Source organism: Megalopta genalis, unplaced genomic scaffold (assembly GCF_051020955.1).
Source record: "Megalopta genalis isolate 19385.01 unplaced genomic scaffold, iyMegGena1_principal scaffold0185, whole genome shotgun sequence".
NCBI classification, from domain to species: Eukaryota; Metazoa; Arthropoda; class Insecta; order Hymenoptera; family Halictidae; genus Megalopta; species Megalopta genalis.
In genome coordinates, this window is record NW_027476254.1 from 156,145 (window position 1) to 228,233 (window position 72,089).

Genomic DNA, 72,089 nt, shown 5'->3' on the forward strand with positions numbered 1-72,089 from the left:
CCCGGTCGCGTTTGGGCCCTTTATATAGTCAGTTTTTCTGTGGAAAAATGGTAGTGGGGATGATCCTATGTGGTCCGACTCCAGAAATGTTCGTCGTCGTACTCTCTCGGAGGTACTCGACTCGCGATATACAAATGAATCCCCGGCTGGCTGGCGCCAGCCTGGCGTATGCCTTCAGGAGGGAATATAAAAAATTCGTGGGAAGATTCTCCGTACGTTACACTCTAAAAGGCTCTTGAAAGCAAGCTACAAAATTCTTTTATTTCCGAATACCATAATCTGCGAAGCTTCAGAAAATCGGGTCTGCTTTATTCTACGTCCACCGAGATGGATATCCGGCGATCGTAATCCGCCGTTCGCAGAAGTCAGGAGACCAGAAACATAAAAACAACCGTGTCGCTGAAATTTCGCAACTCCATGTATCGGATTAACCGTCGGAAGACGGTTTCGATGGTCGCGGGCAACGTCTTACGACCGTTAGTCTATACGTACTCCGAATATCGCTTTCCGGCAAATTTTTTTTTTGGGGGGGGGGGGATAGTACTGCTATGCTCCATAAGGTACGGAAGAAAGCGGTGGAGGGGGACGGAACTAAAGGAAACCAGAAATCCTGCTGGATGATTGGCTTCTATCTTCAGTACGATCGGGTCGCGCCGTTTATTTACAACACAGAGGCAACCTTTAGCGAACACCAACGACGACCCCCCACCCCACCCCGATCCAGCACCTAAAGGTGTCGGTGATGCAGCCACGTAGTGTTTGCACTCGTGGTTGGAGTGGCGAAAGCGACGATTCGTTACCGGGAAACACGCGAGTGTCGATCGAGTTTTCCTTCTTCGGTTTCGGCGGCGCTGTTGGTGCGGCGAGTTTATTGGAAATTTGTGGCGACGGCGGGGAATATCAATTTTGGTGGGACGTGACTGGGAACAGGTTTTTGGCAGCGTTAAAAGGAACGCATTGAAATTGCGTATCGCTTCTAACGGTTAAGATTCGAATTAAAAAATGCGATCAATTACGAAGAATATTATTTTTGGTTTATGGACCGTCGAGGTCATTTCAACCCGTGGCGTTTGGATCATTGCTTAACACGTTCGCCCGCAGCATAAAGAACGTCATATTAATGTTCTGAATATAATTATTTAAAATTATAGCACATAGCATGATATTTAGAGAATTGATGCCTTCACTTTGGCGGCATTTTCATCATGTCGCGTAAGATGATACAATGTATTTAATGCAATAAATACAATAAATATAACTATGCTGATAGCGAACGTAACATAATTTAATTACTCAGCTTTTGGCAATTATGTAAAATACTAGAAATAGTATTTAATGTATTACATTATATTATATATAATGTACAGTTTTTAGTATGATATACAGTATAAATGTATTTAATTATACTATATAATACACGATATAATAATTTAGTATAATATACAGTATAATATATATATATATATATTTATATACCATATATATATTATACTGTATATTATACTAAATTATTATATTGTATATTATATAGTATAATTATATATATATATAATATATACATAATTATAATTATATATTATAAAATATAAAAAATGTTAATTTAATAATATTTTATTAATTATATATATATATTTATATATAAAATATATATAATTAATAATATTATCAAATTTACATTTTTTATATTTTTTTATTGCTGCAGCATTTAATACATTATTACCGTATTAAATTATGCATTAACCTAATAAGAATGGTTTAGTACGATTACATTGTGTATAATGTTATTGATCCTGGAATTCCTAATAAATTAAACATTATTTAAAATCATGGAAATTTGAGTTCCTCGTTGTATTATTCAAATATTTTAATGATGCAACAATCTAGTTATCGTTATTTATGCGATAGTAATTATTGATATCTAAATTCCTCATAAATGTGATATCAATAAATAATCATTGTACGTCATATAACAAACATTGTTAAAAAGAACAATATGAGACAATTTTAAACAATATCATATGAAAATATAACATTGAGCATCATATATCCCATAAATTTAATATAAAATTCGTATCGATGTTATTATAATTCCGTTCAATATTATTGGAGCTTTAATACCTGAACAAAAAATATTATTTAATATCATGAGAGTTGAAGTTCTCTACAAAAAATATTATTAAATTATTATTATATATGTTATTATATATATTAAAATATTATATTCTCGAACTTAAAATTCATATTATCCTAACATTAATTAGTGTCGTTAAAATTCAAATTGCTGTTAAATTGACATAAACTAATATGATGAGAGGTATTATTGTTTCCTGTTGTCGAAATATAAATTTCTTATAAGCTAATATTGATTTCGTGTGAGACTGGATGTGGTTTGTGGTGAGTGGACGGTGACAAGGTGACTATGTACATATAATATTATACGATATTGGCTGTAATGTAATTAGAACTCGCCATTTGTGATTGTGATTGGAGTATGATGAATATTGTAATGCGACTGTAATTACATGCTATTAGGAGAAGATGATTGATTAAAACCATCAACCCAATTATATGTATGTTAAATATAGAAAATAGTATAATACACACACAATAATTTTTTTTTTTGTTAAGTTACACAATTTTGCTTCGTGTAATGTTTAAAAGTGTAAAATGATGATAACGATAATTTTATCATTTATAATATTGTTTGTTATATTCCCCGCCTATTTTATATCTTCTACACTTTCTAAAATTTTTGGTATTTCTATATTTGATCATTGGTAATTAGTTATTAATTTTATTTGTCATTTATATTAGTACTACCACGATTTACAGCGGGTATTTTTTATAGTTTTCCCCCAGTTTACATATCTTACAATTTTTAAATTTCTAGTACTTGTATATTTGACTATTGCATTTTCTGTAGACCCTATATTTTTCGTAATCACAACTTACACCGGTCTTTTTTTATAGTTTTCCCCTATTTTGCATCTTTCATAATTTTTAAATTTTTAGTTCTTGTGTATTTGACTATTCCATTTACGTAGTTTCTATATTTTAGTATTTCTATATTCGCCAGTTGCATTTTAGTGGTTTCTATGGCTTTAGTATTTCTATATTTGATTATTACATTCGTGCAGTTTTTATATTTTTAATATTTCTTTATTTATTACGTATACTCTATTTATATTGTTTATACATATAGCCAAATATAAAAATACTAAAATGTAGAAGCTACATGAATTCAAAAATTCAGTAAATTTTATATTTGTTGTATATTAATAATCTATATTATAATATAATAATATAATAAATATAATATATATAGTAATATATAATAAATAGTATCCATATTTGAATATATCTACATTTGATTACTGAATTTATATAGTTTCTACATTTTACTATCTTTATATTTGATTATTGTATTTCGTCAAGTTTCTAATATTTCTATCATTTTCTTCTTAATTGTATTTTGCATGTATCGGAATTCTGCCATGTATTACAACGATTCTTACAATCATTGAGCTTCTGCTGTGATTTTTTAATGTATAGTATTTCTACAGTCGACGACATTTATCATTTGATGGATCGTGCGAAATCATTCGGCTCGAATTCACATTTAACTAAACTCGAATAGCGGAATTATGTTTGATGCGAGATTTTCGCGGAAAATTTTGCGAAACTCTCAACGGTATTGATCGACGAGAAAGAGAATGATCGACTTTCGAGTTCACGTCGTATTTGTTGCATAGGGGATTATGGATTTGATGGATTGATAATGAGCCAGCTATCAGCGCAAGGATTATTTCGTACTGGTTTCGTGAATGTTTGATAAGCTTCGATTAGGCCACTGATTTTACATGTCTATATAAAATATACATTTGTTGTTGTAATAATCTTTGTGCAATTCGTCAGGAGAAATTCATTATCGAACGTATTCTCCTTTTAATAATTGGGAACCATTTTAATGAAATTTGTTCATAGTAATAATAATTATTATTATTATTTCCTCTGCAGTTCGATGAAAATTAACGAGAGAAAATCACCTTCTATAAACAAATACAACCGCGTATTATTCTTACGATTATTTCAACATTCATTTAAATTGAATTTATGTGTAATGATAATTAAATATTACATTGGTTGAAGTTACGTGAAAATCAAGAACAGAAAACATTTTCCATAAATAAATATATTTATTTTAATTATAATATTTATTTTAGTTACGAACTTATATGAAATAATTATTAAAACCTATTTTCAAAGAAGTTTCATGATGATCGTGGAGAATAAAATCATTAGTAATAAATGGATATGTACACGTACATTTTTGTTAAAGATTGTCTCAATGTTTATTTAATTTTCAAATCATTCATAATTGATAATTATTTCATTGGTAATTAAGTAGAAATCTTCAGAATTAAAGTTTTCTTGTACATATATACATAAATATAAAGTTAAAAAAATTGTGTCTAAAAATATAGCAGTAATTTTCTTTCGAAAAGAAAACTTTCGAAATCATAATTAATATTGCTTGGTCATCTCTCGGCTCGCTAATGTGCTTCAATAATCAAACACAGCTATAATTCCGAAGAGTTCCATGCCATAATTATCACGTTCGAAAATTCAATTATTGTATAATATGAGAATCAATTCTATTTAGTATTTCACGAAACCGAAATATGGATGTATATAAATTCCATAATTGATATACAAGGAAATTCATTTATTTAATAACGAGAAAGCTACGTATTTAGTGTATCACGAATGAAAACAATAATTGAAACAATTTTTAATTAGTTATATAATATTTTCGGGATTATTTTTATTAAAATTGTATAATTGATATAACTGCGGAATCGAATGATGCGAGAGAAGTGAAAATCAATGTATTCAATGATCGGCTGATGATTGAGAAGTGAGAGGCGATTGAGATTGTTATTTACATATGTCGAGAATATAGTGCGTGAAATTAGCGTAAATATTCGCGTGTATATTTTAATTTTTTGTACAATCAATTGACAATATAAATTGATGAAATTTGATTATCAACAGTATACAACAACTCTGAAAATTCTTCGACATTTTGCTTTTATTGAAATTCCTTAATAACATATCATTTAATATCATCGAAATTCAAATTGCTGTAAATTTTCGCATTAGCATTGCTGAAATTAAAATTCGTATTAATCTAACATTAACTGGTGTCGTTCAAATTGTAATTGCTATAAAATTAACATAAGCTATGTGGTCTGGCTAGAACTTACTATTGTTATAATTTATATTATTTACCATTATAAATTGATAAAATATGATTATCAACAATGTTGAACAATATAAAATTCTTATGATATTTCAATTTTTATTTTAAATTTCGTTCGAAGAATCGCTGTTCCTGTCAACAACCAAACTTCGTCTGAGGAATAATTACCCTTCCACAAAATTCAACTATTCCGATCCCTTCATTATAAAGTTTTTAATATTCGTATAGCCTCGGGCTATTTATAAATTCCTCGGAGAAAAAATTTTACAGATTCTCCGACGTAATTAACCCCTTGAAATACGATTTCTTTCATTGTCATGTTGATTAGCATACTCTGTCGTTAATAAATTCTACACGAGACAGAAAATTTATATTTGTTACATTATATGACTGCATTGTTTTAAATGACAACATATTCAATTTTTATTGTAACATATTTTTGAACATTTAGTACATATCGAATATATATCATTCGAGCAAGGAGGGGATAGTTTTACCCTTAAAAATATAAACGAAGGAAAGAAATTCAATTTTTTAATATCTTTAAATTTTTATCTTAAATTTTTTTAATATCTGGTGCAATTTTAAAAATATGGAAGTTCTATCTCAAAGAAAATAAAAAGGGGTGCAAAATCTAATTTTCGCTGGAAGTAATTTCTTAATATCCAATAAAATTGTAGAAATAATTATGCAGAGAGGGAAACATCTACAAGATACCACATTCATTCAGGGGGTAGTTTCGTACTACGAAAAATAAAAAGGGATGAAACATTTAATTTTCACTGCAAATATTTTATTAATATACGGTAAAATTTTAGAAATAAACATGGAGATAGGTAATATCTAGACATCGTTATTAAGGCGGTAGTTTCACCCTGAAGAAAGTAAGGAAGGCATGAAAAATTTAATTTATGTTATAAACAGCTTTTTAATGTCATGAGAATTTTGATAACATATACAAAAATAGGGTAACATCTACATATCGCAATTAAAAAGGGGCTGTTCCGCTCTAAAAAAAAATAGGTAAAGGGGATAAAAAGTTCAAATTTTATTATACGCATTATTTTAATACCTGATAAATTTGCAAAATATACAAGAAAATGGGATAACATCAGGATGTCGTTGTTAAAGGGGCAGTTTCACCGTGCAGAAAATAAAAAGGGGATGAAAATTTTTTGTTTAGGAGCAATTAAAATTATGAAATAAAATTGTCCGACATTCATAATTTCGACATAAAAATCATCGAAAAATCGTAAATTATCCGTCGCGACGCGTGCTCACGAGCCAGAATCAGCGTAATCGTTTAACTCCTGCGAAATTTGCCCTAATCGCGATCATCTGAAGCTGTAGTGACTCCGTGTCATTGTTACAAGTGCGCCAACGATATTTCACCAAATTCTGATTCGCTGGATCAACCGAAACTTGCTGGACCAATTGAATTTCGGCGGCCGGGGGTGGCCAGCCGCCTTCGTAAAGGTCGCGCGAACATGATAATCACATTTCCGACTCAGCGCGAATATTTTTGGCTCTACGCACGGCCGGCACTACACCATAAATCGCACGAAACGAAAAATGGTTCGATGGAACTCGAGCGATAAGCGAAAATGAAACTTTGTTGGTCATTTTTCAAATTCGCGTGCTTCTGATAAGTTCGAAACGTTTCTCCGGCGTATGAAATCACCGTGATTCTGTCGAACGAAGTATTCCCTTTCCAACGAATCCAAGAACGTTGATCTGCGATACTTTGTTGCAAATTTATAGCAGTTTTGAAAAAAAGTATACAAGATTAATGTGATTTCTGAGGTCGTGGAATTCTAGGCGAACATTTTTCGAAATTCAGAATACCATAACTTCGTTAAAAAATATCGTAGGGTGGTGTTTTTCTACTCATTTTAGAAGTCCAATTTCCCAGTTTCGTAGCATCTTAATTCTCCTGTTTTATAAATTTTATTTCGTTAATACCCTGCACTGTAAATAAAAATGGTTCCGTCCTGTCGATTTCTCATATTCGCATAGATCTGAGTGGTTCAAAAAATTGTTTGGCAAACGCAATCACAATTATTTTAACGAACGAAGTCTCCCCTTTCGAATGAGCCCGAAAGTATTGATCTATGATTTTTGTTTGCCATCGTATAGCACCTTGGATTCTCTTCCGAATGAAATTCTGAAATTCAAAATACCGTAACTTTGTTAACAAAAAAAACTGTAGAATGGTGTTCTTAGATACATTTCAAAGGGTGAAATCTTCGCTTTCGCGCCGTTTGGATTATTTAGTATTAGTGCCCGATCGCGAGTGCCTGATCTCCGTTCCTTCATGAAGTGGCTGAAACGACGAGAAACCTGGCAGAAAAGTATAAATTTCATTGTTTTGTTTCTACACTTTTCATTGATAAGTGTTACATCGACGAGATTGCATAGCGAATATATTTTAGCCAATTGGTGTTATTTCAATCATTTCGATGATAATTTTAATGACAATAATTTCAAGGATAATAATTTCAAAGATAATAATTTCGAGAATTATATTTCCAAAGACAACAATTTCGGAGACAACACTTTCTAGAATAACAATTACAAAGATAGTAATTTCTAGGATAACAATTTCAAAAATAATAATTTCTAGAATAATTTCTGGGATAATTTCGAAGGTAATAATTTCGAAGATAGTAATTTCGAAGATAATGATTTCGAAGATATCAATGTCGAAGATAACAATTTTGAAGATAACAATTTCGAAAATGATAATTTCAGAATTAATAATTTCAAAAATGATAATTTCGAAGATAATAATTGACAATTTCGGTCGAAATTATAGAAATCCTGTTAAATACAAGCAAATACTAAATAAAATATAATTTTCTTGACATTGCGATATCTTCTGAACCGTCGATTAGTTCTTTATTTTCTTGGCTACAACAGTGAAGTCACGATGCTCCTTCCCTATTATCTTGCGGAACGATACGTCACTATAACGAAAGCCCCTGTAATTAATCCTTTCCAAGACCTTTAAGCGGCACCTCCTCGCGATGATCTGCGCGTGATTGGAAGTCATGATTGCAGTCACTAACTTCGGTATGCTCAGAAAATTATGGATCACGCTATTAATTCCAGTGTCAGATATCGGTACTTTCACTTGCTGTCCATTATTCAGCGCATTGGCAACCTCCACGGACACGGACACTAAGCCCTCGCCAATTTTTCGCTGCTGCATCTCCGGCAGCGTAGCCAGGAACATCAACTCCATAATACAATCAATATTATAATATTTGAATAAATTTATCTTGCTGTGTATAGCAATCAGAAAATCTACGTAGCCCCTGGCCCGGTGATGTACGCAATTATCCTTGAATCTTACAAGCCAACTCTTTTGGCAAGGTCGCCAGAGGACCGGGCGATGTCGACGAAACGGTGGGCGCCCACACGGACGTCGCGGGTTAGTTACAGGATCTCTCGGCATCGGATGATCTCTCAATATCTTAATTTTATTGAGAACAACACCAACAACTTCCCCAGTCTTGACGTCGACTGCAACAATGCTGACACCGTCTTTAGCAATTTCCACACAGAGCTCCTCGAGCGCTCTGACGCTACAAGGCGCCGATATCAGATTTACGGCTTTGCAGATGCTCTCGTTGGGGAAAAAGCTTTTCCTTATTACTTGTAATGCTCCCTCCAAAGTATCCTCCGTCAGAGACTCGAACTCGATTTCTCCACCTTCTATGGAGCCCCACTCAATGCAGGATTCAGTATTAGTTCTGGAACTGAACGAAAAGAAACAATTAATTAGTATGCACGTAATATTAAACGGTATATTAAACGACGGAAGCTTTAATCGAATCAAGTTTCCAGAAACGTTTGGAGATACAGTAATGTCTCCCTAACTGACGCTCGGATTACGCACAGAAATGGACAATCTGGGAAGAGGAGACACGATTACTCGAGCCTCGCGGCTCGTTTTTATAGTTATCGGTGAATCGACAACTTTGTAGACGACTCGTTTTTATAAGCGAATAGATTGGAAATATCTATACGCCAGGATTAAACACATTTTTCCGTTCCGAAAAACTTGCAATTTCTCGATCCATCCGTTTCGAATGGCACGATGTTTCAATGCGCATACTTCTAAATTCATAATTTCGAAATTATCTGGTTTCTGTAGTTTCTGATTTTTAAGATTCCAATTCCAATTCAAATCAAATTGACGGTTTTTAAATTCTCTGATTTATAAATTTACAATTTCGAAGTCAGCTGATTTCTATATGATCAAATTTTTAAGATTTCAATTTCTAAATTCTTTGATTTATAAATTCACGACTTTTCAGTTTTCTGAAATTTTAATTGTTATCAACTGGTTTCTAAATGTTCTAGTTCTTACCGTTTCAATTTCTGAATTTTTTGATTTCTGCATTTACGCTTTTTAAGATTTCCGACTCTTAAATTTACAAATTTTTAAATCATCTGCTTCCCAAATTTTCTAAATCTTATCATTTTAATTTCTAAATTCTTTGATTTACAAATTCACGATTTTTAAGTTCTCCGATTTCTATATATATAAATGTACATTTTTTAATTGTATCTATCAGGTAAGCACATGTACCTGCGATGACCGGTCGTGTCATACGGATTTTACAAGGATCGGTTCGTTCGGTTAAATTAAAAGAAAAAGAACAGCGGCGGATTAGGCCGAGCTAGTGGAAATGAGTCAATTGAAGGAACCATCGTAAACGGGCTCGCACCGAGCCTTGATGAAAATTATGATTTGCAAGGGAAAGCAGAACCTACGGGGACTAATTAGGGCCTGGTTATTTACAGTACCTTTGTTATTGGATATATTTACAGGGTGAAGTTATCGAAAACATGTTCCTACAAAAGTTGTTTAGCATGAAAGGGGGAATTCGATGGTATGAAGAATTTTCCTGCAGGTATAGTGATGCGGGAGATATCCAAGTGGAATTAATGTTTTCAAATGTCATCTTTGTATAGCGATGCCGAGAGATCTGTTACATACGAAAAATATAAGGATATGAAACAGTTATTACATTATGTAACGCCTGTGCATCATGACTATTTCAAAACACCGCCACATAAAGAGAGTAAATAAATAATAACAATATCTTATTTTAAGTTTAACAATATATAAATATATTTAACGTTCAAAATAAGAAACGAGACTCCTATTTTATTTATTGTAATTATTAATAAACAAAATTATATGGATTAATAGAAAATATATTTCGAATGATATTTAAAATTTCATAATTGAAATTAAATGATTATTACAATTGATTAATTATGAAAATGATGTAAGTCCATTTAAAGCCAGCAAACATGTATTACTTTGGTTAAATTACATATTGATAAATTAGTAGTATTTTATTTTTTTATACATAATATAACAGCTGTCTGTTGAAACGAACAACGTGATATTATTTCATGTAGTAAAATGATATAAATGCAATGCATATGCGACAAATGAACGCAAGTCGCTAGCTGAAATCTACACATGCATTCGACTGTGCACTAGCAAAAGTCCAGAAAAGCTGTTATTGAAATTAATTTCTCAATGCCATAAATAAAGTTTTTATTTTCAAATAAAACTTTTTTTAATAATCGCTCTATTTGTCATAGCGTGTCATAGCGTATTAGGGATTTCAATTTTGTATCGCGCCTCGGGCACCAGTACGCATTAATCCGCCAATGCTTGGGAGGGCTCTTTATTTCGCCCTTGCTGAAGAACAGAGAACTCGTATTCGTCAAGGACGAACAATGCCGGCGAAAAAGATGCCGGGCGTGAAAATGCCTCGCGAATACAACCCTTGGTCGCCGAGGCCGGCCATCAGCTATATGTATACAGTGACTCCCACTGATATTCGAACACTTTTCAAGGTGCTATTTTAACTTTTTTAAAATTAGAGTAGACGATTTGAATTTTTTTTTAGATCATAGAGGGACCTGTATAATAGATAATGTTACAATTTTGCTATTACATACTTGGAATGACAAAACAAAGTAAAAGTCTCTCGTTGTTTAACTTTCTTATCTGAGGAAGCTATTTTTGATCACTTTTAGGCTAATTTTGCCGATTTTGCCGATTTTTCGAACTTCGAGATATTTAACTAATGAATGTTTAATAAAATATTTATAAATAATTTCAATATATATCATTAGTTAATTATATTTATTAATAATGATAAAATCTATAAATTTCGAATACTTCTTTTGAAATATGAAGGTTAATTATTTAAAAATAAAAAAGGATGTTTATATTATGAAATCTAACGAAAATGTAAAAAATGCGTCTTGTTGATCTCGGTAAGTTATACGCATGCTGAAAATTTCATTGAAATCGTTTAACGCAATGGTAAGTTACAAACGTTAAAAGATTGTAAAAATTGCAAATTTCTCACACTTCTTGATAAAAAGTGCGATTTTTGCGATCATTAATTATTTACAGCTCGTACGAAGGTCAACCGATTTCAGTGAAATTTTTAGCATGTACATAACTTATCGTTATCTAAATAATAAATGTATAATTATAATTATTAATATTATACAAATAATAAATTAAATTTTTTAAAATAAAAAAAACACCATTTTCAAAATAAACCAATGAGAAACGATTAAGATTTCCGAATGATTCAATTTGTATTGCGCTTGTCCTCCCGATGATGAATTGTAGACAATATCGATCTATCCGTGCGAAGCAGTATTTTCGTGAAAACGTTACTCTCCCTTATACATTTTAGTATTTTACAGTATTATATATCGTCCGCATCTGTTCACCAAAAGTCGAGTCGCAGGCGAGTTTTCGTCGAGTCCCTCATTTCAAGAAATATATTTCGCTACCAATATTTTAGGGCATCGTTGGTCAGAATTAAAATTTTTCGTTGAAGATTGTCTCAATTTTTGTTTCATTATCAATTAATTAATAATTGATGATTATTTCATTGGAAATTCCATAGAAATCTTTAGAATACAAATTTTATTTTACATATAAATAAATATAAATTTGAAATGATTATGTCTAAAAATATAGCAGCAATTTTCTTTCAAAAAGAATGCTTTCGTTGCCTCGCGGCTCGTTTTTATAGTTGGTGGCAATCGTTAACTATAAAAACGAACCGCAAAGATCGAATAATTGTATCTCCTCTTCCCAAATTGTCCATTTTTGTTTCTAAGGCTGAGCATCAATTAGGGAGAATTTACTGTACACATAACAATTCCATACTTGATATATAAGGAAATTCATTTATTTAATAATAAGAAAGCTATGTATTTAATGTATCAAGAATGAAAAAAATAATTGAAATAATTTTTAATTATTTATTTAATATTTTCGGGGTTATTTTTATTAAAATTGTATAATTGGTATAACTGCGGAATCGAATGATGCGTGAGCAGTGAAAATCAATGTATTCGATGATCGGATGATGAATGAGAAGTGAGAGGCGATTGAAATTGTTATTTACATATATAGAATGTTGAGCGTGAAATTAGCGTAAATATTCGCGTGTATATTTTAATCTTTTGTATAATCAATTGACAATATAAATTTATGAAATTTGATTATCAACAGTATACAACAATTCTGAAATTTCTTTGACATTTTGTTTTTATTGAAAATTCCTTAATAACATATTATTTAATATCATCGAAATTGAAATTGCTGTCAATTTTCGCATTAGCATTGCTGAAATTAACATTCGTATTAATTACTATAAAATTAACACATAAGCTATGTAGTCCGGCTAGAATTTACTATTGTTATAATTTATAGTATTTACTATTATAAATCGATAAAATATGATTATCAACAATATTGAACAATTATAATTAACAACACCGAAAGTTTTTCGACGGCTCGATTTTTATTTCGAACATCATGAATTTCACTGGTAAATCGATATATGTATAGCTGTGTAAACAGAATTCGTGCACAATCTGAGCGTCAATTAGGGTGGATTTACTGCACCGTACGGTAAATTGCACGGGAGACCGAGCGGCCGGCCACGGTCATTAGCCAAGAAAACGTAGATTGTTGCGTACATTGTTTTCTTGTTCATTTACAAGAATGCGTACAGTCCGCGGACCTTCCAGCGGATTGGGCAGAGGAAACGTTCACCCCTTAAGGTACCGTTACGGCCATTCACGATCGAAGAGAATACAAATAAGAATTTCTTGGTTAATCTCCCCCACCATTATTCACCCGTAATCAATAGACTAGAATGCCGTGCTGATGATGGGCAGAACATTGTCCGATGGGGGAGGGGGCAAGCAGAAATTAAAATCAGAAATTCTAGCATACCCAAATACGTGACATGAACGGTCGGTTCTTAGGACCGGTTGTAAAATTATAAGGACTTTCAAGGGGCCAGACCCAGGATCTCGACTTTGATACTTTTACGACCGGTCCTCGAGTTTATGGCACGCATTATATTATTATATATATATTTAATGATAAAAGTTCTTTCTTTTTCACTTAAAAATCGATGTAAATATCGACATTAAGATGCGATCCTTTGCGATCATCGAGAACGAATCTTTAACCCAGGCACGGTTGTTCTAGTCGACGACTTTTCGAATGGTATTGTAAAAGTGTTTACATACCTCACTGATTAATATCTATACGATGGAACTTGAAAAATCGATGATTATATCGAGAAATAACGAATAGTATAAACAAATAGTTTTGTAGAATAGCATGTACAAAGCATCGAATCTGATCATCGATATCTTATAATATTCGTTTTAAAACATTGTTCGTATCACCCATATTTTTTAGATATTTCCACGTTTCTATATACATTCATAGAACATTGTATATTAAATTCTTCCCAATTTTCTTTCGGCTTCTAAAGAAAAATGGGCAATTTGGAAAAAGGAGATACGGTTATTCGAGCCTTGCAGCTCCTTTTTATAGATACCGATTGTCAGCAACTATAAAAACCGGTTGCAAGGCTCGCTTAATCGTATCTTCTCTTCCCAAATTATCTATTTTTGTTTCTAAGCTGAGCATCAATTAGGGAGAATTTACTGTACACATAACAATTCCATACCTGATATATAAGGAAATTCATTTATTTAATAATAAGAAAGCTATGTATTGAGTGTGTTAAGAATGAAAAAAATAATTGAAATAATTTTTAATTATTTATTTAATATTTTCGGGATTATTTTTATTAAAATTGTATAATTAGTATAAATGCGGAAACGAATGATGCGTGATCAATGTATTCAATGATCGGATGATGAATGAGAAGTGAGAGGCGATTGAGATTGTTATTTACATATGTCGAGAATTTTGTGCGTAAAATTAGCGTAAATATTCGCTTGTATATTTCAAGTTTTTGTATAATCAATTGACAAAATAAATTGATGAAATTTGATTATCAACAGTATTGAACAACTCTGAAAATTTTTCGACATTTTGCTTTTATTGAAAATTCCTTAATAACATATAATTTAATATCATTTTTTTTAAACATATAAAAAAATAAGGTAACATCTACATATCGCAATTAAAAAAGGGCTGTTCCGCTCTAAAAGAAAATAGGAAAAGGGGATAAAGAGTTCACGTTTTATTATACACATTATTTTAATATCTGATAAATTTGATGAATATACAAGAAAATAGAATAACATCAGGATGTCGTTGTTAAAGGGGCAGTTTCACAGTGCAGAAAATAAAAAGGAGAATATTTTGTCCAGGAGCAATTAAAATTATGAAATAAAATTGTCCGACATTCGTACCGGTGATTCTTGTCAACCAGCGCTAAAAATCATCGAAAAATCGTAAATTATCCGTCGCGACGCGTGCTCTTATTATCCGTTTTATTATCCGTCGACGACAAGCCAGAACTAGCGTAATCGTCTAACTCCTGCGAAATTTGCCCTAATCGCTATCATCTGAAGCTCTAGTGACTCCGTGTCATTGTTACAAGTGCGCCAACGATATTTCACCAAGTTCTGATTTGCTGGATCAACCGAAACTTGCTGGACCAATTGAATTTCGGCGGCTGGGGGTCGCGCGAACATGATAATCACATTTCCGATTCGGCGCGAATATTTTTGGCTCTGTGCACTGCCGGCACTACACCATAAATCGCACGAAACGAAAAATGGTTCGATGGAACTCGAGCGATAAGCGAAAATGGAACATTGTTGGTCGTTTTTCAAATTCGCGTGCTTCTAATATGTTCGAAACGTTTCTCCGGCGTACGAAATCACCGTGATTCTGTGGAACGAAGTATTCCCTTTCCAACGAGTCCAAGAACATTGATCTGCGATATTTTGTTGCCAATTCATGGCAGTTTTGAAAAAAAGTGTCCAAGGTTAGTGTGATTTCTGAGGTCGTGGAATTCTAGGCGAACATTTTTTAGGGTTGTGTTCTTCGACTCATTTTAAAAGTCCAAGTTTCCAGTTTCGTAGCATCTTAATTCTTCTGTTTAATAAATTTTATTTCGTTAATACCCTGCACTGTAAATACAAATGTTTCCGTCTTGTCGATTTCTCATATTCGCATACGTCTGAGTGGTTCAAAAAATTGTTTAGTTCACAATTATTTTAACGAACGAAGTCTCCCCTTTCGAATGAGCCCGAAAATATTGATCTATGATTTTTGTTTGCCATCGTATAGCACCTTGGATTCTCTTCCGAATGAAATCCTGAAATTCAAAATATCGTAACTTTGTTAACAAAAAAAACTATAAAATGGTGTCCTTAGATACATTTCAAAGGGTGAAATCTTAGCTTTCGCGCCGTTTGGATTATTCAGTATTAGTGCCTTTGTATCTTTAAGACCCCCCATTCTAAGTAGAGATGGTAATTTTTTGGTTATTTTCAAATTCACATTTCTCTCATAATTTAAAATTTTCATAGCGATTGAAATGACTATGATCTGATAGAATGAAGTCTCCTCTTTCCATTGGGACCAAAAACAGTGATCTACTAGCTTTCCTTGCCATTTTCTGCCATTTTACACCATTTTATGCTACTTTATCCCATTTTATGCAATTTTAGGCAATTTTATGCTATTTTATACCATTTGATGCCATTTTCTGTGTACGGAAATTATTCAAAATTCAAGCAATGGATTTTCAAAAACATGTAATTCGCTATCCTCTCTACAATGATTGCAACTCTGTTACATAACGAATGTATTAGAGGCTGAGCAAAGCCGCTAATAGGATTCACGTCTGCATGCAATTCTGTTAAAGGGGTTTAATTGATTATTTTAGTTGCAGTCTGTTAATATCCGTTTTAACACGAGACCGCAAGCTTCTGTTAATCCATTAGATCGCGACGCGGATCGGAAATTACAGTGAGAACGCAGCAGTCAATCGGATGTGTGCACCACTTTGATTATTCCTCTATTGTAACTACATATCCGTATTTACAAACTTCCCTTTTTATTTATCATCGTATTATATTCATAAAATTCTGAACATTTCTTTATCGTTGCGTCAATATTTATTTTTAAAGAAATTGAAAACATACTGCAAAATTTGTTATCAATGAAGCAGACTGAGAATTTATTAATTGCTCAAGAATTTGTATACATTTGTCTACGACAAATGATACAAATTATTAACATTATATTTACAATGAATTATGAACAATTTTATTACAGCAACAATTGTTGACAATATATTTACAATGAATTACGAACAATTTTATCACAACAACAATTGTTAACAAGCCACAATTATTAATAGCGAGAACTTTGTATAATTATGATATTTGCATATTTTGAAAGCGTACGTTGCTAAAAAGTAATTGTCGATTTTGGGTTAGCTTTCGTCATAGAGCATTTATTAGGCGATAAAGTCGTTCCAAATCCTGTTCTTTTAATAATAATCTACGAAAAGTAAGATCAATTGTTAATAATGGCAATAGAATTTTATAAATTTATGACGAAACATCATTATTCAAATGCAAAATGGTGGAATCATCGGAAGCCAAATTCGGTCATATTATAGAGTATTGTATTTGTATGTCGCGATCGACGTAGACAATTTGTATTTAACACAACCAAGCTGTGGATAATAACACAAGATAATAACAATAGCTAATAACGAAAAGAAAAGTGCTAATCGTGCGAACCGTTCGGTTTCCCTTTGGAGCGGCTTCGCGGATTGAATCCATTGAATCTAAATCGTCTAAACAAACTGCAGTCAACCGAATTGTTACTGCTAATCAAATCGGACGCACCAAAACCGCCGTCGCGCCGGTGTAAATGAAATTCAACGTGGCAGGCGAATTGGATTGGAATTATACGTTTCTAATTCCGCGTGTACGCGGGACATTACCAAGGTTCGATTAACCGCTGGCTAGTTCGAACGTGAAAACGACAAACCTCCGGACAGTGTTAATAACGGCGTCGTTTAAACCACTCTACAATAATCCATAGATCGCCGATTGGAATACAAACTGTTCCGAAATAACAATCAAGATATCGCATTTCAAAAATCGAAACATTTAGGTACCATAATCTGAAAAATTAAAAATTACAAATTCGAAAATCGAAGAATTTAGAAATCGGAATCTCAAAAATTAAAACATTTAGGAATCAGATGACTTCAAAATTCTAAATTTAAAAATCAAATGACATAAAAATCGTGAATTTAAAAATCAAAGAATTTATAAATTGCAATCTTAAAAATCAAATAACATAAAAATCGAAGAATTTATAAATTGAAATCTTAAAAATCAGGAAATTTAGAAACCAAATGATTTCAAAGTTGTTAATTTAGATATCAGAAGACTTAAAAATCGTGAATTTATAAATCGGACAATTCAGAAATTGAAATCTTAAAAATCGGAAACTACAGAAACCAGATAATTTCGAAATTGTGAATTTAGAAGTATGCACATTGAAACATCGTACATTTCAAAACGGCTGGATCGAGAAACTGCAAGTTTCTCGGAAAGGAAGAATGTGTTTAATCCCGGCGTATAAATATTTCCAATTTGTTTCTACGGCGGCATCGTTCCGCTGATATTTCACAGAAAAAGATGTTGGTTCCGAAGGAACGGACGCGACTTATTCATCACGACCATGAATAATAATCAGAAAAGAATAACTGCGATTCCGTGCGAACTTTATGAATTCCGGAATTCTCGGCGATTTGCTTTATTTATTTTACGTCGGCGTTGCGCCGCAACAATGCAAATGTTGATGCAAATGCGCGAGTGCCTGATCTCCGTTCCTTCATGAAGTGGCTTAAACGACGAGTAACCAGGCAGAAAAGTATAAATTTCATTGTTTTATTTCTACACTTTTCATTGATAAGTCGATTGATAAATCGACGAGATTCCAATAGCAATGCATAGCGAATATATTTTGGTCAATTGGTGTTATTTTAATCATTTCGATGATAATTCTAAAGATAATAATTTGAAGGATAATAATTTCAAGGATAATAATTTCAAGGATAATAATTTCAAGGATAATAATTTCGAGATCTATATTTCCAAAGATAACAATTTCGGAGATAACACTTTATAGAATAACAATTTCAAAGATAATAATTTCTAGGATAACAATTTCAAAGATAATTATTTCTAGGATCACTTCGAAGATAATAATTTCGAAGATAATAATTTCGAAGATGATCACAATGTCGAAGATAACAATTTCGAAGATGATAAGTTCAAAATTAATAATTCCAAAGATAATTTCGAGGATAATAATTGACAACTTCGGTCAAAATTATATTATCGTAATCGTGCTAAACACACGTAAATACTAAATAAAATATAATTTTCTTGATATCGCGATATCTTCTTTAAGAATCGTACAAGTTCTTTATTTTCTTGACTACTACAGTGAAGTCACGATGCTCATCCCCGATTCTCTCGCGGAACGGTACGTTATCCCAGCCAAAGTTCCTGTAATTGATCCTTTTAAAGACCTTAAAGCGGCACCTCCTCGCGATGATCTGCGCGTAATTGCAAGTCATGACGGCAGTCACTAACTTCGGTACGCCCAGGTAATGACGGATTATACTATCACCTCCAGTATCGGCTAATGGTACTTTCACATCTTCTCCACTACCCAGCGCATTGGCAACATCCACGGACAAGCACACTAAGCTCTCGCCAATATTTTGCTGCTGCATCTCCGGCAGCGTAGCCAGAAACATACACTCCATAATACAATCAACATCATAATATTCGAATAAATTTATCTGGTCGTTTATAGCAATCATCAAATCTAGGTAGGCATTGGCCGTGTGATGTTCACAATCTTCTCTGAAGCTCTCAAGCCAAGTCATTTCAGGAGGATGCCTGATGATCGGGGGAAGTCGATCGTACGGTGGTTGCCCCCACAACCACCGCGGGTCAATTTCATCTCTTTTTATTTTCTTAATTTTATTGAGAACGACACCAACAACTTTCTGAGTCTTGACTTCGATTGCGACAAGCCTGACACCGTCTCTAGTAACTGCCAAACACACCTCCTCGAGCGCTTTGACGCTACAAGGATCCGATAACAGATTTATGCCTTTGCAGATGCTCTCGTTGGGGAAAAAGCTTTTCCTTATTACTTCTAATGCTCCCTCCAAAGTATTCTCCGTCAGAGACTCGAACTCGATTTCTCCACCATTTATGGAGCCCCACTGAATGCAGGATTCAGTTGTGGTTCTGGAACTGAACGAAAAGAAACAATTAATTAGTATGCACGTATCTTGCAGCTTCTGATGGCGTGTGGTATAGTAATATTAAACGGTATATTAAACGACGGAAGCTTTAATCGAATCAAGTTTGCAGAAACGTTTGGAGATACAGTAATGTCTCCCTAACTGACGCTCGGATTACGCACAGAAATGGACAATCTGGGAAGAGGAGACACGATTACTCGAGCCTCGCGGCTCGTTTTTATAGTTATCGGTGAATCGACAACTTTGTAGACGACTCGTTTTTATAAGCGAATAAATTGGAAATATTTATACGCCAGGATTAAACACATTTTTCCGTTCCGAGAAACTTGCAATTTCTCGATCCAACCGTTTCGAATGGCACGATGTTTCAATGCGCATACTTCTAAATTCATAATTTCGAAATTATCTGGTTTCTGTACTTTCTGATTTTTAAGATTCCAATTTCTGAATCGTCCGATTTTCAAATTGACGGTTTTTAAATTCTCTGATTTATAAATTTACAATTTCGAAGTTAGCTGATTTCTATATGATCTAATTTTTAAGATTTCAATCTCTAAATTCTTTGATTTACAAATTCACGATTTTTAAGTTCTCCGATTTCTAAATGTACATTTTTTAAATTATCTAGTATTTAAATGTTATAATTTTCAAGATTTCAATTTACAAAAATTTGAATAATCGTATCCCCTCTTCCCGACTTGTCCATCTTCGTGCACTATCCGAGCGTCAATTAGGGAGAATTCTCCGTATCCGGCCAAACTAGAGGTTGATTCGTGTCTCGATGAAAAATATATTTTATTTATAAATACTTAAATTCGTAAAAATAAATTGTTCTTTCTTATACCCGACACACGGAAAACATTAGTCAAAACAAGTGACTGAAGAATGTTCGCGGAAAAATATAGCAAAAATGTACGTACCATGCCATTTTAGTTCACTAAAAAATTGTCACTATGCTTCACTGGGAAAATTAACTGAGAAAATTCGCCGAAGTCTTCGCACTGATCACTGCTGTTTGCTGATTGCTGATTGTTGCTGCACTGATCACAGAATGAGTGTTTCCGTTGACATCGGCAGGCTATTTATACTGTCCTTGCTAAAGGACAGAACGTCCTAATCAGCAAGGACGAACAATGACAAAAGGATACTACCGGAAAAGATGCGCCAGGTATGAAAACGTCTCCCGTGGAAAACCATTAGCCACCGCTGCCGGCTATCAGGTAAGCACATGTACCTGCGATGACCGGTCGTGTCATACGGATTTTGCAAGGATTGGCTCGTTCGGTTAAATTAAAAAAAAAAAGAGAAGCGGCGGATTAGGCCGAGCCAGTGCAAATGAGTCAATGAAGGAACCATTGTAAACAGGCTCGCACCGAGCCTTGATGAAAATTATGATTTGCAAGGGAAAGCAGAACCTACCGGGACTAAACAGGGTCTGGTTATTTACGGTAAATAAATAATAACAATATCTTATTTTAAGTTTAACAATGTATAAATATGTTTGACGTTCAAAATAAGAAACGAGACTCCTATTTTATTTATTGTTATTATTAATAAACAAAATTATATGGATTAATAGAAAATATATTTCAAATGATATTTAAAATTTCATAACTGAAATTAAATGATTATTACAATTGACTAATTATGAAAATGATGTAAGTCCATTTAAAGCCAGCAAACATGTATTATTTTGATTAAATTACATATTGATAAATTAGTAGTATTTTGTTTTTTTTGTACATAATATAACAGCTGTCTGTTGAAACGAACGACGTGATATTATTTCATGTGGTAAAATGATATAAATGCAATGCATATGCGACAAATGAACGCAAGTCGCTAGCTGAAATCTACACATGCATTCGACTGTGCACTAGCAAAAGTCCCGAAAAGCTGTTATTGAAATTAATTTCTCTATGCCATAAATAAAGTTTTTATTTTCAAATAAAACTTTTTTTTAATAATCGCTCTATTTGTCATAGCGTGTCATAGCGTATTGGGGATCTCAATTTTGTATCGCGCCTCGGGCACCAGTACGCATTAATCCGCCAATGCTTCGGAGGACTGTTCATTTCGCCCTTGCTGAAGAACAGAGAACCTCGTATTCGTCAAGGACGAACAATGCCGGCGAAAAAGATGCCGGGCATGAAAATGCCTCGCGAATACAACCCTTGGTCGCCGAGGCCGGCCATCAGCTATATGTATACAGTGACTCCCACTGATATTCGAACACTTTTCAAGGTGCTATTTTAACTTTTTTAAAATTAGAGTAGACGATTTGAATTTTTTTTTAGATCATAGAGGGACCTGTATAATAGATAATGTTACAATTTTGCTATTACATACTTGGAATGACAAAACGAAGTAAAAAACTCTCGTTGTTTAACTTTCTTATCTGAGCAAGCTATTTTTGATCACTTTTGGGCTAATTTTGCCGATTTTTCGAACTTCGAGATATTTAATTAATGAATGTTTAATAAAATATTTATTAATAATTTCAATATATATCATTAGTTAATTATATTTATTAATAATGACAAAATCTATAAATTTCGAATACTTCTTTTGAAATATGAAAGTTAATTATTTAATAATAAAAAAGGATGTTTATATTATGAAATCTAACGAAAATGTAAAAAATGCGTCTTGTAGATCTCGGTAAGTTATACGCATGCTGAAAATTTCATTGAAATCGTTTAACGCAATGGTAAGTTACAAGCGTTAAAAGATTGTAAAAATTGCAAATTTCTCATACTTATTGATCAAAAGTGTAAAAGGTCGGAACAAAACTGCGATTTTTGCGATCATTAATTATTTACAGCTCGTACGAAGGTCAACCGATTTCAGTGAAATTTTTAACATGTACATAACTTATCATTATCTAAATAATAAATGTATAATTATAATTATTAATGTTATATAAATAATAAATTAAATTTTTCAAAATAAAAAAAACACTATTTTCAAAATTAACCATTGAGAAACGATTAAGATTTCCGAATGATTCAATTTGTATTGCGCTTGTCCTCCCGATGATGAATTGTAGACAATATCGATCTATCCGTGGGAAGCAGTATTTTCGTGAAAACGTTATTCTCCCTTATACATTTTAGTATTTTACAGTATTATATATCGCCCGCAGTCGTTTGCCAAAAGTAGAGTCGGTGGCGAGTTTTCGTCGAGTCCCTCATTTCTTTCTGCTTCCTACGAGACAAAACGCTTTTCTGATTTATTACCTGCTACGGTTAATCCTTGGCATCCGCAGATATTTTCGATGTAACGATCAGACGCAACCATAAATTCGGGTCTACTCACGCGAAAACGGACACCGTTCGGAGTACTGTTTCGGATTTTGTTTAAATGTGACTACGTTGTAGCTTCTAGCGACTACGAACATATTTCACAAAATCTTAAAAATTTTCTAAATTTCCCCTTTGACAGGCCCGTGAAACAAAGTCGGACGTTAAGTTAATTATAATAATAAAATGGAATTTATAATAAAATGAAATATAATAATATAATAATTTTACCGAAAACGATTTCTAAAATGCCATTTTTTAAATAATTTATTAACACTTATTGGACAAAATTAAATTGTATTTAACAAAATTATTGAATTAAATTAACGAAAATTGTTTATAGTTATATAATTATTATTATTATTGAAAATTAAATCATTTAATTAATGAAAATTATTCGAATGCTTTAGTTGCTAATTTAAAAAATCGTCAACTTCTCATGTTGTTTCGAAAATCTTTAAAAAATTAGTGTTTTCCTCAAGGTTGTTATTATCATTAAATATATTTTGCTACGTATTTTCCTAGAATTAAACAGTTTAAACAAACATCAGATATTAATGATTATAAAATTGAATACCCGGAACAATTTTTAGTAAGTTACTCCAACTCGAAAAATTTTTCTATAAAAAAAGGTCAGAGTCTCGTGTTTTTTTCCAAAAAATTCTTAAAAATTGCTTAAAAATTAGTATTAAGCTCAATGTTGTCGTGGACAAGAAATATTAATATTTTCTTGCAAACGTAAAAATACGCTCGCTCCAGATAAAAAATTGTTTAAACAATCACTTCATACAATTATAAAATTGATCACCCGTGATGCTCGTCGAGCCATTGCTGCATCAAAAAACCGTACTAAAAACCATACAACATAAAAACAACATTAAATACATAAACAACAATCGACGAATAAAACCTGGGAAATCGAAGAACGGACTAAAAATTCTACGAAAACGTTAAAATTTTCTAAAAGAAAGATACGTGGCGATCATATTTCACGGCATATTCTGGCCGCATGACGTACCGCCAAATTTCCAGAAGAATTCATGTTCGTCCCGGTGCGCGCATCAACCAAAAAACTAATCTCGTTTCGAATGGAATCGAGCGAATTGTTTCACGTCGGGGAGAATGATTCTCGGCTGGCGGGGCGCGATGAATTTAAAGTTGATTTCGCATAAAATGCGCACAGGGTATCGCGAGAGAGCTGCCCTACTGTCCCATTATTTCCCGGCGGCCATATTGGTTTCATGGGGGTCCACGGGGGTCCATGGGAGCTAGCGGGAAATCGTAAAATCGGTGACGATCGGCCGGCCGCGGCCGGTTCGGTATCAGTGTTTCTATTACGCTCCTGTCCCGGTGTCTTTCGCGGAATCACGTTATTTTAACAGCGACAGTGGGACAAAAGACTGTATCGAACGGTCCTCTCGATTTGTGCACGCGTGCGTGCTGCGCATCGTGGGAAATCTGGTCGTTAAGCGGATAGGTTCGCGTCGATGACGGAAATATAGTCGCGATCCGCGTCGTAACCTACCGTTATCTCGATGGACCCTTAAATTATTCGGTTGATTGCTGTTGCCGCACCGCGGACGCGCTGGAACCCCGTTCGAATTTCCCGCCAATCGGCCGTGATCGCCGCGATGGGCGCGCAGAGCTCCAAGAGGTGAGCGAAACCACCCGCTCGAGGACACTTATTAGGCCGCGGTCACGCTTCCGGCCGTGATGATAACCGACGATGAATTTTATCTCGTAGATTCCGATTTCATTTACACGTCGCGAGACGATCTTTTCTCGATCTCGTTGTCGGTTCTTCGAAGATTTCAGTTTGAAACTCGAATTGCTGGGAGATGAGTTTCTTTTTCAGCAGACAAATTATCGCGTTTGAGAATTTTTCCCGGTGTAACTTGTGACGCTAGAGGCACGAATTTTTCGTAGAACGATTCTGTAGACTCTCGCGATCGTAACCGTATATTTTTTTACTATATCATGGAGCAATAAACATTTTTAAATGACGCTCGAAAAATGCCAGACACCGCTGACGTACGATTGATTTTAAAAACTAACCGCTACCAATATTTTAGGGCATCGTTGGTCAGAATTAAAATTTTTCGTTGAAGATGGTCTCAATTTTTATTTCATTTTCAATTCATTAATAATTGATGATTATTTCATTGAAAATTCCATAGAAATCTTTAGAATACAAATTTTATTTTACATATAAATAAATATAAATTTGAAATGATTATGTCTAAAAATATAGCAGCAATTTTCTTCCAAAAAGAATGCTTTCGTGTCCTTGCGGCTCGCTTTTATAGCTGGTGACGATCGTTAACTATAAAAACGAGCCGCAAAGCTCGAATAATTGTATCTCTTCTTCCCAAATTGTCCATTTTTGTTTCTAAGCTGAGCATCAATTAAGGAGAATTTACTGTACCTATCGTACGGAACGCTTTTCAGAGGGTATAATATTATCATCGATTTTACGACGATTAAAAATGTTATTGTTGAATATTTATACTACTGTTCGATGAATTGATGTTTGTAGATAAGATTATACATTTTGGAATATTTATTTAATACTAGATTTTTAGACAAAAAACAGCTGTTTTAAATGAGTTTATAAAAGTAACAATAAGACGTTTATTCTGATTCTCAACAAGTGTTATTGCAACATTTGCCGTAATCGTAAATTAAAAAATTGGTGACACGCCATTTTAACGGGTTCCGTAAATCTAATGTTAATATGAATAAAAAATAGTCGGAATAATGCGGTATAAAAAGTTTCAGAAATAAGTGTTTTATTCCAAAAAATTAAGGTCACCTTCATTTTCTTAAATTGCATCTTATATCTTTTACTTCATATCATTGTAGCTTGTGCCAAGACGAATCCAACGATATGTTACATCATGTCCTACGGACAACCTTGACGCACAAAAAATGCGATCAACGAAGTGATATGTTGTCATTGAAAACTGTGTTACGTCAAGGTCATCCGAAGGTCGTGGTATAACAGGTCATCGAATTCGTCTTGTGCAACTTAAAAAAAAATGAAAGTGACCTTGATTTCTTTACGTAAAATATTTCTTTCCGAAGCTTTTTATATCGCAATCCGTAGCCGGCTAAAAACCGAGTAACATTTGTTCGAAACGTTTATTTGTTAGACCGCCGGAGATGCTGGAAAAAATCGTGGCAACGGTTACGTGGAACACCCTGTACACGCTGAAAATTTCATTGAAATCGGTCGATTGAAATTGGCTATAAAACGGTTCCAAGTGGGAAGACAGCCTAAGTCCTCCCCCAGCATCGCCGCGAATCCCGTGGACGTCGCGTCATAAAATAATTAACGGGCGCACCCGGTTCGGATGGCTCGTCAACTTGCAAAAAGTCCTCTATTAGTGCCCGGTACGCGGCTGAATTTTTCAAATCGGCGCGCCGCTCGGAAACGGTTCCTCACAGGAGAATCCATCCGATAAAGCCGCGCCGGTGTGCATAAGCGATCAATGATTCAGCGACGCTTTAACCCTGATAGATTTTTCATACGGCCCCCGTAAAAAGCTAAGCTGACCGACCATCAGGAGATTAGAACCTCGAGAATCCTCTTCCTATAACCCCCGGGATTCTTCTCGTCTCTTATGGAGAGGGGGGGGAGGAACGGCTGCCGAGTCAAACGGGGGGTTGAACGTAGCCAGATACTAATTCTAGGTGGAAAAACCGATATCGCGCTCGCGCGTGGATGGGCCATCGATCGCAAATGGCCGGCCGTCATTCGAAACTCTTTAGCAATCGTTCCCGGGAGAGGATCGCGGATGATAGATCGCCGGGTGCTCGGTCTTTGCCGGCTGACAGCGGTCCTACGGTGCTATCTGCTCGATTCCGAAGAGCCTCTCCGTCGCTTTCCGAGGCCAGACAGCCGTGACGCGTTATGAGCCAGACTGGTGACACCGCGGTTTTATGGATTGAGATCGAACATCTCGATCTAGGGACCGCGCTCTTATTGAGAGATTGTGTCGCTTGGGCGTTACGTCCTTAGACCGTATATACATGTATAGTAGTGTCTCTCTTCCTGGCGCGACTTAAGTATGCCACTTCTGACACCGAGATATTGCGCGACCCTGTAATTTATCGATTTTCTCGCTATGCGAGTCGGTGAACACGTGTGCTGCGGCACGCGCCCCGGCTCCTTTGACTCGAATTCCCGGAAGACAGCTCATAATACAATGACATAGATTTTTTTTAATTTTAACATTTTAATACTGATTTTTTTTTAATATATTGCTGATGGATTTCTGATTCAAATGAGACCAAACGTGATATAGTTTGGACAGATATTTCTGTTGCCAATAGAATCAAAGACGATAGACGTTGCGCGTAATGCGCTGCCAAGATGCACGTGGTGTGCGATGGTGAAAAGTTTAGGCAATGATGTTTATTTGATTCTCCCAAAAAATTCAAATTTGTCGCTTTAAATGCTATTTTCCGATGGTTTGGTACAATCGATCAGATGCAAATTGGTGCGCTGCTGTCACAGTTTTCGCAGGTACGAAGGGTGGTCAGAGAGTTCGCGATCGCTGGTACCACCCTGGCTATGGCAATCGGGATGCGTCGCGTAGTCACCGGGTACACCTAAAATACTAAAACTTTCACCTTTTCACAATAAAATAATTTCGTTCTTTCGGATCTTCTTCCTGAATACGGAAGGAAACCGAAACAGATTTCCAGCCTTGCAATGAGACCGAACAACATTTATTTACTTGATACTTAATCTGTAATTCATTTTATTTTAGTAAATTACGTAATAAATAAAATACGTCGTTATAACAAGGTGGTGTTTTTCCTCTATTTTCTAATAACAAATAATGTAAAAAAAACATTAATTTGTAAATAATTCATATTCAAATTGGCTGCAAATTTTTACCATTGTATATGAATACGTATGTACTTACTTATTTAATTTATCCTTGCTCAAAAGATATAATTTTAATGCCTCCATAAGGTGTTGTATGTAAGGTGGTTCTCTTTTACTGTAAGATGTCAATAACTTAAGGGCCGCATGTAATTTATTGTGGTTGTTTGGTTCATTTTGCAGTTCTGTTTTTTCGTTTTCGTTCCTTCTTTCTTCCTCCTCACAGTCTAATAAAAATTGTGTGGCATGTATCAGGGTGCATTGCTCTCCTGTAATTGCACTCATTATCTCTGGCCAATCAGGTTCAAACTCTCCCATGTGTGATTGAATTGAAGGGCCAGCAGGATTATTATTATGTAGCAGTTTATTCCATGCATTTTTTATGTTCTTTGTTGTAACTTTGAACCACGAATCCGATAAAATGTCAATACAGGTTTTTAATGTGTATTCGTCATAAAATTCATTTATTCCTTGATCATATGTTAAAACAAGTCGCAAAAGCTTGTGCCGGAAATTTCTTTTTATTTTTCCTATGATCCCTTGATCCATTGGTTCCAGGACAAATGCTGTATTAGATGGTAAATATATAATTTTAAAATCTTCCTCTTCTTGTAGCGAAATTTTGTAGGCTTCGCAATCATTTAACATCATTTTACTTTCTCCGATATTTGTTTTTCCTCCTGATATTGTTTTACTGATGGTTTGAAATGGTTTTCAAATCAATCTGAAAATAACGTTCTACCCATCCGTGCATTTGACTGCGATTTAAAAATTACAGGTAATGAAAGTACATGTTTCAAAGCTCTTAGCTTTTTATATTTATAAATTACAATAGGCATAATGCTATGTGTGCCTAACGCATTTGCACATACGCCAATTGTAATTCTATCTTTCTTCGCCCCATGTCCACTAAGACTTTTTGTTGAATGACACAATGACACAAGAAACGAAGAATAGAAATTGATTGACCAGTGACGCGATGAAAGGGGATGTAAAAGTGACGTAGCACGCAGTGCCGCAGGTAGCAAGAAAGCCTGGACGGGCGACCGAAGCGGTGCGTGCTAATGACCCTATTATAAAAAATGCTGCCGATGAGGCGTGCATTACTCGAAAATGCAGAAATGATTTTATTGCCGGAAAGAAGACGGCTCGAAAAAATCATCAACTTAGAAACTACAATTGTTCCGCGTTAAAAGTATTACAGAAGCTATCTATATTAATAAAGCATACGCGACTCGACCGATCGACCCAACACCGTCGGGACATAAGCATACAATAGATTCCGAAAATTACCAATAGTAAAATTAACAATAGTATCTAATTATCCGAAAAGCCGTTATTTCCTGCCTGTAAGGTAATGAAAGTACATGTTTCAAAGCTCTTAGGTTTTTATATTTATAAATTACAATAGGCATAATCTTATGTGTGCTTAACGCATTTGCACATAAGCCAATTGTAATTCTATCTTTTTTCGCCTCATGTCCATTAAGACTTGTTGTTCCGCGTTAAAAGTATATAGAAGCTATCGATAGTAATAAAGCATACGCGGCTCGAACGCTCGACCCAACACCGTCCCTACCATACAATAGATTCCGAAAATTACCAAACGACTCCATCTGTACTGCTAGCGTCTTTCCACAAACAAATAAGCGACCGCAATAATAGTATCTAATTATACCGAAAAGCCGTTATTTCCTGCCTGTAATATTTCCTTCAACGCTGCCTACATCTGGTCGCCAAAATTCTCTCACCGTCACGTATTCCCCTTACCTTCTGCACAACACCAATTACCCAATTACCCACTTTTTCCCCAGTCTTATTACCTGCGCCACGGTCAACCTTCGAGACGCGCGGATTCTTCGTGAGATTCACTCGCAGGTACGATTCATACCTGCAAGTGACTGTTACTTCGGGGCGGTCACCTTTTTGTTTTTCCTATGATCCCTTGATCCATTGGTTCCAGATCAGATACTGTATTAGGTGATAAATATATAAATATATAATATAAATATATCAAAACGACTGCCTCTCTTTCTAGATCCGGAAAACTTTAAAAAACATTGAATCCGAGTGTCTCATTGAAAACTTCACGCCCCTAACGAATCTTCTTAAAAAACAAAACAGACAACGAACGGATAGATACTAACCAGAAATCAACGCGTAAAAAATTTGGTTAAGACTCCGTGGATAGTCTCACCATCAACTCAATTCATTCTAAGCCAAGTACAGTTAGTCACCCTAGCGTTAAAAATTGTTATGTTATGTTAAAATATAGTGTTATTGATATCAGCCAATGTTAAAACCATTCTTTATCAACTTACCATCCGTATCACTCGAAAGAGTCATAGGAAATCGCGCAGACTCGGTGTCATACACGATTTAATCGGAGACTTACGACCTCCGTAGATCTAACAGTTCACTGTTCGACCTCGCCGGGAACGTTCTTCTCTAGCCAGTATTCTTGTTGGAAGTGCTTTCCATACAAGTCCACCTTCGTCCATATTGTAAACATTTTCCAAACTTATATTTTCTTCCTCTACCATCTTTTCAAAATCGATTATAAAAGCATTTGATGCATCCTGATCAACACTAGCTTTCTCCCTGTCTATGTTTGATAAGCGTATGCCATGTTGTCTCTTAATCTCGTTAACCACCCATGACTCGCTTTAAATCCCGAATATGACGGAAAATTTTCTCTTAATTCCGCCACCTTGTCTAATATAAGAGCATCGGTTATACGGTCTCCTAGTATCCCTCTTTGTACGAACCATGATAATAATTTTTTATTTAGTATATCGTAATAATGTAGCTTTACTATTTTTCTTCGCTGAAGTTCGCGTTTATTTTTGTTTCCAAGCGCATTCATTTTTGTAGCATCATGTGAATGTGTTGAATTGTTCTAATGCCAATGCCATAATTTTTTCCAATATTTTTAACTGACAGACCTGTTTCTCGAAGATCTTTCAAAGCGTAAAAGCGTTGCTGCACGTTTAATGACGTATATTTTTATGTCGATGCCATAATATTAATAGTAAAGCTATGTGTATGTAATTTAGAGTGTAAAACGATTTTAAAAAACGATATTAATTGTCACAATTTATATATCACTAATTACACTGTCCGACAAGATTGTGACACTCCCTGAACAAGAATCCGAAAACCGAATTGCTCCATCACCCTCAGTTTTTTAAATAAACGAACTTTTGTAAGAACCCAAAATTTTCGACGAAAATGAGGTATTGCATGAAAAGTAAAAACGTTAGAAAGTTCTAATTAGTGTTAAAAGATAGAGGAGAGTTTCCCGAATATAATGGCATGCAATTTATTAATTGTTTTTGGTCCTAAATAACAATAAATTAATGTGAAAATTTAAAAAAGTGTCGACGTGAGCAGTTTCTGCGCAATATTTTTGTATTTTTACGAAAAGTTTTTTGTTCGGCACGAAAACTCTACCCAGGATCGGATTCTGTAGACATTTCTGAAGAAGAAACGGCCCGGTAAAAGCGTCGGAACGATATACATTTCGAGTAGATCGAGAAAATGTTCGACGGCAACATGTACACGACGTTTTGCCGCCATGAGCTTCGCTGCTCGCTTCTCTCTGTCTGACAGGGCCGAAACTACGCGTAATCGACACCGATGGAGAGATCCAATGGGGCATCCACTTTTCGTAAATAATATTTGAATTTTGTTTAGTACTTCAATGTTCTGTTTTTTTTTACATATTTCTGTGGATAATAATCACCAAACTGTGTTATATTTCACACAAAAAATCACACCAGAGTATTTGGAGTTGGTAACTCCTCTATCTTTCAACACCAATTAGAACTTTCTAACGTTTTTACTTTTCTCTTGCAATACCTCATTTTTGTCGAAAATTTTGGGTTTTTACAAAAGTTCGTTTATTTAAAAAACTGAGGGTGATGGAGTAATTCGGTTTACGGATTCTTGTTCAGGGAGTGAAGCTCTACAAGAATTTCATAGTGGCTATAGGAACCCAAAAATCGTGTCGGACAGTGTAAAAGTATGCCAAGTCTGCCCAAAGTATGCCAAATTTATAAAATTATATGCTTATCCATCGCTCGAAATTAATTTATATAAAAGTCACAAAATATATAGGAGCCTACTACCTTTTTTAGCTTAATTTTGCGAAATTGTTTAAATATTTCGTAATAGCGATACCTTCCATTTAATAAATTATTTAAACAACGATGAGAATAGAAACTGAAAAGAATTAATGGCCGGGAAGTGTGTTAAAATCGTATCAAATGTTCGAGTCATTATTAAAAGTACGGCTGTTCGTTGTTTAATCAATGACGTAATTGTAGCAAGTATGAACGTAATGAGATAAATTAAACGGCGTGTAATTATTTCACGTGAAAAGCCGCCGAACCGAAAAGCGTAATTTAAAATAAATAGAGGGACCGAAGATTTAAATATTGGTGAGGAAACTTCCGATGGGGAATTAAATTAGCTCGTAGGAAATTTATTACAGGGAGTTGTTGGCTAATTAGCCGGCTGAACAACGTGATTGTATCATCAAATTTTTCATTTTATTTGATCTCGCAGAGCGTACAGAAGCATTACATCGGAATCTACTTTTAGAGTCCTACAGATCGATCGTCATCGCGTTCGCTGTAGAGTCATCAGAAAATCCAACGTGTATTGCTCATCTACGATACAGAGAATGAGCCGAAATTAAATTTCGCAGTTTCACCAGGCTCGCTGAAATAAATCTACACATTGTTGGAATTATTATTCTCGCATCGGATAACGAATTTTTGCAATGTTAATTTAATTCCCTCTTTTAATGTCCCCGTCTATTTAATATCCTTAATAATTATTATTTGATAATCCCAGAAACTTCAATAAAAATCACTCAGGATTAATGAAATAAAGTTTTGAATTATTTTGTTTCACATGAATTGCTAAAAGTCCACATTTTGAATCCCCTAGGCGCTGTTGCCAGCACATAAACCAATAATTCCCTAGCCTTAAACTGCCACGGATTCGTGAAAGGTCGTTTAATATTTTTTGATTTTGCCCGAGCCCCATGAATCATGCGTTTAATTAAACATCTTATAGAAGAAGAGAAGAAATTTTAATTTTGTAGTGTAAGAAATACGTCGTGCTGCAAAAGTATCCAAACGTAACCTCACATTTACTAGATTCAGAGCTAAAAAATCAACTTTTCGTTTGAATAAAGATTAAAATAGATATTTACTGTATAGATGGACTTATAAAAATAACATTTTCACTAGACCACCACTCTGTCCCCAAACATTCTATTTATAAATCAAATCTATAGCTTGCCACACACTGAATATCCAGAGACAAGCCAGTAATTTATGAAACACAAAATTTCCTGGACTGAAAAATCTCAAGCTGAAAAACCATTAATTTACTTAAGCTTCTGTCACGAAGGAATCCCAATATTATAATGTCTGAAACTGTTAAACATAACCTCACATTTTTTACACCTGAAGCTAAAAAGGAAATCAACTTTTCATTTGAATATGGGTCCAAACAATTCTGCTCTACATAGTAAAAAATCCCCTAGAATTTAATATCGTAAGTAACCTGCACTGTTATGAATTTATAATCCAATAATTCTCTAGTTTGCCACTTTGCGAATCCCTGTGGATAGCCACCAATTCATAAAACAAGAATTCCCCAAACTGCTAGACTCAGAATTGAAAATTTTTCCTTCTCAACCCTACGAACTATCAATTTACTCAAGCATCTAACTTGAAGGAATCTCGATGCAGAGTGCCGGAAACTGACAAACAATTCCTGAACTTGGATCTAAAAAAGTCAACCCGTCCATTTGAATTAAGTTCCAAATAATTCTGTTCTGCATTGATGCAATTATAAAACAGAATTTCCCCCAGAATTCAACATTGTGAATCTCGTAAAACCAGGTTAACAAATAAACAAAAACTTCCCTAACCTGTTTTACTGTGAATCCCCGAAAGATAGCCACCGATTCATGAAACCGAAATTCCCTAGATTCATAAAATTGCCTGAATTCATATTTCAATAGCACCCCCGCGTTGGTTAACACTCCGAAGTCCCTAAATAATGCTCATTTAACACATTTCCTCACCTACCTCTAAGCTTTTGGGTCCTTGAGGAAACGAAAGTCAGTCATCATCTTGCCAAGGTGCATGGGATGAGTATGAGCCCTCATGTGCATGTGATGCATGTGATCAACAGGTCCTACGGCGGCAGCCCTTATCGCCTGTTGATTGCAGTTGCAGGTCATCCCTTCGCTTTGATGAGTGCAATGAGGCACCTTGACGATAGTTGGCTCAGGAACGACCACCATGGGCTTGGAGGGCACGACAACCAGTTTATCCTTGCAAACTGGGGGCACTGGGACCAGCTTAATGGTCTCGATCACCTGAGTCTGCGGTTCCACGATCCTCTCGGGCTGGGGCTGGGGCTTTACAGTGACCACTTCGGGGACTGGAGTCGGTGCTGGGACCTCGACTCTCCTTTTTCTACGATCTGCACCTTCGACTCCTGAGGGCAAGGTTGAGATGGCTGGATGATCTGCAGAGTCTACACCGAAGGGACCACCTGCTGGTGCATCATCTGCTGGGGAACCACCTGCTGGGGAACCACCTGTTGGGGCACCACCTGCTGGGGAACCACGAACGACTGCTGGGGCACCACGTATGCCTGAGGATGGAAAACTATTTCATAACACACACAAGCTCCGTCGGTACGAATTTTTAAGAACTATCAATTAGCGTTGAAGTTTGGAGATCGGTACTACGCCAACAGAATTCACAGTGGCGATGAAATCAACGATATGGCGGAATAGCAGAGTTGGACATTATACAAGTAGAATTTCATTTGAACAATTCGAATAAATTTTATGAATATTTTTTCGTACAGTTTGAAAATAAATTTTACGGATAAAATTTTATTCGACTAATCTTTCGAATAAATTATTCAAATATAACTTTATTCAAATAACGAATTCAAATAATGATTTGAATAAAGTTTTATTCAAATAATGATTCGAATAAATTCTCGAATAACGTTTCGAAGACATCCTTTGAATCAATTTTTCGAATAAATTCTTCGAATCACCGAGAAATTAAGTGTTACTGTAACCATAAGCGATAAAAAAAACTTCGAACGCATAAGTTCTCCCTTTAAATTATACAAATAATTACAAAGACTTATGACACAAAATGGAGAATTACGTGTACATTTTCATCGATCGAAATTAACAATCGATGAATTATTTACTAAATGAGAGCTCTTACGAAAAACGAACAACTTTTGTCGAAAACTTTAAATCTCTCACGATTCTCAAGAAATAACACAAAATCAAGATACATGCAGATCATAGTGAATTTATGCGTCGAGAGAAGCATGGTAAATTAGAAAGCACGACGCAATTGCTACCTGAGGAGCCTGGAAGACTCCCAGAGACTGCACAGGCTGCGGGGCCTGCTGGAAGCTGTAACTCTGCATCTTTGGCGCCACCTGCGATTGTTGCACCACGCTCAGGCCCTGCATTTTCATCTGCGACCCATCCTGAGACACCTGCTGTCCATTTTGAGCACCTGGACGGATCTCCACGCAGAAGGACGCCTGCTTCTTCAGCCTGTCCTTCTCAGCACCCGCATCCTCCAAATGGAAATCCTTGGGACTGATCGCCGAGGATTCGGCCATCTTGGTCTCCAGTTTGCCAGCTGGCATTGCTTGCACTGCCATCGCAGCTACCAACAAACCGCACAGACATGCTGTTAACGAATTCATCGATGTAGAATCGGTTGAACAATCGTAGCGAACTGAATGCTTGGACGATTTGGCTGGCTTTTAAACCGATTTTTCGGTGTGACGACACCGCTCACGCACTTTTTTCCGGAACGCAATAGTGCTGAGCGTGCCGAATTCCGACGTAGAGCAGCACGGGCGGGGACTGGCTTCGGGAAATGAGGATGAGGGCGAGAATAAGAATAAGAATGAATCTGAGAATGAGACTGAAAATGGGACTGAGAATGGGGCTGAAAATGAGGCTGAGAATGGGATTGAGAATAGGTCTGAGAATGGGTCTGAGAATGGGTCTGAAACCGAGAATGGGACTCAGATTAAGACTGAGTGTAAGACTGTGAATGGGAGTGAGTCTGAGAATGGGGCTAAGAATGAGACTGAGACTTAGACTGAGACTTAGACTGAGGCTGAGAATGAAATTGTATGTACAATAGTCGGAACGATGGTATTTCGAGAGAGCCGCTGTTTCTGTAGTAAATAGGAGAAAGTTGAACAAGGTAATTTTACATTGTGTGTCAAGCTCAAACGTCGGGGAGTGTGATCTTTTTTCCAAGGAGTACGTCCCTGCACTTGCAAAGTACACTTTTCTGTCGAATGAACGCTGCGGTTTTATTTACTTATTGTTAGCTTGCTTCTTTACGACGGCCTGAGGAGGGTTTGTTCAGAAAGTTGAACATGTTAATGTTTACGGTGATATTTTGGAAATGTCAACGCTAGTTATACAGGGTGTTCTATTTAAGACAAGCCTCTTAAATTATCTTGTCAAGGAGTTATTATAATTTTTATCGAGTTTTCATATAATTGTAATTACTAAACTGCGGATCTTTATGCAAAATATCAATTTTCCAACACGGTTGTAAGAAATATCTACATTGTGTAAAAATAAATTGTTTCTTGGAATAGTTTTGATAAGTCGAAAACAGTGTGACACATTTTTGCCATAAATGCATAAAAGTCTGCAGTCTGATAATTACAGTATATTCAGTATATTCGACACGGTATATTCGAATTACAGTATATTCGAATGTATTGGATACTTGTATTTATTGTAAATCATAATTAAATTACAATTTTTGTTCTGAAGATAATGGTAGTAAATTATAAGAGATACAATTAAATGTGCTATTAAAAGTTGCAACATCAAATGAAGGAAAAGAATTAAGATCATTCAAATACAGTTCCTACACAATTTTTATTGAAATCGTGCCCAAAGTAACTTGAAAATTACAGTAATAATAACATTGAGGTTACCGCAAATTTTTAATAAATATCGATAATTGAAATCAAAGTTCTGATTGAAATTAATTGATTGAAATATCAATGATATTAAATCACAATTAACTTACAATGAAAGTTGCTGTTAAAAGTTATAATATTAAAGAAGCCAAAAAGAAAAGTCATAGTCTTTTATATGATTTTCATTGTAAGTGTGCCCAAGTTAGTAAGATTGAATATTACAATCGTACTTATATATAAAGTGAAATAATATCGAATTTTCAATTAACATTTATAATCACAATTGAGTTACAATTCCAAAAATAAGAAACAAGTATAATAAATCAGATACTGACAAAATTTATCAACGAATCCATTGTCAAAAATTTGCCAATAAAGGCCGGTATAAACAATGTTTAAAAAAACATCCGTCCAATGAAAGCTTCCACAATTTCCACAAAGTCTTCGTTCAAAATACGTCCGAATTCATGAAAGAAACCAATTTAAATAATAAAAATAATAATAATTGCTTATAACGTTGCTAATAATATTTTCTCAACAATTAAATACGGAATCACGGGAATTGGCACGGAATCGCGGTAAAGGTCGCCCGCGTCGCGTTTCAAGGCCCGTATTTAACAAACAACGTTGCAAATAACGATTGCAAAGCCATATTTCGGCAGGCGGTGGTTTCTGCTGGCACAAGTTATTTGCAGCTTCATCGTATTTCGACATCGCGGCGAGCCGAATTTAGGGCACTTTTGACCGTTCTTGCCGGCAACACACTTTCATTATCGTCAGCATATTATGGTTGCGTTCCCTTTATCCCGGCGCGGCGCGGCGCCGTTCGCGCTTGTTTTCATACACCGACAATACGTAACGCACAATACATTACGGTAGACGCCGGCGATTTAATAATGCCGGCAGAGGAGGTGGCATTCATGGAGTTCTTTCGCAAGTGCAAAATATTCATGGAATATTGACCACGGAGCCGCTTCTGCTCCAATTTCAATTAAAGCGTTCCGCACGTCGAGCACGTTTCACCGCCAACAACCCAATAAACTAATTATTAATTGCTGGACCAAATCGTAAACGAGCGCTTTTTCTCCAAGAACGTTGATTCTCGTTCGATTTTTAAAGAGATCGCAGTCGCTCGGTGTCCGGGTGCTTCGTACACCCCCCTACAAAAGTATCAGAAGGCTTGCAGAAAATTCGATAGGAAATTGCCTGAATTATTTTAACTTATTCTTAAATTTACTTCTTCTTTATATCTTCTTTATTTTCCATGTTTGTTTATTTTTAATATTATAATTTATGCTAAATAAATATAGTCCCAATACTTTTGGACGAGGATGTACATTATTTTGTAACGCTCAATGTGCTCTAGAAGAATGCACTGTAACGTGCACTGTAGGGTAAGGGTCCCAATTACCGACACATTAAGCATGATTTTTTGTTCATCTGTTGCATATATATATAAATACTTGTAGAAAGCATAAATTTGATGTGAAATTAATGAAGAATAAAAATAATGCAGATGTCCCAATTACCGACACTTGAAAAAGCTACTTGTACCAATTATTTTGACCCAAACACCGATAAGATATTCATTTTCGAAATTATTTATACAAAAATTAACTGTTAATTCTAACGTATCCAACTTAAGTGAAACTATTAAATTATATTAATTGCATCATTAACACTTTGACTACGTCACCTGTATGCGAGTGACAAAATTATTTAAAATCTAATTTCTATGCTCATTCATAAAAGTTTCTTAATTCTATTAAGATTTGCAATAGATAAGAATGTTGAAATAGTAATCGATGTCATATTACTTTGCTTTGCAAGTTTAATTTAATTGATTAATCAATTAAATGATTAATCAAATATATGAAATTTTGAAATGTTTTAGTATTAATAATAAAATTGTTAATATATGAATAATATTAATATTAATAATATTATTAATGAATAACTTTTAAATGATCTAAAAGTATCCCATTCTCGCTGTTTATTTAGGAAAAATTATACGAACGTACGAATATTCTTTTATATAGAAGTGTTTTTCTAAAAATCGGAACAACCAAAACAGAAATTGATCTTCGGTCATTTTTCGAAACGAGAGTAATAAGATCATGGACTTAAAACTTTGTGGACAGATTAGCTGAAGCCGGAATAGTCTGTAAAATTCTTTCCACGCCAGAGGAATGGTTCTGTCGGAAATTATACTGCTTCTTGCAACGCGCTCTCGAAAGATTGCATGGCGGCCATAAAATCAACCTGCTTTGTTCTCCGAACGAGAGGAGAAACAGAAAGATTGTTAATCTGCTGGAGTGTAGCGGTTCCCCGGCGTGGAATATATGAAAAATTCTAAAACAGTACGGTAAAAGAAATGGATAAAGCTGGAAAGGGAAATTTGATTTTTATCAAGAAATGGAGCCGTTGTTTTGTTACTCGAAGTTCTAAGTTTGCGGATGTCAATTCAGTGTTCCGCTCAAATGTTTGTATGCAAAATGGCTGATTGCATTTCGAGGCGAGCAAGTATTTGATTTATTAAAATAGAAATACTTTCAAGAATCGTTTACGCGAATGTCAATTTTATTTTTGGAATGTTTGTTGCGTTAATATATCTTGTCGAAAAATTTAAGTCAAATTTGAATAGTTACGCATAAAATCAATTTTAAAGTATAACAATTAAGACAGCATTTAATTAAAGCATATGTAATGATGCGTATATAGAACAAATAAATAAAGCATAAACAATTATGTTTATACAAAATGAATTTGAAATAAGGCGTCACTAAAATTACATGTAGATATGTATATTTTCGAGAAGACATTAATAATTATGTACATATAGAGTAAATTAGAAATAAAATATGAATAATTGTATAAAATATATCGTATAAAATATACCCTGAATAAAATATAAATAATTACGTATGTGTATATAGAATAAATCGTATAAAAGATATAAATAATTGTGTACATGTAAAAAGAGTTCTAAATGAACTATAAATAATTATGTATATAAACTATAAATATTGAATAAACTCAAAATAAAACTAGATTATTATACACAAAATAAATGAATTGAATGCAACAAATTTAAATTTTGTAATTTTTAATCTAATATTACTGCACATTAAATCTCGTTGAAATACTCATGTTAGATTTCGATGGTAATATATGAGAAAATTTGCGCGATTAAAATCAATGCAGTCTGCAGCAACAACAGTTAGTATGATATGCATGCCAATGTATTCACGCAGAGCGAAGAGAATCTCAATCCACAGGAAATAAAAACCAAACTCACTTTTGTATTCGAAAAAAGCATTCGATTATCGGCTCTAGCTGAATCATTTATATCCGATAACGAAACGAAAATATGACAACGCAGGAGCGAAGGATTAATATTTTTCCAGTACTTCTGGATAACCCTAATCTCACGGAAAGCTTGCAAATTTTGTATCAAACTTCTCATCATTCATTTTATAAAAGTTATTTAAACATTTTATAAGAATTATAGAAACATTTTCTAAGAATTATAACTACATTTTGTAAGAATTACAACTACATTTTGTAAGAATTATAACTACATTTTATTAATCGAGGAAACATTTTCTAGAAATGATAGAAACATGATAAGAGGTATGGAAGTGAGAGACACAGGTTAATTACTTAACACAACGTGGTTTAATAAACATTAGTACAAAACGTGGCTAGCGTGCACATGGGTCCCACAGACTGTGACCATAAGAAACAAGCAGAGTGGTACGCGGTGGACGCGCCGGTGACGCGTCGGCGACGACCTCGGGGCGGCCAGGATGAGGCACTAAGGGATACGAAGATATCCCTAACAAAACATTTAATAAAGATTATAAAAACATCTTACCAAAATTATAAACGCATTTCACAAAAATCATAAAAAATTTTATATACAAAATTATATATTTGATAATCGTCGTATTTATAGAATATCATTCGTAAACAATTCTATTATAACATTATAATATAATTATTTAGTCTAATCGTATTATAATAACATTACAATTATAAAACATATCTAATTAGATATGTCTAATTATAAAATTCGACAGATTTACTTATTATTCATTTAGTTACTCATTTATTATTAGTGCTGGTTCCTAAATTCAAGAAAACATATAAATTAACAAAGGATTAACAGCGTTTTTATTTTATTTTTATAATGAAAAATCTTTTCGATGATAAAGGAAATTCTCCAATTTTAATTTGTGTAATATGATGTACGAGGACGAGAATTTCCATGAATATTGTAATTATGTAATGTATTATTAAGTGTTTTATTCAGTCACGTGGGAACAGAAATGAGAGATTAATGAAATTAAACGGTTAACATTAAAAGAATGGTATCAATGGAATACTGTTCGAGTCATTGCAATTGGAAATTAGATCGTGAGCAGGTATTTATGCAATATTATATAACAGGCCTGTTTTAGGAAATATTTTAAGACATTCATCCAGATAAAATATTTAACGAAACATTGATTAGGAAATTAAATATGCTACAATTTTTTTAACGACATTAAATTTAAAAAATTAACTGTTATTGGCAGCCTTTATTATACGAACTGGTGTCACAGTCTAAATCAAGCTTTATACGACATACTATTGTGTTCAATAGTACAGATGTAGTATAATTATATACTATATCTGTATTATTGAATACAAAACAGTGTAATAAAAAAATTTAAGTAACTGTAAAAACACTCGAAACTTCAATGCGAAAGTATGGATTGAAATAAAATTATTATTATTATTGTTATTATTATTAATACTGAATATAATCTTATTTATTACACAAATCAATAAACACTGATTACTATATCTGAAAAATACAATAACGATGCTGCTGAACACTACAGGGTACCCCAAAATCTGCTGTATAACTAATACTAATTATACTGCTTGTATAACTAATACTAAGTAATTGTTCCATTATGCAAACGTCCACGTTGTTATAATTAATTCGCATAACCGAAGTTCTACTGTACAAAATAATTATCCAAATAAAATAGACTTTTAAACAATGTCGTACGCCATTATGGTTGTCGGTTTTGCCGCGTCGACGTTACAATTATTAGAACAAGAAATTGATCAAAAACACCAATTAAACATTTTTCAACGTCGACGTTCAGCGTTCGGACGCGGAAAAAAAATTGATTCTTGGATCTGGAGAAGCGAGGACGGTGTTCGTTTGATCAACAAACTGTTGAGAGATTTCAATACACCGTAGATCGAGCCACAGCTGACCGGGCAGAAGTTGGTTTCGTCGGTCGTTTCCGTTCACCTTAAGCTGTTCTGCGATTCCGCGCAGGGATTCTTTCTTTCATCCGCAACGTACGGATACTTTCTCCACCCTCTGTGTGTCTGTAAAACTAAGTCTCAATCTCGGGTTCTTCCTTTCATCGGAAACCATGAACTTTTCTTATCTCCGCCGGGTTTTGATTGGAACTACGCCGTCGGAACAGAGAGAACAGCTGCGACGTAGCACGTGTCAGATCGTTTCTATTAAGGGGACTTATCCAGTTGTCTATCCAAAAGGAACAGCTACATTTTCGCCGTTCATATTGTTGGGAAAACGATCTCGCATTTACTCGTGTGAGTCTTTTTTATTTTTCAACAGATTTTTAATATTTATGATTTTTACAGAACAAATCGCATTGTTCTCAATCATGTCAATTTTTTCGTTGTTTTTAATTTCAGAGTAGTTTAATTTGTTGCGTAAACCGTAGCGAGACACAGCTCATTTTTTAACATCGATATTGTTGTCTTGTCTTTATTTGTGTGAGTTTTCCTATTATTAAGCGGATTTTTAATATTCACGATTTTTTTAAATTAAATCGCATTGTTCCTAATCATGTCTAGTTTTCTTGCCGTTCTTTACTTCGAAGTAGATTAATTTATTGCATAAACCGTAGCGAGACAGAGCTCATATTTTAACTTCGACATTGCTGGAACAATTATTTTGTCTTTACAAAATGCGAGTTTTTTTATTTTGAGTGGATTTTTAATATTTATGATATTTGAAAAACAAATCGCATTGTTCTTAATCGTGTCAACCTTTTTCGTTGTTTTTCACTTCGTTGATTAATAGTTGCAAGAATTATTTTGTTTTAACTTGTACCAAATTTAAACTTTTACGGTGTTTTTTAATGTTTCTGGTTTTTCATTTTGACGTAGACTAGTTTGTTGCATAAATTATAGTGGAACACAGTCCTTGTTTTAACGTCAACATTGTTGCAAGAGTCATTTCCTGTTTCAATAAGTTTTTTGTAGTTTCTTTAATTTTGTAGATATTTTTAAACATTGCAACTTCTACATTATTGGAATAAATTATTTTGTTCTCAATTGTGTCAATTTTGTAACAGTTTGTTGCATAAATCATAACAGGGCACAACTATTTTTTCAAGTCCCGCATTATTAGAAAAATTATTTTGATTTTATTTACATTAAATTTTGTGTCACTTTCAATCGCTCTAATTGTAATATTATTAATTGGACTTGTCTAATGTTTCAATAATCAGTAATCTCTAAAAGCATATAAAATTAATTCGTATACGATAACAGTTATTGTAAATGAATCTGTATTCTATTTGCATAATAACAATAATATTTAATCAAATTTAACGACTATTACAGTATTCATAACTGACGATAAAAATACATGGAAACAGTAATTACTATTCTATTTAAAGTATATAAGAATTCATTATTCTGTTGTAATTCTTTTAAATTCAAATTTTAATATATCAGGATTACCAGCTATACATTATTAACCTTTAAATATGATGTTAGTAAAAATAGTTATCATTGTTTGTAGGGTGCACGTCGAGTATACCCAATACTAAAACTCCGCGATTACAAAATCTCTCGGGTTGTAAGGCCAATTACGCTGAGCGACGGAATTAATTAGTATCGCTGTTCGTCTAATTAAAGATGAACAGCTGTTTTATTTTAACTGACACTTACTGAGCGAACAAGACACAAGACACCAATGGCCGATGACTAATGACACAATGACTCATAATTCATGACCAATGACAAAGAGAAGAATCGGTTTCGAGCTTTTATACCGTTTCGTGGACAGAAGACTAGAAATTGATTGACCAGTGACGCGATGAAAGGGGATGTAAAAGTGACGTAGCACGCAGTGCCGCAGGTAGCAAGAAACACTGGACGGGCGACCGAAGCGGTGCGTGCTAACGACCCTGTTATAAAAAATGCTGCCGATGAGGCGTGCTTTACTCGAAAATGCAGAAATGACTTTATTGCCGGAAAGAAGACGGCTCGAAAAAATCATAAACTTAGAAACTGCAATTGTTCCGCGTTAAAAGTATTATAGAAGCTATCTATATTAATAAAGCATACGCGGCTCGACCGCTTGACCCAATACCGTCGGGGCATAAGCATACAAAAGATTCCGAAAATTACCAAACGACACCATCTGTACTGCAAGCGTCTTTCCACACACAAATAAGCGACCGTAACGATAGTATCTAATTATCCGAAAAGCCGTTATTTCCTGCCTGTAAGGTAATGAAAGTACATGTTTCAAAGCTCTTAGGTTTTTATATTTATAAATTACAGTAGGCATAATCTTATGTGTGCCTAACGCATTTGCACATAAGCCAATTGTAAGTCTATCTTTTTTCGCCTCATGTCCACTAAGACTTTTTGTTCCGCGTTAAAAGTATATAGAAGCTACCTATAGTAATAAAGCATACGTGGCTCGACCGCTCGACCCAACACCGTCCCTACCATACAATAGATTCCGAAAATTACCAAACGACTCTATCTGTACTGCAAGCGTCTTTCCACAAACAAATAAGCGACCGTAATAATAGTATCTAATTATACCGAAAAGCCGTTATTTCCTGCCTGTAATATTTCCTTCAACGCTGCCTACATCTGGTCGCCAAAATTCTCTCACCGTCACGTATTCCCGTTACCTTCTCCACAACTCCGATTACCCAAGGCAATATCTTTTTCCCCAGTCTTATTACCTACGACGATCAACCTTCGAGACAGGCGGATTCTTTGCGAGATTCACTCGCACGTACGATTCATACCTGCAAGTGACTATTAGTTCGGGGTGGTCACTTTTTCCCTTGTTCACAATTTTTTAACCGATCATTCTAGATCCGGATAACTTGAAAAAACATTGAATCCGAGTGTCTCATTAAAAACTTCACACCGCTAACGATTCTTCTTAAAAAACAAAACAGACAACGGACGGACAGATAATAACCAGACATCAACGCGTAAAGACTTCGGTCAAGATTACATCGATAGTCTCACCATCAACTCAATTCATTCTAAGCCAAGTACAGTTAGTCACCCTAGCGTTAAAAATTGTTATGTTATGTTAAAACATAGTGTTATTGATATCAGTCAGTGTTAAAACCATTCTTTATCAATCTACTATCCGTATCACTCGAAAGAGTCATAGGGAATCGCGCAGACTCGGTGTACACGATTGAATCGGAGACTTACGACCTCCGTAGATCTAACAGTTCACTGTTCGATCTTATCGGGAAAACGTGAATAAACAGCACTAAAGAAGGCTATGGCTCTACGAAATTGAAAGCCTAATGAGTGACCTTTTGTCGATTGCACGTCGTTCGATTCCCCATTAATAAAATGATTTTTTAGGGATTTCTGCTAGAAATAATCGTTTCTATTATTAAGGTCTTTGTACAATACAATAAAAACTGGTCATGCTGATTAACAATTTAATCATTAACAATTTAACAATTTAACAATCAACTGATTAACAATTTATAACAAATTAATTAAGAACTATAATTCTCTTAAATTCGAAGCTAAATGCACAAGAATTGTCATCGATACGTTTTTAGCCTCCAAATTTCATATTACAAAAAGCAGCCATCATTATTTCACCGGTGAAAAATAATTCTCATTATTGAAAGTGACAATTGCCAAACTAATGAAACTAATCCCGACTACTAAGAATTGAAATTGCCAATCTGTTAAATATAATCCCCATTATTGAAAGTGACAATTGCCAAAGTATTAAAAATAATTCCCAATATTGAAAGTGATAATTGCCAATCTAGTCAAAGTAATCCCCACTATTGAAAACAGTAATTGCCAATCTATTAAATGTAATCTTCACTATTGAAAATAACAGTTGCCAATCTATTAAAAATAATTCCCAGTATTGAAAGTATAAATTGCCAATCTATTAAAAATAATTCCCAATATTGAAAGCGACAATTTCCAATCTAGTCAAAATAATTCCCAATATTGAAAGAGACAATTTCTAATCTAGTCAAAATAATTCCTAATGTTGAAAGTAACAGTTGCCAATCCTTTAAAAATAATTCCCAACATTGAAAGTAACTAGTCAAGTAACTAACTTACATAATAAAAATAATATCCACTATAAAACACAATTGCCAATCCACTAAAAATAATATCCACTATTTTAAAGTAACAATTACTAAAAGTAATCCCCATTATTCCCATTAAAAGCAAAAACCACCAACTCTGTGAAAATAATTCACTAGACTCTTTCTATTGTAGTCTTCGGACTGTCGAGTAACAGGCATGATATCGATCTCCAGAGTTTGTGTGGTCATTTCCTCCGGCAGATCATAATCGATATGACTTAGGAATATCCCGTCGGTCGCGTTCATTGGAACATTTTTTTCATCCACGGTATCCTTCTTCTCCTTAGCCTCGTCATCAATTTGTCAGCCAACCTCATGTTCCTAAACTGATCGCCTTGGCCGAACCTGTTAGCCATCTTGAAGTCCTTGGGCTGAGCATCTTGATGCTGCCGGAACCTACCAGCCATCTTAGAGTCCCTAAGTTGATTCCCTTGGACATGTACAAGCTCGTGAGTCATTCTAGGGTCCTGAAGTTGATTATGGTTTTGCGCCATCCTCGACTCCCTGGACTGGTTCCCTGGCAATACGCTAAGTCTCTGCGCCATTCTGCTGTCCCGAGTTTGATCTTTCTGAGGTTTACCGACTCTGAGGTCCCTAGACTGATCTTCCAGCAAGTCGACAAGTCCCTGGCTCAACACAGCCCCAAGATGTTGACTTTTCTGGGGTTCGCTTGGTCTATCGGTAATCCTGGATTCCTTGGATCGATCAACTCGGTTCTATTCAACTGTACTGCTGGTCTCCTAAGATCGAAAACATCTGTCCTCGAATCAAACTGTTTTCTGGGATAGTCCGAGTGGTAAAGAGGAACAGGATCCTCTTCACTGGAGTCGTCGTCGTATTTGTCAGCTCGGAGGACCATCGATGTTCCCGTATTAAAGTCCTCGAAAATTGATTTCGATGGATCAGATAGATCATAGTTGAGGAATCCACGATTCACCGATGTGAAATTAGGCTCTGCCGGATCGAAGAGGTCGAGCTTCCTCAATTGAGCCTTGGAGCCTAGGTCAAGGGGTTGAAATGGTCCACTGGAGCCTGAGCGAAGGGGTTGAAATGGTCCATTGTTGCCTGGGTCAAGGGGTTGAAACGGTCCATTGAGGCCTGGGTCAAGGGGTTGAAACATTCCATTGGAGCCTGGGCGAAGGGGTTGAAACGGTCCATTGGAACCTGGACCAAGGGGTTGAAATTGTCCATTGGAGCCTGGGCCAAAGAATTGAAACGGTCCACTGGAGCCTGAGCCAAGGGGTTGAAATGGTCCTTTGAAGCCTGAGCCAAGGAGTTGAAATAGTCCTTTGGAGCCTAGGCTAAGGGATTGAAATAGTCCTTTGGAGCCTGGGACAAGAGGTTGAAATGATGCACTGGAATCTGGGCCAAGGAGTTGAAACGGTGCGTTGGAGCCAGGGCCAAGGGATTGAAATAGTCCTTTGGAGCCTGGGCCTAGGAGTTGAAATGGTGCATTGGAGCAGGGCTAAGGAGTTGAAATATTCCTTTGGAGCCTGGGCTAAGGAGTTGAAATAGTCCTTTGGAGCCTGGGCCAAGGGGTTGAAATGGTGCACTGGAATCTGGATCAAGGAGTTGAAACGGTGCATTGGAGCCAGGGCCAAGGGGTTGAAATGGTGCATTGTAGCCTGGGCCAAGGGGTTGAAATGGTGCACTGGAATCTGGGCCAAGTAGTTGAAACGGTGCGTTGGAGCCAGGGCCAAAGGGTTGAAATGGTGCATAGGAGCCTGGGCCAAGGAGTTGAAATAGTCTTTTGGAGTCTGGGTCAAGGGGTTGAAACGGCGCTACAGGTGGTTTCGACATTTTTATATTGCTAAAAGGGGAGGCTGGAGCAGGAGCCAGGTCAGGATAGATGTCCCAGGACTGGAGAGCGCGGGATACCTCGCGTCCGCCGGCGCCTCAGGCCCTGCCGATTTCTGCGCCACCTCTGCCTCGAGCGGCTCCGTAATATGGATTATAGGAATTGACTGATAAGGGGTTGGTGCGGTATTTGGGTTGCTGGGACCGTCCTTTGCCGCTGTACCATAGTGTAGATTCTGCATCATCGTGACGTGCAACCCTTGAGAATGGCAACGAGACCCTGAAACGAAATCAAAAAGTTCCTAGATTTCAAAACGGAACGAGGTGCCTAGATCTCGATCGATGTGTAATGAAAAACAGTAAACCTGAAACGGGATATAACGAAAATCCCTAGATTGCAAGCAAGAATCATCGAAATCATTGCATCTCAAATATAGATATTATAATAATCCCTATACCTTAAATTGAACATCATCAAAGTGTCTAGATCTCTCATACCGAAAATAATGTAAATTCCTAGATCGCAGACAAGATTTCCCATATTCAAAGGGAACATCATGAAAGTCCCTAGATTACAGCTATAATTATGCTTTTTAAACGGTATATAAAAAAGTCTCTAGTATGCAAACGAAATATCATCAAAGTCTCTAAATCTAAAGAAAATTAGCGTAAAAATCTATGTATCAACCAACGGAATATCTTTAAAGTCCCAAGATCACAAATGGAGCAAAATCAAAGTCCTCAAACAGAAAATAACAAAAATTTCTAGACCGAAAACAAGGCATCATCAAAGTCCCTACATGTCAAATAGAACATTGTAATCATATCATGGAAGCCCCTAAATTACAAATGAAGAAGAATCAAAGTCTCTAGTCCTCATACAGAAAATAATAGAAATCACTCGATCACAAACAATGCATCATCAAAGTTCCTATATGTTTAATAGAATATCATAAAAATTCCTATATATCAAATAGAACATCATCGAAGTCCCTAGATCAGAAATGGACTTTTTTACTCCGTGAATTGTTCACTTTCACACCTTTATCCCTTAACTAGAACAATATGATTTTCACAAAAAAGACTACAAATTCTAAATAAAGCACCATTAATATTTTATTCTTAATTGATGTACAAAATAAAAAAAATGGATGATTAAATTTTGACTACAAAATGTGTAAAATCGTTTAAAATTGAAGACTGATTTAAAATTGTCTAAAATCGCAGACTGACTTAAAATTGTTTATGATCAAAGGCTAATTTAAAATTCCTTAAAATGGAAAACTGATTTAATATTGTTTGTGATCAAAGGCTAATTTAAAATTGTTTAAAATGGAAGACTGATCTAAAATTGTTTAAAATCTATTGAATAAATTAGTTTGTTTGCTAACATAATCTTCTTACTACATATTACGTACTATCATTTATTTTATTAAAATTTTTGCTCGATACGATCCACGAATTCTCATAAATTAATTCTCAAGAACCTCATAAATGAAGAAATAATTCTGTAACATTTCATAAATGTATTCCGGTTTTATCAGCGGGTAAAAATGGCTCGCGACTAGCTCGTCGATCTGCGCGGATTTTATTACAAAATCAACGCGCTGCGAAAGGTTATCGGTGCAATTAGGATCATTAAGATCGGCGATCACACGCCCGGCAACACAGTAAAGTAAGAATTATAATTGCCTGCCGAACAATAATTATCTCGGGACTAACAAGTCGGCCGACGCGGCCGAGCTTGCGTTTAATTATCGCTAGCATGAATCAGTTAAAGCGAACGTGACACGAACACGCTCTTGATTGTTTTTTCTTAGCCCGAACGCTTTGATTTCTTTCCGTTGTTTTATGCGTTTCATTTTTTCTTTTTAATAAACTACCTGACGGAATTCGGATTGGAAACGAGTCGGTCGGTCCTATCGCGTTTTTAAAAATGGCGGAGGATAATGGAGATCCGCGACGCGCACCGCGTCCACAATGAAATATTATTTTTAATTAACCCGGCTGAATATTATTTTGCGTTATTTATGGCCACGGATCTACCCGGTTCTCAGCTTCCGCCGGGTTCCTCATTTGATCGCGGACACGCGGACTTTAATGAAATTTATTGTATTAGTTTCATTGGAATTTTATAATTATGTGCTCCTCGATGAAATTTATTGTGATCGGTTGAATGAAATTATTGACTGTTCTGAAGTACTACATTCGATTTTACTGGATTTCTTGTTATTTTATAAAATTCTAACAAATATCACTTGTATTTATGTCCAAGTAGACTAATTAATAAAACTCAAAGAAATCGTCAAATGTATTTAGGTTTATTGTTGTACGATTTATTTGGTTAAAATCAGTGAGAAATTAAATATTTCGTTATTTTAGTTAGTTTATTTTATTTTACCCTGTATAATAAAATATTTTCGTATTTTTGCTGATATCAAAAATATGTGCCAACTTTCTTTAGTTCAGAGCTAAGAATATTACGATTGATGTTCTTCTTTTCTTTCGAGATCATTTTCTTCCAAGTATTGAAGATCATCGCTATTTTGTGCATATTTACACATATTTTTTCAAAGGTCATTGTAATGTTTGGCTATCAAAAATCAAAAAATTTTGTAATTTTGTGAAATTCAGTTTCTGATATGTTTCTTGGCAGACAGGACGCAGACGACGATATAATATCGAAGAAATCGCTGCAGTCGGTCAGGGAGACCATAATCTTCCTCAAGGAGCGTACGTAACGATTTTTACGATTTTACCACAAATTTAGAAATCATTATAATCTAAAATTTGTTTTAGATTATAAAAATTCATTTTAAAACGAAACGTCAAACTGTCGACTACAACTTCTTTTAGCTTCTTAATTGAAAATTTTTCATTTTTCTTTAACCGTGAATGCCACACGCATGATATTTGCGTAGAATAATTCTACAGATTCTCCTGATTACGACGATACACTGTTTTACAATATTACGAACATTTAAACATGTTTAAATAATTCTTAAAGAGAGGGAGGCATTTTCCACAGTCCTTTTGTAATTTATTTTCAAAATTAAGTATCCGAAGGAAGATCCGACTAGAAAATATAAATGGCGTTTTCTAGGGTTTAAGCTAGATTTGGTAAATTCTAAAGTAACCGGAAGTTAGGTCTCCATCTTAAACCACAATTAGAAAACTATTCAAACTCCAATTTTTTAAAATACAAGTTTAGATTTCGCTATCCAATGTTAATGAAATAGCAAAAAAGTTGTGGGTCAGAACAGACAGATTATTATTTTATGCTAAGTCCGCCATTTTTATTTCCTACCTTCTCTACTTTCAATTTTCCTCCCTAATTGGCAATTGTTATTTCGTTTCATATCTTGAGTCATATTCTCTGTTCACCTTTGGTGCTCTCATTTATATTTTTTAGTTGACAATTCTCAGAATCAGTTCTCTACTTTGTGCAAATACTAACGAAAGTTTTTATTTCTATTTTCCATTCGGCATTTTTTCATTTCAGTTCGTGTTACTGTAATTTATCAGTTTCCATTTTTATATTTTATTTGGCAATATTTAATTTCCGTTTCTACACACACACGCACCAGTACTTCCATTTTTATTTTTTAATTGGCAATTTTTACTTTTATTTCTTATTTGATATTTTAATTTGGAGTATCTATTTGGCAATTTTTCATGTTAGATTCCACTAGATGTTTTAATGTCTGTATTCTATTTGACAATTTTTAATTTCAGTTTCCAAATCAGTACTTTCATTTTTATATTTTCTAATTGACAATTTTTACTTTCATTTTCTATAATATTTGGCATTTCAATTTCTGCTATCTGTTTGGCAATTTTTTATGTAAGCTTCCACTCGGAGTTTTAATTTCTATAATCTATTTGGCAATTTTTAATTTCAGTTTTTACTCAGAACTTTCATTTCTATTTTCTGGTAGACAGTTTTGTATATTATGTTGTATTTGTTATTCCAATTTTTATTTTTTCATTTGGTAATTTTTCAATTTGGTATTTACTATTAGTTTCGATTTTTATACTCTGTTCAGCAATTTTTCATTTCAGCTTCTAGTTATTACTTTCATTTTTATTTTCTAATTAGTCACTTTTTATTTTGTTCTTATTTTATTTACTGCTTCATACTTTTATTTTTACTTTCAAATTGACAATCTTTTGTTTTAATTATCATTTGATATTTTTCATTTCTATTTTCTAGGTAGCAATTTATATTTTTGTTTACCACTTGCTACGTTCATTTTTATTTTTTAATAGGCAATATTTATGTCTAGTTTCCATTTGGTATTTTCATTTTCTAATATTATTAATTTTAATGGCACGTATAAGTTATTTTTCATAATATTATGCTAATTACGGTATTTTTTGTCCTATTTGTTACTTTCAATTTCATTTTCTAATTAGCAATTTTTAGTATTTGTTTCTATTTCTTTATTTCTATATTCCAATATTGCTAATACTAACAATATTATTCTTAATAATTTCACATATATTTCTCAGAAGAATGTAGTTCATTATTCACAAGAATAATATTATTATTGTCGCACCTAAAACAGACCATTCTATTAACCTTCCTAGCTGCCATGTAAGAAATATTTCTGGAACATTAAATTTTATCCAATATACGCTTCATGCTAATGAAAAACAATATAACTAAAGATGCTTTAATGGTCATACTATTATGGTAAAAAAATAGAATGAAGGAGATAAGTTTAAGGTTTCTTTTATATGGAGCACCCTGTATGTACACGCGTACACATTATTTCACTTGCACTGGTTGCAAATACATGTTTAAGGAAAAATATTAATTTTATTGCATTTGTTAAATCGTATATGTACATATATTTTTGAGAAAAATGTTTCGAGAATTCTTATCGATAATATTATTATAAAGTATAATAAAATACAGTCAATACACACACAGTCAATATGCATAATTTAAATAATATATGCACCCCTCCCCTAATTTTCTTCTGCAACATTTCACTTTGTCGAAATGAATTTTTCACCTTTTGATAGAAATTCGATTCGATAGAAAATGGCCTGCGTTTATTATCAAAGCGTATAATATAAAAAAGTATAAAATATGAAATGTATAATATAAAAACGCATAAAATATAAAATATATAATATAAAAAAGTATAAAATATAAAATATATAATATGAAAAAGTATAAAATATAAAATATATAATATAAAAAAGTATAAAATATAAAATATATAATATAAATATATAAAGACATATACAAATCTTCGTTTTTATATTTTGTTTAACAAGATTTGAATCGAATGAATTCGCAACGACTAAAGAAATTCATTGCTGCAAGTCTGCGCATTTAACTGAATGGCGAATCAAAGTTGACGGGAACGCGGAACAACGCGAGGTTGCCGGAAAAGTGTTAACGTGTTTTTAATTCGGTCGTTCGCGAGGATAACAACGCATTCTTTTCGATTGCACGCGCACGCTGATGAAATGAACAAGTAAACGACGAACGCTGAGTTAAGCAATAATTCCGCCATGTTGCTCAATCGTTGATTCGAAACGGTGCCCGATAATTAAAAGGGGTCACGCTGTGTCAGACAGTTTGTAAAATTTCATTTTCGTACTTCGACGTGTTCTTTGATGCGCACCGCTTTTGGAAAAAATCCTTACAAGCTCCATGCTAACGAAGAGTAATTAAAATAGGGTCCGACGCTGCATTGGTACTTTTGAATCAAATTCACGCACCCGAGATCGATTTTGCGACATTTTTCAAACGCCATTCTCAATGTTGCTTCAGAAAGTATTATAGTAATTTCAGTTAATTTCCGTATTCCTTAATTTGTTTGTTTCTTCGTTGCTTCATTTATCACGTCGTTTCTCCAGTTTTTCATTTCTTAATAGGTTAATTTTTGTTTTCGTCAGTTTGTGAATCATTTAATTTTTTTTGCCATTATTTCTTAATTTATTTAATTCATCATTTCATCAATTTCTGAATTGTTTTGTATCCTCATTCCAGACTTTGTTTATTCAATGCTTGTAATTTGTTAATTTATGTGTTTCTTCAATTGATCATTCTGGTTTCCACCAATTTCTTGTTTCTCTTCATTTATTTATTTATTTTGCCATCTCTTATTTCGTTTATTCTGTCATGTCCTATTTCCCTTATTTCACATATCTTTGACTTCCTAATTTATTTATTTCATCATTCCTGATTTTGTTTATTCAACTTCTTAATTTACTAATTTGTCAATTTACTTATTTCTGGCACTCCATATTCATCACGAAAGCATCCAGTCCTCGAACTGGACAGGATTGGGAATTTAGTTTTTTAATTTGTTGATAGCACTGGTCGAGGAAAGTAAACGAACAGCAGTCGTTCACAGAAACTTTCGCACATTTGTACCGTTATTTGTTAACGTAAGTCATCAATTTCCGTCGCAGCTAATTAATCGTTTTACGCTGCCTGTCCCTATCTGCAATATAAATATCGACTTCCATAAATAAAGTAGCATTTCCTCGTTTTTGTCATTTATAAACTCGAATCAATGAACGCTGAGACCCAATAATTTCCAATTCGACGCATGGTGTACCTTCCTTTCGATTGTTTTTTTGCAAATTCTCCTACATTATATCTGCTCAGAAAAAATTGCACCCTTTAAATCGAACAAAAACCAAGTTTTTCAGATTTTACATTTCATTTCTGCCTACAAAACAATTTTATTTGAAAAATCGCTTTAAGCAATAATATTTCAGCATTTCTTATTTTCATGTAGAAAGTTCTCCACTTTAACCATTGTTTAAATAATCCTACAGCAACAACAAAGTTAAAAAATAATTCCATATTGAAACACTACTAATTAAATCTCCAAAAAATAACTAGACATTGGCACCATAACCTAACTGTCCGCCATGTTGCACAAACGGTCCCAATTGAGTCAGCAGTCGTCAGAAAACTGAATATCGAATAGTTCCAAAGTCAAATTTCCCTTATTGACTTACAAAATCATCAAGAACGGACAAGTGTCACACACCTAACCTCCAAAGCGTTCTTTAACAGCTTTTCAAACAATTCTATAGCAATAACAATTTCAAAGAACAATGTTACATCGAAACAATTGCATAAATACAATTTTCTACAGGCATTTACAAAAACGTTCTAAACAGAACAATCAAAAACTAACGCTACTAGTTAAATCACCAAAAAATAACTAGACATTGGCACCATAACCCAACCATCCGCCATGTTGCACTAACGGTCGCAATTGTATATCGAGTCGTTCCAAAGTCAAAGTTCCCCTTATTAGCTCGGAACATCATCACCATCGACAACGGATAAGTTCCACTAACCTAACCTCAATAGCGTTTAGCACGATCAACTAGGAAAGTAGCGCACGCAGCGCAGGCCAATGGTTACCATAAATCCGGCGCCATCCGTCCCCGCACGACTATAACTACCGGCGGGGGGCCAAGAATCGTAAGAGCGGTGATTAAATGGTAATTTCGCATCGACCAGCTGACATTCCGGGGGTGACCGCCGATGTGATTGTGAGGGACGCCCTGGGCTTAATACGGCAGGACGTCGGCGGCCGTCACGGAGAGCTGCTGGGCAAGCTTCTTGATTTACCAAGACATCCCCGACCGAGAGATCGGAACTACGCGGTTCGCTGCTTCCGATAGCGCTGCTCTGTCTTTTTCACTTTAACGGTAAGCCCCGGGACTTAACCTCACCCATTCCTGTTCTATGACCGCGAAGCTTAAACGTTCCCCTATCCGACTATCTGCCTTTGACACAACCCGAAATTCCCCCCGACTGTCTCACTCTTCAATCCTGGACTAATCCTGTGCGCGAATAGATCGTTTTCGCGCCACGTTGTTTAAGAATGATGGATTTTGGTACCTCAGACTTCACAATCGCAGGTTTTGATGTTGCAGATCACGGTGTGATAGATTCTGGGACACTAGACCACAGTAACGTTGATTTAGGGAGCCTAAATCATGGTAACATAGATTTTGGAATACTTGATCATAGTAACATGGATTACAGAACACTAGACTATAGTTACATATATTTTGGAACACTGGATCATAGTAACATAGATTTTGGAATACTAGATCATAGTAACATGGATTACAGAACACTAGATTATAGCAACATAGATTTTGGAGCACTAGATCATAGTAACATAGATTATGGAACAGTAGATCATAGCAACATAGATTTTGGAACACTAGATTATAGTAACATAGATTGTTGAACATTGCATCATAGTAACATAGATTTAGGGGCCGTAGATGGTGGTAGCTCAGTTTTAAAGACCCTAGACGATATCATCCCAGTTTTTAAGCATCCTAGACGGTGACATCTCATTTTTAGGGATCCTGGATAGTGACATTCCAGTTATAGGGACCCTAGATGGTAGCATCCCAGATTTAGGGGCCTTAGATGAGGTGACATCCCACATTTTGGGTCTCTCTTTTGTGAATCCCCAGGAAAACATATACTTCCAAAGAATACTCTAGAATACTAGCTTAAGCTTTAACACCCCTAGATCTTAGTTTCAATGCGTCGGTACACTAGCTTTAAGGGGCATAGACTTTGTCATCCTAAATTTTATTACTCTAGGTTTTAACATCCTAGAATTTGGCAGTGCGTATATTGGTACCATTGATACTGCATTACCACATTAGAGTTTTGTTCCCTATATTTATGAATCCAGATTAGATTGCTTTAAATCATTTTCTCCCGATTTGAGCTATAAATAATTCTATGATATAATATCGTCCCTGGGAATTTAATATTTCAGGTTTAATAGCCCTCTCTAGCACAAACGATCTAGAATCCCAGAAATATAACCGTAAAGGTTAAAGGTTGCTTTAAATTATCTTCCTTTTAGTATAAATTCTGCACTTGTGGAATACTCTACTTCTATGATATAATGGTCTCCCCAAGGGCTTAACATTTGGGGTATGGTACCTGACCAGCGAACGAGGTAGAATCCCAGAAATATAACCATAAAGGTTAAAGATTGCTTTATATCATCTTCCTTTTCATGTAAATTCTGCACTTGCGGAATCCTCTAATTCTGCGATACAATAGTCCCACTAAGGATTTAATATTTGGATCGCGGTACCACCGACTCTGTTCGGGCTATTTCCTAATTCTAGCACATTATAATAGCCCCCTACGGCTTTAATATTTGAGTTTTGACTCACTTAACTAGCAGATGACGTAGAATCCCAGAAATACGGCCACGGAGGTTACACGTTGCTTCGAAATTATCTTACCCCCAGATGGGGTTGAGCTAAATTTTCAGATTGTGTTATTCTTTAATTTTACACTGCTTCTCCTAGGGCTTCAATAGTTTAATTTTGGCATGCCTGTAGGGTTCCAAATATTTACTATGATATGACGTTCTGCTAAGTTTCTAATGGCCTTTTTCTTCTAGTAAGATATACAAACCTTAATTTGTATCTAGTTCTTTAGTATATAACTTTCTTCTATAAATAATTTCTTCGTTATTTCTAAATTTTTATTGAATGAGTTTAGGTTAGAATTAGGATTATTCTACTCACATTCTAGTGACCTTTTCCTTCTAGTGAGATGTACAAATCTTAGTTTGTATATAGCCTTCTTCTATAAATAATGTCTTTGTTATTTCTAAATTTCTAGTGAATGAGTTTAGGTTATGTATAACATCATTAATCACTCCAGTCTTGGTACTGCAGAAGATTCTTCTATTATTATCAGTATGACTTTCTAGAGGCCATTTTAAATTAAGCCAGTAAGAAACCCTTTTACTGGATCCTCTTTTTTATAAGAATCTGTTCTTTTAACCCAGGAGCCCTGCTTGGTCGATTCAGGTTAAGTGTTAATGGAATTTCTTATTTTCGTCGTCCGCTAGCGAGGTAACCAACCTGAATCCATTAATCACTCCAGACTAGGTGCTACACGAGGTTCCAAAAACATCGCTATATCTTTTCGATCGGTACCTTTTAGTGAATTGTCCAGTTAGTGAGTTAGTCCAGTTGGTCTAATAACATGTGTAAGCATTCAGCTGAAATTTGCATAAAACATACACAAATGTTCTCTTGCATACAATTACTAATATTCAAGATATTACTATTAAATAAAAACATTTATCGCGTCAGTATTATTACGATTTTAAAATATATCGACATTAATGGACATTTAAATATAAAAATTACATAGAAAAATCTGTATAAAAATGTAATTTTTCTTAGTGAATTTACTAGCGAGTTTTCTAGTGACTTTCCCAGTGAAGTTTCTAGAAAAATCATCCGTCAAAGATTTTCAACTGATTAAGCATTGATGGAAATTTACACATAAAATACATAAATCTTAATAGACCTAGTAATCATATGTAGTAAATTTCTTAGTATATCTCCTAGTTAGTTTCTCATGATTTTTCTACAGAACTTTATATCGAAAATTTAAAAAATACGGAAACATCGATGGAAAATTATACATAAAATACATAAATCTGAACATAACAAATAATTTTTTCTAGTGATATTCCTAGTCAATTTTCTGGTGTACTTAATACCGAAGATTCTAAAACATATTAAAATTGTTAGATATTTGTACGTAAAATACAACCAAGTTATTTTTTCTAGCAAAATTCCTAACGAATTTCCTACTGAATTTTCTCTTGTCGTTAAAGAGCCAAAGACAAAAATTGCCCAAAGGTGAAATCCGAATGGAAATCTCGGGATTTCATACCAAAACTGTACGAAACAGATCTATTTCTTTCGCTGATGTCATCTGGCCCAGAGCGTTGCTCTCCGGGGCAAGTTAATGAACGGATGTAGGTCGGGCAGATTCTATTTTCATTTATCGCTGCCGAATTCGATCAGTCCGGGCTCTTGTTAATTAATATTCGTGACCGGGAGGATTATACTTTGTCGGGTTGTAGAAACGCTCACGATTTAACGGGCTCGCAAGACTGATTCCTCGAATCGAAGGAGAACAAATCGTGGTCTAAATTACATAGATTTTCCCGGGGATTGATCGATCGTTCTACCATTGCAGCCAGCTGACCTGCTGAAATGGAAGCAAGTAGCGACCGGATTCAGCGAATTAATTACCGAAGCCCCTGACCAACTGCAGCTGAATGAAGATCGATCGCACGACATGGTAACCGTGGACGACAACGCCGGAAACGCGACCACCGGCTTAAGAAGCCGGAACCGCGTGTTGGCGGCGTAAAGAAGGACAAATGGGAGCGTCAAAGTTCAGATAAATCAGGATCAAGATCGAAAGAAAACACGGCGTTAAGTCTCCCCCCCCCCCCCTCGCTCTCGCTGGAAGAACAACGAGATTACAAAAACTTTGTGCGCGCTTCGGCGACCGGTTTGCTTTTTAACTTAAAAATACGACTTCACCTGCTTCCGTAATCCGACATTTTTGCCCATTAAATGGAAGATCGTTCTATTAACGAACGTGCTTATATAGAAGAGCAAAAACAATGACAGCGTTGTTCGTCATGGCACCGCTCGCTGTCTACGACAAGGATTCTGAAAGGACAACTCAACATCTACTTCTAAAAGATCTGAATTGTTATTGTATCGAATTGTGTTATAGTTAATATCCTTTATTGTAAATAAAATGCCGCGACGCGAGAGAAATTGTGTACTTTGCAACAATATTATAATCGTATAATAATAAGTTGAACATGACAAAATTATCATATTTGAAGCATGACATTTTTGGTTCGGATTTTATATTATAATTAAATACCATACATAAATATGTAATGTAGAGCTTATAGTAACTATGTATTACTTACTCGGTCTTTTATTTTTTACACAATAAAAAAAAATGTTTTTCTTTCTTTTTATTCATGCAACCTGTCGCAATCCCCATTTCGGACTTTTTAAAAAATATAAAATATTTTAACAACGAAACATAATTTGTACATAATCATATTGTTACACAATTTTTTGTGTATATACATAACTTTTGCCGTCAAAAATTTCAAAAAAAAATTTTGCAGTTGGTCGAAAAAATGCAACGGAGACCGCAGCTCGCGAGTTCATTTCTCGCGCAGCTGAAATATCATCCTTTGAACCTTCCCGGTCATGGCGGAGCGAGAACGTAAAACCGAAACGGCGGCCCGGAGTATTTTCATTTTAATAACGAATTTATACAAATGCTCGTCGGCGATCTCGGATATCAGAAATTTCGCCGTTTTCAATTCCAATCGATAGAGATATTAACCGCCATTACGTTGTACGAGAGTTCCGACGCAGTGCCGAGCAACGCTGTTCGCCTAATCAGCCGCCATCCCACGGGAACCGTCGAGTTTCCGGAAGCTTTACGCATTTATTTTCACTGTGCGCGGTTTCTTTAATCACACGCCATTAAATATGTAAACTGCTCTCTGCCAGTGGTTTGAATTCGATTCTCATCGCCGGCAGCTTTTGAATTTCCGCGCTCGACCGCGGCATCCATCGGACATTTTCGTTTGAAACTTAATTTTCTTGGAATCGTTGATCCGGGAACGATCTTCTGACGCGTTTCCTACGAATTGGTTCATTTAGCTCGTCAGCTGAATAGCAAATTAATTTGCAACGTTGTAGACACTTGATTTAATTGTTTAATAAAGAATTGTCTAGTTTTCATTTTTACTTATTTATATTTGTAACAATGTCGTAGCTGATTCGGCAGTACGTGTGCTAAAAATATGTATAATAATGTGATATTATTTATAATATTTATTAACTTGCGACATTTTAGCGATATGATTAAATTATTTAATAAAGAAGTTTGGCGACGGTCGTTGTGTGTGTTTGGTCGAGAAAAGGAGAGGGGAGACGTTTCGTCCGGGGCCCGCTAGAGGACTCATCAGTAAGGCTATCCTAGCGTGCCCTTGCCTTAGACGTGGGGGTAGGACGAAGTCTCTGTATATATAGGGATCGAGGCGGCTTGGTTACTAGCGGGAAGAAGAGCCCTCTGCTGGCGGGTCTGGAGGTAGCCGCCACAGAAGTTTCTATTTTCAATCGATATTTGTCCATATCTGCAATAGTGTTACTATTGTCCTCAGTAATAAAAGATCTCGTAGCTTGAATTGGTATTTATTCATGTTTATAATACTTTTTTTTTTTTGTTTAACGTGGGGGAAATCTGCTGGTCAGACACCCCCGTCCCGCCCGAAGGGCGGGGCGGGGGTAGTGCGGGGTTCGACCCGCTAAAACCCCCACGGCGGCCTAGGGCGCTGGCGAGTAGCGGGGGAGCCACGGGAACTCTCAAAGAACACAACCGCGGCTCCCCCTCGCCTGGCCGGCCACCAGGATGGAACGGCGGTGGCCGGCCGCGTCCCGGGGGGAGATTAATCCTCCCCCCATAAATCATCTTGATTCGACGGTGCGGGGGACCGCACCCCACACCGCCTCGTCACGACGGCCGCACCGGCGGCCGTCGGGGGCGACGACAAGTTGTCGTCGCCCCCACTCCTGATAGGACATCCTCGGTTGGCGGGCGGCGGGTAATTAAACCAGCATGATCTGGTACACCCGCCGCCCGCCTATTATCAGCTGCTCGGGGGGGGGGGCTCTAGGCGTGGGCGCACACGCCGCACCCCCCGCTCGCGGCGACCCCGCTCGGCAGCCTCCTTCTGCAACATTACCTGTTCGCAGAAGGCTATGGCTGCCGCCCATTTTGTCGGGCTCTCCAGCATGGCCCCAATTAAGCTGGAGAGAGCGAGGTCGCGACCAACTTCCCTACTTAGGACTCGGCGCAGCACTGAAAAGGCGGGGCACACCTCCAGTGTATGCTGCGCCGAGTCCTCCTCCGCGCCACAGTGGTGGCACACCGTCGTCGCTTCCCGACCGATGCAACACAGGTAGACACCGAAGCAGCCATGCCCGGTGAATACCTGCGCCGCACGGTAGGAGAGCCTGCCAAACCGCCTCTCCCGCCACGAGGTGAAGTGCGACAGGAGAGCCCCGGGGACGCGCTCGGAGGCATGGGAGCAAAGCTCCGCATGCCATCTGGCGAGCGCTAGTCCCCGGGCCTGGAGCTCGAAGCCCTCGACCGCCTCCTGCTCCGGCGGGTCCCCCCGAGCCCGGCCAGCGATGCATATGCGCCTATAGACATAGGCGCGCATCGCCGCCTGCAGCTCGAAGGGAATTTCTCCCGCCAGAGCAAGCGCCGCCACGGTAGACGTGGTGCGGTAACCCCTTACGAGGCGAAGGGCCATTTACCTCTGAATCCGGCGCAACAACAATGTGTTGCGCCGGTTTGCCCTCACGGACGGCGCCCAAATCGGGGCGCCGTATAATGCCATGGACCGCACCACGCCTAGGTATAGGCGACGCACCATATCGCCCGGTCCCCCGATATTGGGCAACAGGCGGCCTAACGCGGCCGCCGCCCTCTCAACTCGGGGGACGAGACGGCCGAAATGTGCTCCGAACCTCCAGTGGCTGTCGAGGATCAGTCCGAGATACTTGATCTCGGACTTCACCTCGACGCAGGCTTCTCCAACCCAGATCCACGATCTGGCCCGTGGCCGAGACCAAGGCCGTCCAAACCAGACGGCCTCGGCCTTCTCCGGGGCCACCTTCAGCCCCAGATCGTAGATCCTCGCGACGACGGCTGCCACCGCAACCTCCGCTCGTCGGATGGTCCTCTCGAAGGTGTCCCCGACGGCAACCACTAATGTGTCGTCTGCATAGCAGACGATAGTGGCACCGTCGGGCAGGGGGGCCGTCAGGACTGCGTTATATCCCAGGTCCCACAGGAGTGGTCCTAACACGGACCCCCGGTGTTGCCGGCCAGGCCACGACGTGGGCTGCCGCCACCAGAGCGTCCTGGTCGAGGCGCTTTAGCGCCCACCGCGGCTGAGGCGATCCCTCATCAGCGGGGCGACGTCGGGGTGTCGATGGGGCGGCGGAAAGGCCGAGAACAATGTACCTGTGGTCTGATAGTGTCTCGACCTCCTCCGCCACCCTCCACCCCGTAATACGGCGCGCGGCGGGGGGCGTTGCCCATGAAAGGTCAACGATGGACCCCCCATTGTGCCGCACGCACGTATGGACCGAGCCCGTGTTTAAAAGACGGAGCTCGAGTCCCGCCGCCCAATCAAGCACCTCCCGGCCCCTCGGGTTTGTCCCGGGGGAACCCCAAGCCGGCGACTTGGCGTTGAAGTCCCCCAGGACCAGCACCGGACGGGGCTGGCAGCGGGAGACGCATCTCCCCACCCCGTCCAGATACTGCTCGAACTCCCCGAGGGACCACCTTGGAGGTGCGTAGATCGCCACAACCGCGGTGCCGCCCCAGTCAACGGCCAGGTATCCCCGGCCGCGCTCGATAACGGAGCACGCCGGGGACCCCGGCCGGCCTGCCCATATTATAACGGCGGAGCCGCTCAGGTCCCCCATCCAATGTGGATAGTCGGGAATCCTGTATGGCTCCGCCGCTACGGCCAACCCGGCACCCCGCTCGGCCAGGAATTGCACCAGAAGGTCCTGTGCCCTGGCCGAGCGTTTCAGGTTGGCCTGTATTATAGGGCCCTTGGGCCCCATTATGGGCAGGCCTCTACATCCATCGCCGCCGCGGGAGCGGTGGCGTCTGGGGCCTCTTTGGCCTCTTTGGCCTTCGGCTTAGTTGCCACGGTGGCCGCCGCCTTGGCCACCGCGGTTTTCCTCCCCTTGCTTCCCCTGCCGCGTTTCGCGCTGGCAGGGCACGCCCGGCTACCGAGGCGGTGGCCGGCCGGCTTGCCTGCTCCCGCACAGAGCGGGCAGTTAGGCTTCGCCGTGCAGCCAGCCACCTTGTGGTCCAGACTGCCGCATCCGAAGCAGCATTCGGACCGGTCCTCGGCCGCAGTGCATCGCTGCCTAGTGTGGCCTAGGCCAAGGCAGCGATAGCACTGCAGGGGCCGGGCGCTGAGTGCCTCGACCGTCGCCTGGGTCCAGCCCACAGTAAGCCTTCCCGCAACCGCCACTTTGCGTGCAGCCGCAGTAGGGCACTGGACCCAAAGGGTGCCAAGTCCCGAGGGGGAAGACCGGATTTCGCCGGTCCTCACCTGCCCCTCGTCGCACCCTCCCACACGGGCAACTGCCGCGGCTACCTCAGCCGGCGTGGTCGAATCGACCAGGCCGCGCACCCTAAGGTCGGTCTTCTTTACCGGGCGCGCGACCTTCACGCCGGTGCCTGCCAGCGCTTCGGCCACTTTCGTGGCAAAGGCGGTGGCTTTGGCAGCCCCGTCGGCGCCGGGGATCTCTAAAATTAGAGCCCCCGTCACCGCCCTCCTCGGCTTCATCGAGACAATGCCAATCTCTGCCAGGTCAACTTTTGACCTGGCAGTGGCCATTGCCTCGGCATACGTCATAGCCCCGCCGGCCGGTACCGTTATCGTGACGGCAGCCGTGCGGGGCGGACGCGGCGGCAGGGGAGCCCTCTTGGGGGCAGCCGGTGCCACCCGTTTCGCCGCCCTCCCGGTCGAAGAGGCCTTGGCAGCCGCCGCAGGTTTAACTGCGGCAGCCGCCTTTTTGGCCTTTCGGCCAACAACCTTCGACCACACCTCAGTTGGAGGTGCGGTGGAGGGCGGCGCAACAGCAGAGGCAGCCCTCTGCTGTGGGGGCTGCATCTGTGCCGCCTTAGCGGCCGCAGCCCCTCCTCTATTGCCACCCTTTTTCCCCCCTTTCCTGTCTATCGACAGGCTGGGGGTGGATGGCACGGGTGGCACCGACCGCGGATCCTGCACCCGCTGGATCAGCTCCCTCCTGAACGATGCCAGCTTGGCATCGATCAGGGAGCCGATCTGTGCCAGCAAATTTGCTGGCACCGCTGCGGACGCCGGCAAGGGCTTCCCTCGCCCAGGGCGTTGGGGCCCTCGGGCGCCGGCGCTCAGCAGCGGCCCTGTGCCCCCCCTCAGGGGCCGGCGGCGGAGGCATCTCGACTGCTGCCGGCCTCGTTTCCACCGCCTGACGGAGTCGGGCCACCTCGGTCCGCAACTCCGCCATCTGCTCCCTAAGGAGAGCGTTTTCCGCTTCTAACAGCCGGGTGGCGTCGGAAGCTGACCTCATTGTCAGCTCCGCAACGCCCGCCCGGCTGTTCAGGGCCGCCGCTTGCAGGATCCGCACCGTGACTGGCCGCAACTCCCTTGTCGCATTAGAGATCTTGGCCACTTCGGCCAGGCTCTCCATTATCGACGCCGCTATCTCCCGCGTCGGACGGCTGCGAAGATTCGCAGCGATTTCCACCTCGTCCGGAAGCGGGTCGACCGATCTCCCGGGCTGCGGCCCCGGGGCCACCGGGTCAAAAATTGCCGCGATGAGGCCCCTGTTGGCCACCGTCAGCTTACGTTTCGCCTCATAGAGGCCAACGTACTGACCAGTAGTCGGCGGTCTTCCCCTCTTCCTCCCTGTTGAGGAGCCAGGGGCGCTCTGCGAAGAGCGGTGAGAGGAGACCGAGTGGTCGGACTCCTCTCCCCCATCGCACTCGCCAAGGTCCACAGCGGATCTCTCTCTGCCGCGTGTTGCGGGAAGTTCCCCTCACCTCAAGCCACTCCAGCTAGGTAGAACCTGCCAGGGAATAAATTCCCCGCTGGCACAGCCTTGAGGATCATTAGGGCACGAAGCCCCCCCACCACGACAAGGTAGCGGACACGGGGGAGTCATGTTTATAATACTGTTAATTAAATTATCAAATAAATAATTTCTTAGTTTTGGTCATTACTTATTTATATCGATAATAATGTTAATATTGCATTTAAATGTTGTGATCAATTTTTCTATATTTACATACTTAGAATTTTGATTAAAATTATTATTAATTTAATAACATCAGTAGAAAAATTTATTTCTAAAATTCTTAAATTATCGAAATTCGATGAAATTTATATTTAAAGTAGCTTCACCTATTTGTTCAACATTAATTACCAGTATATCAATCGAATTCAGTCAAATTCCATTTTATTTAATTGCAGAAGAATCAGAAATAGTTTCTGGACGTATTAGAAGATTATTTGGATGAATTTTTCTAGGTGCATATTTAACAATTATTTCTGTCTTCGATAGTTATTATACTTTTTTAAAATCCTGTTACTAAATAAGTTTGAAAACCGAGATTTCTAATACATTAAAAAAAGATGTCGTCTGTTAAATGCTGTTTCTAAAGGAATTCCTTCAATCAGGTATTATCGAAATAATTTTCTTCGTTTTTCAGACTCGAATTAAATCACAGAGAGCACGCGGCATTCCAGTGGATGGTAATTAATTAGGCTTTTATTCTGCAGCAAGTACACAGCATTTATAAGCCTCGAGAAAATTTCGTTATTGCGGACACACGGACGGAGGAGGGTAGTAACAGAGGCGCCGGTGCGCTCGAAACGTGTTTGAAACTAATTTGCTACACTTCAGCTCATTAAAATAATTATTTGACGTAACGGTAATTATGCAACCGTTACAGCTTGATGCTTGCGCTTTTCCCGTGCTGTCGACGCTATCAATCTTCCAATGAAACAAACGTGTCCAATCTTTCTCCGGTTTCAATCAAGTATAAAATTTCATAAAACAAATTTTCATCAGGCAATTAAGTTTTTAAAGCATTCGAAACTTGTTTTCGAATATACCTGTAAATAAGTTCCCAAATAGATGGAGAACATTTCTGTACATAATTTCTAAAATAAATGACGAAAATAGTTTTCTACAATTGTCGAAAAAAATGGAGAAAATAATTTTGCACAATTTACAAAATAAATGTAGAAAATAGTTTTGAATAATTGTCAAAACAAATGAAGAAAATGATGATATATACTTTTTTTTTTTTTATTTATCGTGGGGGAAATCTGCTGGTCAGACACCCCCGTCCCGCCCGAAGGGCGGGGCGGGAGTAGTGCGGGGTTCGACCCGCTAAAACCCCCACGGCGGCCTAGGGCGCTGGCGATTAACGGGGGAGCCACGGGAACTCTCAAGAACACGACCGCGGCTCCCCCTCGCCTGGCCGGCCACGAGGATGGAGCGGTGGCTGGCCGCGTCCCGGGGGGAGATTGATCCTCCCCCCATGAATCATCTTGATTCGGCGGAGCGGGGGACCGCACCCCACATCGCCTCGTCATGACGGCCGCACCGGCGGCCGTCGGGGGCGACGACTTCTCGTCGCCCCCACTTCTAAAAGGACATCCTCGGTTGGCGGGCGGCGGGCAATTAAACCAGAGATCTGGTACACCCGCCGCCCGCCTATTCTCAGCTGCTCGGGGGGGGGGGCTCTAGGCGTGGGCGCACACGACCGCACCCCCCGCTCGGCAGCCTCCTTCTGCAACATTACCTGTTCGCAGAAGGCTATGGCTGCCGCCCATTTTGTCGGGCTCTCCAGCATGGCCCCAACTAAGCTCGAGAGAGCGAGGTCGCGACCAACTTCCCTTCTTAGGACTCGGCGCAGCACTGAAAAGGCGCGGCATACCTCCAGTGTATGCTGCGCCGAGTCCTCCTCCGCGCCACAGTGGTGGCACACCGTCGTCGCTTCCCGACCGATGCGACACAGGTAAACACCGAAGCAGCCATGCGCGGTGAACACCTGCGTCGCACGGTAGGAGAGCCTGCCAAACCGCCTCTCCCGCCACGAGGTGAAGTGCGGCAGGAGAGCCCCGGGGACGCGCTCGCCGGCATGGGAGCAAAGCTCCGCATGCCATCTGGCGAGCGCTAATCCCCGGGCCTGGAGCTCGAAGCACTCGACCGCCTCCCGCTCCGGCGGGTAAATGATGATATATACTGTAAGATATTTTAATGATTTTTAACGAATTCTGTACTATTTTATACAATTCTATACTATTGTAGTATCGTAATTTAGTGGGTACGTTTAGGACGAGGAGGAGTGTTAGGCATAGGAGACCGTAGTTTTAAGTCTTTGTATTTATGGTAGGCAATAGAAGAGAAACTTTGGTGAAGGCCGGGTCAGATGAAAAAAATCCCTTGGCGACGGAGAGCCGGCTGATGCGATTGGCACGTTTTTAGAAAAGGCAGGCATTGTGTCGGAGGAGCGTGTTTGGAGTGGACAGAGAGTGTACGAGAGTCGTCGAGTGAGGAGTGTTGCAAGTTGTAAAATTAAGTGAAGTAGTTGTAATCCTAGTTGAAGGTACGGTACGCGATATTTTCTGTCTTCACCACGTTTTGTCCTTTCCTAATCGATACAGATTCTATATTGTTTAAATATTAGACAATTTCTACATAATTTTGAGGGCTCAGCCGGGATTTGAGGAAAAGGTAGCGTTGAATGATAACAATGATATTGTGACTGTAGGAGTTGAGAGTTGAACTTTAGTTGTTGTGTTGTGCATTGAAAAGCCTTTTAAGATGTCTGAAGGAAACGATACCGTTGTCGAAGTATCACAAGCAAGCCTATCTGCTGACAAATTAGAGGAAATTCTAACAATGAAGTTAACCGGTTTAAAGGAAGAATTGAAGAGCCGCAAGCTGAGGACGTCGGGAAATAAAAAGCAACTACAAGATCGGCTTAAAGCAGCCATAATGTTGCAAATCGAACATGCCGAAGAGGAAGATGATATTGATGGCAGTGAAGACGGAGAAGAAGGAAGCGATGTGAGACGATGCGTGCGACGGATGCAGGCGTTAACATTCAGGGATGTTGAGGAGTCCATGCGTATATTTAGCGAAGAGTTTGCTAGAGCTATGTGAATGGAGTGAAGTACAAAAAGTTATTTATGCGAAGCGGTTATTGCGTGCATCGGCGAGATTGTTCGTCGACTATGAAAAATGTTGTCGCAAATGGATCGAGATGAAGCGAGCATTGGAATCTGAATTTGCTAAAACTGCAGATAGGTACAAAATACATACAGAGTTGTCACGTAAAATTAAAAGATCGGACGAGTCGTATCAAGAATACATTTATCAAATGTTGGAGATTGCGAAGCAAGCGGACATGGAAGTATCAACAGTTATTAAGTATATTATTGACGGAGTTCAGGATTTCGAAACAAACAAAACGATATTGTACGGTGCTAGAAATATACGTGAGTTGAAAGAAACATTCGAAATTTACGAAGGCATGAAGGAAAAATCAAGAACGAAAAACAGGCGACCTGAGGAGAAGAAGAAGACGACCGTCCATGGAACATCGTCACAAGGTGAATCACAGCAAGTGGCACGGCAAGAATTACGGCGATGTTTTTTGTGTGGAAACCGATACCATACGGCTGCAAACTGCCCGACGAAAGAAAGAGGACACAAGTGTGTCTGAAGCGTCGAGAAAGAAGCGAGTTAAAGAGGTGCAAGTTGGAAATTGTAAGTTGACAGCGTTAATAGATTCTGGAAGCGAACTGAATTTGATGCGAGCGGATTATTATGTTAAAATTGGTGCTCCTAGATTGAATAATAAGATTTTGCAATATTGTGGTGTCGGAGCAGAGAGCAACCACACATTAGGGGAATTTTCAACAACTATTGCAATAGATCAGATAACATATCGAATAAATATACACGTTCTACCCAATACCTTGTCGTCCCATAGTTTAATAATCGGTACAGAATTTTTAGATTCCGTAGAACTAAGTACGAAAGGAGGAGAAATTTTTATTAAAAAAATAGATTTGCCGGAAATATTTAATGTCAATGTCGAGGCTATAGTTGACAATGTAAATTTATCACACATTGCGGTTCCTGAACATAGAAAACTTATAGAAGATTGTGTTGCAAGTTATAAACCATCTAAAACGAAAGAAGTAGGGATTAAAATGAGCTTGATACTGCAAGACGAGATCCCAGTGTACGAGAGACCGCGAAGATTGTCTCCCGGGGATAAATCTGAAGTTGATAAACAAATAACGTCATGGTTGAAAGATGAAATAATTCGAGAGTCTTGTTCAGATTACGCAAGTCCAATTGTACTAGTAAAGAAGAAGGATGGCACAACTAGAATTTGTATTGGCTACACACAGCTTAATAAAAAAAATGGTAAAAGATAGATATCCCCTACCTTTGATAGAGGATCAATAGGATTTATTAGAAGGCGCGAAAGTATTTAGTACGTTGGATCTCAGAAATGGATCTTTTTATGTTCCCATTAATGAGAATAGCAGAAAATATACCGCCCCCGTAACTCCCACCGGTCATTATGAATTTTTAAAGGTTCCGTTTGGGTTATGTAATTCGCCAGCCGTCTTTCAAAAGTATATAAATGCAGCGTTCAAAGAGTTAATTGCAACCGGGGTCGTTTTGACATACATGTGTTTCGTTCAAATTTGAATCTAAATCACGTGTTTCGTATCAATTTGAAGTTAAATCGTTTGTTTGGTATGCATTTGAAGCTACATCATGTACTTCGCATGGATTTTAAGCTAAATCATGTGTTCCAAATGAATTTGAATTTAAATCGTTTGTTTCGCATGAATTTGAAACCAAGTCTTCTGTGGCGGCTACCTCCAGACCCGCCAGTAGAGGGCTCCTCTTCCCGCTGGTAGCCGATCAGCCTCGATCCCTATATATAAACAGAGACTTCGTCCTACCCCTACGTCTAAGGCAAGGGCCCGCTAGGATAGCCTTACTGATGAGTCCTCTAGCGGGCCCCGGACGAAACGTGTCCCCTCTCCTTTCCACGACAACGACACTTTGAACCGCCGCCAAACTTCTATTTCTCGTAGATTTGAAGCTAGATCGTTTGTTTCGCATGGATTTGTAGCTTAATCATTTGTGTCGCATAGATTTGAAACTAAATATTCTATTTCGCATGGATGTGAAGCTAAATCATGTATTTCGCATAGATTTGAAGATAAATCGTTTGTTTCGGATGGATTTGAACCTATATCGTTTGTATCGCGTATGCATTTGAAGCTAAATCGTTTATTTCTCATGAATTTGAAGATAAATCTTCTATTTCGCATGGGTTTGAAGCTAATCATGTATTCCGCATGAATTTGAAACTAAATCGTTTGTGTCGCATGAATTTGAAGCCAAGTCATCTATTTCGCAAAGATTTGAAGGTAGATCGTTTGTTTCGCTTGGATTTGCAGCTAAATCGTCTATTTCGCATGGATTTGAATCTAAACCTTCCATTTGGCATGGATTTTGAGCTAAATCATGTGTTTTGCATGAATTTGAAGAGAAATCATGTGTTTCGCTTAAATGTGAATCTAAATCACGTGTTTCGTATCAATTTGAAGTTAAACCGTTTGTTTGGTATGCATTTGAAGCTACATCATGTATTTCGCATGGATTTTAAGCTATATCATGTGTTTCGCATGGATTTGAAGCTAAATCGTATGTTTCGCATGAATTTGAAACTATATCGTGTGTTTTGCGTGGAATTGAATCTTAATCTTTTGATTCGCATGGATTGGAAGCTAAATCTTCTATTTCGCATGGATTTGTAGCTAAATCGTATGTTCCGCATGAATTTGAAACTAAATCGTTTGTGTCGCATCAATTTGAAGAGAAATCTTTTATTTCGCATAGATTTGAAGCAAAATTTTCTATTTTGCATAGATTTGAAGCTAAATCGTGTATGTCGCCTGAGTTTGAAGCGAAGATATCTATGTCGCATAGATTTGACCCTAGATCGTTTGTTTCGCATGGATTTGAACCTATATCATTTATATTGTATGCATTTGAAGCTAAATCGTTTATTCGGATGAATTTGAAGATAAATCTTCTATTTCGCATGCATTTGAAGCTAATCGTTTGGTCCGTATGGATTTGTAGATAAATCGTTTATTTCGCATGGATTTGTAG

At 37.3% G+C, this 72,089-nt stretch overlaps 1 protein-coding gene and 1 long non-coding RNA gene across 2 annotated transcripts; both read right to left on the reverse strand.

Annotated features, from left to right (window-relative positions):
- Window positions 1-32,653: 32,653 nt before the first annotated feature.
- LOC143262691 (uncharacterized) lies at window positions 32,654-34,617 on the reverse strand. Its single transcript, XR_013036407.1, has 2 exons — window positions 34,233-34,617; window positions 32,654-32,795 (listed from the first exon to the last, which is right to left on the reverse strand). It is a non-coding gene; the product is annotated as an uncharacterized LOC143262691 (long non-coding RNA).
- Window positions 34,618-34,675: 58 nt separating this feature from the next.
- LOC143262693 (uncharacterized) lies at window positions 34,676-35,871 on the reverse strand. The gene is made up of 2 exons (XM_076528244.1): window positions 35,545-35,871; window positions 34,676-34,806 (listed from the first exon to the last, which is right to left on the reverse strand). The coding sequence occupies exons 1-2, from the start codon at window positions 35,854-35,856 to the stop codon at window positions 34,687-34,689; spliced, it is 432 nt and encodes a 143-aa protein (XP_076384359.1). The 5' UTR covers window positions 35,857-35,871; the 3' UTR covers window positions 34,676-34,686.
- Between the last annotated feature and the right edge of the window lie 36,218 nt (window positions 35,872-72,089).

Coding starts and splice junctions, on each gene's coding strand:
- LOC143262693 (XM_076528244.1), bottom strand. CDS start 35,856: ATGGCAGTGCAAGCAATGCCAGCTGGCAAACTGGAGACCAAGATGGCC. Junction 34,807..35,544: donor GAGTCTTCCAGGCTCCTCAG/GTAGCAATTGCG, acceptor TTCCATCCTCAG/GCATACGTGGTGCCCCAGCA.